Consider the following 72,089-nt stretch of genomic DNA (forward strand, 5'->3'; position numbering starts at 1 on the left):
CCACCAGATTGATTATGAATTATTTAAGATTTTGTTCCTGACGCAGAGTTTCCCAGTTTCCCTCCCAATGATTCTTAACTTTCACTCACAGTGGCCACACAATCATACAAGACAGAGGAAAGTCCCCTTGCTTTCTAGCCCACCTCAGAAGAATCTGGGAGGCTAGGGGTGGATGGACTGACCTCACGCCACACACACACAGAGTAAGTAGCAGTTTTGCTTGGATTCCCAGGACTCACTCACTCTATCACAACACAGGCATTTACACCATAGAAGGTCTCACACACAACATAAAATTTCCACCACGCAACACAGAAGATCACACACACAAAAATATTCAAATCATACAATTATCGCTCTAATTGACAACCTTTCAGCAGCTGCAAGTGTCTTTTAAAATTATGTGAGGCCCGCTTACCCTTCTCTTGCTTCTCATACACCAGTCAGCAGCAGGTCCGTCCTGGCTCCCAAGAATGGGATGCAGCGGCTTACTCGGACCCACTCAATCTACCTCCTAGATCGCTAGTGGCCGCTCTATCGGTCAGCGAGTCCCCCTTGGCGCCCCAAACCAACCTGGGTACCCACCCAACAGGGACTATGCTGCACGGCAGATGTCTCTGCACGATTTACCAGCTGCCCTGGCCATGCGTACGACTTACAGGCCCCCTCCATTGAACATACCGTTTGGTCCACAGCTTCAGAAGGTTGTTGTCCGCTCCCGCGGTGAGCGGCTGGCAGCGGAGGCTCCTCCGAGGAAAGTGCTCGGGGCGCGCCTAGGGGCGTCCGCTCCGCAGTTGATCCCGCAGCCAAGCAGAGATCCTCCTGCCTGGCTCACCAAAATGACATACGGAAATGGATTCTGTAACTGGGAAGTTATAAAGTAGGTATGTTTATTGCGCGCAGATGCACGGGGATTGCTCCACCACAAGCGTGCATACCCGAGGTAGCAAACCGTCCCATTTTTATACAATAAAACAATGAATATTCAATTGACGCCTATGCATATTCATTACCTAAACCCGCCTACTCTCGCTTCGTATGCTAATTAGCTTATCAGTCCTTCGAGCTTGCGCAAATTCTCACAAGAATTGTGGGCAAGGGTCTTCGGTCGTCTTTGGGAGGAAGGCCGTAGGTCTTCTTCATGGTGTGCTTTTCACCTTTAGTCTAGAATGCGATGATCCTGCAAGCTTGCAGCGTTCTTATCAGCTTGAGCTGATTCATGTCCTTGTTAACCATCTGTTTTCCTTTAGCAAGGAGATTTATAGATGTCTTTGTGATGGATGCCATCCTGTTTTTGAATTCTTGCTCCTTCTAATCACTCCCTTGAGACAATGCGAGACTGCTTCTCACTCCTCACAAATAAGTCCTTCGTCAGGAAAAGAAAAACAGACTTCCTCCTCCATTAATTGTTTCTCTAAGCTATATGGTTACGTGACTATGTTTTATAACTATATTCTTTAAGTGCATACATATATAGTTGTGATTAACTTATTGTACCTATTTCTATGTGGTCCCCTATATCAAGAAGCACTCAAAAAATCCTGAGTTCTCCCAGTTCAAGAAGGTCTACAAGATGCTGCTGTTGGTCCTGAGGGTCCACGCACCCTCATGAGGAGTGTCCCACGCCATGTGTCAAGGTGGCCTAGAGAAGACATTAGCCTTCGTTGCTGTGGATTCCCAGACAATGGGATCTTAATGCTGATCCTATTCTGCTAAACCTACCTCTTGGTCTTTGATTTTCCTTTTTATCCTCTCAGTTTTGGTGACATATGACACTCTGTACTTCCTCATTTATGCAGCCAGAGTGCTCATCATCCCCAAGGAGTCAACTCTGAATCCATCCCAAAGGCAACCCATCACTCCATCTGCATCCTGCAGCTGCTTTCCTGAGGAGTCAGCTCCCCAGGCTGACCCAGACAAAACCGATCACTTCACCCTCGCTCTGCAGCTGTTTTAACTACAGTGATTTTACAACATCTACCCTCTGGTCTACCAGATATTGAATCAGCAATTAGCTAAATATACTAATGCCAAGACAGCACTTCTATTACTGCTTTACAGTTATACCAAGTCAGTGATTTGGTCAGTCTCTGTCCCATCAGAAGAAATGCTAAATATGTTTGTGCAGGTTTAGCAATTTTGTCACTAGCCCATCTTGGCTCAATGGTCCCTTTTCCGTAGCAAGGGTCTGTGACCACCCCTCACTGCCTCCAGCTTTTCACTTACAAACACTGAGAGAAGGGAAGATTACTTGTCAGAAGTTGGAAAGGAGGAATATGAGGCCATTGACATGCAACAGAAAGGAGAGTGAGACTTTAAGCATTGTTCAGTCTAACAGTTTACAAACCACCAGCTAATAGTCCGGATGAGCTTTTTGTCCCTAAAACTGTGCTTCCGCATTCACATCAAAAGCTCTACCAAAAATCTTCTGCATGAGTGCATTCGGAGATTATTTTTAATAGAAATCTCCACTTTAATAATAGTTTTAATGACCCTCTGCCAGAAACTCTGAGAAAAGAAGTCTGTTCCACAGGCTACGGTATCGATCTAGTTGGGAAAGAGACCCGTTGCCACACTCATGGCTGACTCCTAGGCAAAAGCTGGGAGTGCAGAATTCAGGCAACCTGCTCTAGAGAAACCTGGCTTCCTCAGCAATTAATATGCCAGAATTTAGATTGTCTTTAATGGTGATAAGTAAATAAAGAAGGACATGATGCACAAAGGACAGAGAGATTTCAGAAATCAGTGTATGTATTAGATACAACTTAGGAGCTACAAACAACAACTGGAAATTAAGTCTGTGTTACTGTCCTTGCTAGCAGGTGGCCACTCTCCTGGAGGTGATGGCTAATCCACCCTGCCACCAAGCTCTTCATAGAAACCTGTCTCTCTTGAAAGGACCACTCGAGTAATAGAATTCAGGACAGGAGAAAAATTATTTCAGAGCAGAATTTTCCTTCCATAATCTTGTCATGAGCACACAGACCAAGTCTCCCAAGTAAAGCAAGTGGACATACTTACTTTCTTACTTGTGATTAAGTTCATTTTTGGGAAAAGTCTTGGTCTATTTCTCTATTCTGATGCATCTCATTTCTGAGCTCTGTCCGGCTGTGCTATTGGCAACTGACATGATTTAGTCTAATTTAGTACAAATGTCACCTCTATAAATTATCATTAGTAAAAATCATAATAGTAGAGTTCTAAGTGTCCAATTCACTCTACTGTAAAGCATTATGTTTCACAGGCCTTGCGTATACCACAAAAATAAAAGAAAAAGGAAATGTCTACTTTAGGCATGCTAACAAAAGAAAGAAGCTTCAAGGCTCTTCACGCAGGGATAGGAGAACATAATCACTGAGAAAGATGAAAAGTGGTGAACAGAGCCTTGAGAGGAAACCAAGACCTGGTATTTCTTTTGGGCTCTTTACTTGCTAGAAAAATGAACAGTCAGCTGTGGTAATACAAGTTGCCATCCCCTCTCCTGGCAGAGGTTCCTTTTCTGCTACAGGACGGAGAAACCCTCAAGGATGTGAAAACACGAGCTCACGGTGTGGGAACGACAGCAGACGTTACTGGGGCCTTTCTGAGCTCTGCTTGTGAAACAAGTGCAACAACCCTTCAACAGATACAATCACATGATGATTTTTCATGCTGTGCTTCTGCTGTCATTCCTTTCGGAAAATAAACAGCCCCTTTGCTATGGTTAAAGGTAACGTTACACACTGAGCACTGGTGTAACAGCACGGGGGCATCTTAGGAGCTAAAGCATGCCTCGGATTGGAGGACACGGGCTACACAGTAATGTAACATCCTGGCCGTGGGCAAGGAATGGATTTTTTGTTCTTCACCTCCTTGTGCACTACTCTCACAGATGAGTTGACTGCTCCCTCAAGGTGCAGCAATTTTCCCCTTTAAATTAGTGGTGGGCCATCACCTGCTTATTCGTCCCTCAGTGGAACGGGAGGAAACAGCAAAAGAGAAAGGGAAAACTCAGCTTGAGATAAAGAGAGTGAGATCACTTACCAATTACTGTTGTGGGCAAAACAGACCTGCCTTGGGGAATTTAACTTAATTCATTGCCAATTAACATAAATATTAGACTAGTGATTCGGATTTTTCTTTCAAAAAAAAAAGAAACAAACATTTATACACCAGAAAAACTTTTCCTCCCCCATTCCCAGACCTAGCTTCACTCCATCACTCCAGGCACCTCTCCTCCCGGCTTGTTACCACTGCAGGGTGACTCCTCGAGTCTCTTCACCGAGGCCACAGGCAGTGCAGGGGTCAGGGTCAGGGCACAGCAGTTCCTCTCTGCTGCTCTTTCCTATGCTCCAGCGTGGGTCCTCCACGGGCTGCAGTCTCTTTGGGGTGTACCTGCTTCAGCACGGGCCGCAGTCCCTCTGAGGAAGTATCTGACCCACCGTGGGTCCTCCATAGGCAGCCATTACTTCGGGAATATCTGCTCCACCATGGAGCACCTCCTCCTTCAACTTTGGTGTTCCCTCTGCTGTTTCTCTTTTGTTTCCCTCTCCTCTCTCTCTTGATGTTTTCTACCCTTCGTTAAATATGTTTTCCCAGACGCACCACCAGTCTGGGTGGTAGGCTCAGCTGTGTCCTGCAGTGGGTGCATTGTGGACCAGGCTGGAGTCAGGGCATCCCCTCGCCTCCTTCCACAGAGGCCTCGCCCTGCAGCCTCCCCACTGCCAAATGCTTGCCACTGACACCCAGTACAAAATTCTATACCTATTACCAGGAAAAAAAAAATCATATGTGATTCTTATTAATCAAATAAGAAACAGCTAGCCTGCTGATATGATGTTTTACCCTCCAGATTTCTTCCCGGAGTCTCTTATTAAGACATTGCCTAGAGTCAGAACCAAAGGGACATCTCAGGCCGAGTAAACTGAGGAGCCCTCCAAAACCATACCTATTTGCTATTTTCAAGTTTATTCACCAAGCAGTTGACTTCCCAGTCACCACCGATCTTTCTAAAGAGAAGGTTCAAGAAATAAACCGGCACATTTTCTATCCACTTTGTGCTTTCTGCAAATTGTATCCACATCAGAATTAATCATGAATGTACATAACAACCAAGAAAGAGTTACAAAGCAGACAGGGCTACAGAAAGACAGCAAGGATTTCTTCTGCTGAAATCCCAGGAAGATGTCTCTCAAGCTCCATATAGGAAATACCACTTGCAGCTACAGCATCCATACATCTAATGATCACTGACTATGCATTTGACCCTTCTTCTGTTCCCAACACAAACCAATGCAGAAAGCGAGGTTCTCATCAAAGCACTGCAGAACAACTCCCGGCAGTTTCTTATCTCCCTTGGAACAAAACATCCCAGAAGCACAGAAAAGCTTCAAGCCACTCGCACCAACCCAGTAGAGAGTGCATCCCCACCAGACAGCAGTGGGACTTCTCATCTTACTCCCTTTTTTTATCCCAAGAGCCTTGCTTTACACTGGGTATGGAAACCTATCATCCCAGTGCCAAATTAATACAAGTCAAAAGCATTTTGGGACTAGTGTTCACAAATAAATGTAGTACAAGTATCCTCAGGATACAGTCATTACTAAACGTATTTTTCATCTTGCTCATTATATCAGGGGGAAGCTTTTCTGAAGTATATCGATGTGAGAGACAGCAGTGACTTACCCAGAATATATATTGTTACAGCAGAGTATAAAGATGGCTTTCAACATTAATACCACAAAATCAACAAAGTTTACAGAGCCATTAAACCCTTAGAACTAACCTTATTTATGTCTCTAGCTGCCTCCAAATATTAAAGCACGCCATGGTTTTGTGCTTTACTTGTGCTCTCTTTCCCATACTCTTCCTATAAAGAGAGTAACTTTTTGTCCTAACAACATTTTAAAATTTAAGGTTTAGGGACTTAGGAATGTTTAAGTCTTGTCTGTGGCTGTTTAAGGTCTTAGAGAAGAAATTTGCTTTGGATGTACTTGTATATCAGAACAGGATTAACCACAGCTAGCTGCAAGAGATGCAGAGCAGAAATGCTAAGGAGCACCATCAGGTTTCTCCATAGAAAGCTTTTCTTCTTGGCTCTTCTGCTGAGCTGCCCATTTATACTGTCGTTGCTGGAGATGCCCACAGGTGAAGCAGACTCTACCAAAGACGTTCTCTGCTCCGCGGGTCCGTGCCACGCCAGCACAACCCCAATGAGAGGTTCGACGTTAACACGAGACATTCATGCACATATCCAGCTTGCTGCTTCTACGGAGCAGATGGTCTTCAGGCTTTTTATGCCATTCCCTGTAGGTATTCCTCATAGCCATAATGCTGCTCCTTGCAGGTGTTTTCCTCTGAGCAGCTGTCTGAATGGACAGTGGCCAATTTATCAGTCACGACACTCTATCAAAGAGATTCCAATATTGGCAAAATGGCTATGAAGTGAATATTCTGGAGACTGGAACTGCATAGAGCCGTTTAAAATAACAGCAACCTGCTGAATATATAGCACCATTGAATCCAAACTGCAAATTACATTAAAGAACATTTGCGTACAGAGCTTGACAAATTACAAATGTTTAACAACTCCTGACATATCTCAAGGATAATTGCCACCGAACTAATTATTCCATGTTGATTAGATCAGACAATTTTCCCTTTGTCAGTATGCCTCAGCAAGCCAGTTGTGATAATGAACAGAAAAACCTTGCATTTTTTTCTACCTTTATAATTTTGTCTTGCTGTTGCCTTTTTCTTAGGGTGTTGATACTTGCTCATATTTGAAAACAGATGATCTTTGCTGTTTTACTGACACAGGGATTCTTAATATTCGTATGATGGTTCCATTTGTCTTTTCCTCCTGCACTAAGAACAGGGTACAGCAAGGAACGTGAAACTCTTATACTTTGTATTTATGGAAAGTTTTGCAGAAGTTTCCTGTAAAGTGTGCTGCCAGGTCCAGTTAGGATTCTGCAGAAAAACGCCTATCCCACCAGCTGATGAGCTGTTGTTGTGGCCCTGCTTGTGTTAGGAAAAGTTCCATCCACTTACAGAATATGTCTGCTAGCCTATCAAATATTTCTGACTTCTTTTTTCCATTCTCATTAAATGCCCTATAAGATGAATTTGCATGGCGGGCCACAGTCTATCACTTGCTGGGCTCTAAGAAGAGTATTCTTTTTTATTGTTACTTGCAGAATGATTGCATGCACAGGTAGAGAGCATTTATCTTAGTCTTCATTCATACCCATTGTATTTATGGCCTGTTATTTCCAATCTGTATTGCTTTACCTGTTCCTCAAAGTCCTCCTGAGAGAACACTATGGACTAAACAACAAATGACTACAGACATTGTCTAGTCCATAGTCCATAGTCAGGTTTGTATTGGTGCTGCCCTTTCTAGTTCCTTACGCCTTTAAGCATGAACAAGCAGCTCTCTATGCCAAACTTAATTTTGGTTCAGTTTAAAGGTGAATCCTGCAATAAATTCTCCTTGCCTAGGCTTCTTCTATTGCTTCTGGCAACACCACATCTTGTTTCTGCAGTGTCTGAGCTTCAGGACAGTCTCTGTACTTCTAAAGCATAAGAGATATATATTTTTTTTAATCAAAGGAGTTAAATCATTGAAGTACCAGACAGGCAGAGAAATACTGTAAGCAGTGGGATAAACAAAGTGCAGCCAACATCTCCAAAGAGATGCTCCCCCACCGCTGCAATCAGTATCCTCTCTACAGCATTCCCTGTTCAGACCTCTGTTTTTCCTGGCCCAAATACAGCACCCTGCTTTCATCCCACACTGTTTTCTGGTAGGGTGCAAGCCAGAATCTCTTGTGGCTACAGACACTAATTTGTGGGCTAATCTGCTGGTTCTCCTTGCCTTTACCGTAATGTTGGGGAAGGAAGGACTTGGCATTTTTCTCATCTCAAACCAGCTATCAATATTATCTTCTCTAGTTTTTGCTTGATATTGGTCAACAAAGTCCACAGTTACTGGATGAGAGCAGGGTGGCAGACTAATTTATTTCTGAAAAATATCTAGTGTCGTGTAATAGAAAGGCATTATGAGCCAATTATCATGCAGAGTGTTTTTTCAGTCTTATTAGCTAGATCTCCACATTTTGTTCTGAAGAGCATCTTGTGCGGCGATTTATTTTTTTCTGAAGATTATTGTTTCTGGCTTTCATAGTCTATTGAACAAGTGTTGGTACAGCAGAGGGACTTTATTTTTCAATTGTATTTTAAAGGAGGATGCTGTTTATGACTTTTTTAGTAGCGCTGATGATTGGAGGAAAGAGGATAGTCCCCTAGGGAACGCAGGAGGCCTTGAGGTGCACGATGGTGCAGGCTGCCTTACAGTCCTAACGCTCTTTCAGATACAGGCTTGTTTCCCATGCGCTTGAATTATTAGTGCCATAGCAACACAGAACTGAAACAGAAGCAGGAAACCTCAGTCATCTCGCACTGAGGCACCTCAGTCATTTTAAGACTGAAATAATTTTATGAATAATCTAAGCCAGCTGTATAGGATCCAACCAGTGACACTCATCAGTTGGCACTACATGGAGAAAAACAAGGAGCGATAGGAACTAATCAGTACTGCAAAACGCTTATGCATAGAAGGCAACATTACAGAAAACAGATACCTTGGTGAAGTCCTCCATTACACTGTATGAATGCCTTTCACTTTATGCCATGATAGGGCCTGTTGTCACAGGACGAGGGGTAATGGTTTCAAAATAGAGGGAGATAGATTTAGATTAGATATTAGGAAAAATTTTTTTACAATGAGGATGGTGGGACACTGGAACAGGTTGCCCAGAGAGGTGGTGGATGCTCCATCCCTGGAAACATTCAAGGCCAGGTTGGATGGGGCTCTGAGAAACCTGATCTAGTTGGGGATGTCCCTGGTCCTTGCAGGGGGGTTGGACTGGATGTCCTTTGAAGGTCCCTTCCAATCCAGACCATTCTGTGATTCTATATAACCATAAAGGTAGGAATCTTTCTCTTCCTACTGTTCGTTAAATGAAAACACTGAAGTGAATTTTACCTTCAGCATTGAAGACTGCAAGGCCCGCATTCATTTGAACTTCAACAGAGACCAGTTTTCATCATCATAGCCTTACTGATAAGAAGATGTCCTCCTCGCAAAGTCTCAGCACTGGGACTGAGGTGCTTGCAGAGAGCCACATGGATCTTTGTTTTCCCATGACAAGTGTCACAGCTTTGGACTGAAAACTTCAATCCATCTTTGACTATGTACTGTGCCTTATTGGGATGGCGTTAATTTTCTTCCTATGATGCCAGGTTTTAGATTTGTGGCCAAAACAGCGTTGCTAACACACCAGTGTTTTGGTGATTGCTGAGCGGTGCTTGCGCAGCCTCAAGGCTTTCTCGTTTCCCACTCTGCCCCCACAACGAGTGGGTTAGGGGTAGGCAAGAGGCTGGGAGGGGACACAGCCAGCCCAAGTGACCCAAACTGACTAAAGGGATATTCCACACCGTATGATGTCATGCTCACACAGAAAGTTTCCTAGAAGGGAACTGGAAGAAGAGAGAAAACAGACACCAACAGAATAGGATGCTGCACACCCACATCCTGCAGTTCTGTATCTGTCAGGGCTCAGCAAGGACCAGCAGCTCGCTAAGGGCCAGGGGCGAGAAGCCAAGGGAGACACCATGACTAGCAAGGCAGGGGCCTCACCAGCCAAGGCCCCTTCCCCACAGCACCCAAGCAAGGCAAGGAGGACAGGGATGGTAACCAGGGTCAAGCCAGAGTCCAGATCACCAGACAAGCTTGTAGTGATGAAGGAGGGCCAATGTGAAGCTGGGAAGCCAATCTGCAGGCTAGGATCAGATCCAGCGATGGTAACCAAGGTCATAGTCATGACTGACAGGCAGCTTCATAGTAATAACATATATCTGAGTCCAGGCAGGAAGACTGTCCATGGGTCAGGGTCTGGATCAATGGGCAATTTCCATGCCCCCACACAGGCATGACTGTAACAGAGCTAGAAACAGGTAGATGTTGAACATTGCTCAGGCAGGGACTGAAGCCCTGGCTTGATCTTAAATGGAGTTCCTGGGCCCACAAGGAGGGGGTGTGGGGGGAGGTCCCACATATGGACAGTCAAGACCATTAAGACTCCTTAGTGAGGATCCGTGGTTTGTACAAAGTAACTGCACTGGTGACATTCATATTACAACTGCTCTCAAGTACAGGAAACATGCAAGACAACGGGTCACATACCACATCCATGATGGGTATCTTCAGTGCTAGTGAATATCCTCATGCTGACATCAGTTCGCTTCAAGCAACATAGCTCTAGTTTTTTCACAGCAGCCACATCTAGGTGGATGACAGCATATTGCCTGTCCAAGGCCAAGAGCTTGCTCTAGTATCGTGGCTTCAGTCAGCACCGTAAGGAGCAGGAGAAACGGCGACTGAGTAAGAGCATCTGGCACAGTCCTCTTAGTACACAGGTGCATGCAGCAATTATGCAAGTAAGCGTAGCACAGGCTAGAGGCCAACTGTAAGTGCAAAGGCTTATGGGATAGCGCTACGGAGCCAACACATGAACCAAGCAGAAAGAATGTGGCCAGTCTATCCCAAAGATCCTAGCCGTACCAAAGCAGTGTAGGCACAAATCATAGTGTAAACATGGTCACAGAACCAAGACTGACTCCTTGGTACAAGAGAGGAAGAAGACGTAGCTGTATCCACTGAGACTCAAAACTGGCATTCTCACTTATGGGGTGCGGGGTGCACAGGGTCAGCGAGTAAACTTCTCGGAATATTTAGAATACAATCATCACGGGTCAATGGACTGAATAATCTCCTAGTGAAAATAACTCACTCAAGCATTCAAGTCAGCTTCATGTATCATTATGCAGAACAAAACCCAAAATAAAGTCTTGACAGGAACTGTGTGTTGTTTGTACTGGGTACACTTAATGCTACAATGAGTCTTCCTTAATACAGGCAGTATAATACAGGTGCTAAACTCCCATGAAAATGGAAAATAAAACCCTCTCAGAGTTGCCAACAGTATTAAAAAATTCTCCAGTGGAAGCATTCCCCACAGAATAACAGTTGGGCATCCAGCCAGGAAAAAAAAAAAAAGAAGTTATTAGGACCCCTGTTCCAGACAGGAATGGAGTTAACCTCCCAATTAGTTCCCTAGTTTGAGAGAAGGTATGTACATATGACAGAAGGGGGGGACTTCTTTCTCCCAAAAAAGACAATTTTTAATTCAGCATACAGATAAAGCTAGGAAATTATAATGTTATGCTCCACTGGGTAATTACATGCAAGACACCTACAAGCATACATCTTCAGAAATGGAGTAGTTCTGAAGGCTTTTGAAAGTACTCATGCCACCTAATTCCCAGCTCCAAGTCAGATCGGGGCGGGGGGCGGAGAGAAAAGAAAGATGCTGAAGAGAAAAACATTCCTGATGTGTTTTCTGAAGGGTAAGTTTATTTCAAGTATAAAATAAAATTCATTCAATGAAATATATACAGTTTTTACTTTCAGTATAAAGGTTTAAACAGATAGAAAGAATCAAGTACCAAATTTCTGAAAAAATACGAATCAATTCAATATTCCAAACAATGATGAAAAGGCACTTAAACAAAAGATATCCAGCAACAAATATAACTCTTATGTCACAGTGAACATGTAGTCAAACATTACCTAACACTTTATAAACAAAGAAATTAATTACAGTCTGGTTAACGTGAACAATATAGTTTGGACAAGAGTGAATTCAAACTCGCTGCACTTCAACAATCACACTTTTCTTTCAAGTGCAAAGAAATTAAAGAGAGAGAGAAAAAGAAGCGAAGTCTTCAGTCAACTATCAGTTTACAGCACTGTGTTCAGATAAAGAACTCAGAGTTCAATTTGTACAAATTCCACAAAAAGAAGTGTAAGAAAACCGAGTAGCAGCACAAATACTTCATGGTATCCCCTGATCTGTGTACTTGAATTGAGGGTATTATATTTCTATTCCTAGTTTTTTTAAAAAAAGTTTCTACAAAAATAGAAAGTCTTCTTAGACGCACAACAATCAGACTAGCATGAGTAGAAAATAACAGTGTAATGCTTGGGAATCCACTGCAATCCCTTTCCAGTAGGAATATTTTTCCACTGCCAGTAATGGGTACCACAAGTAGAAGTTTCCCAGAATCAAAAAAGAAAACAGACTGACAATCTAAATGAGTTTGAGTTTTTTTGGTCAAGAGGCAACTAACTCTTGTATCTTAAAAAAGAATTCAAATATGTCAAAAAGAAACAATATATTTGACAACACATTTTCAGCACCAAAGCGTACTTGTGCAACAAATACAGAATAAGACCTCAATCATTCACAAACATGTGGCAAATAGGGGGAAAAATTGCCAACACCCCCCAGAATTTATTTTTTTTTAAAATTACTCAAAAATATGAAGTAAACAGGAAAAAGCACTGTATTGTTGAAATTTTTTTTCCAGTGATACTGAATAAGACCTATGATATAGGAGCACTATCAAGGCTTTTGCATCTTTTTTTCCAGATACATTTTCCTGTAGGTCTGAAACATCTCCTTGGAGTCTTTGACTGGAATGTGAAGAGCCTCAACATCTCCATCCAGGATCTGTAAAGCTGTATCAAGTGGAATACTGTCCTCAGCTGAAAGATAGAGAGAAGCAGGTTAAAGAAAAAGTCCAAGAGTCTCAAATAGAATCATAGAATCATAGAATGGTTAGGGTTGGAAGGGACCTTCAAAGGTCATCTAGTCCAACCCCCCTGCAAGGAGCAGGGACATCCCCAACTAGATCAGGTTGCTCAGAGCCCCATCCAGCCTGGCCTTGAACATTTCCAGGGATGGGGCTTCCACCACCTTTCTGGGCAACCTGTTCCAGTGTTCTATAACTCGCATTGTAAAAAATTTTTTCCTAATTTCTAGTCTAAATCTACCCCCCTCTATTTTAAAACCATTACGTCTCGTCCTATCGCAACAGGCCCTACTAAACAGCCTTTCCCCATCTTTCTTGTAGGCCCCCTTGAGGTACTGGAACACTGCTATCAGGTCTCCCCGGAGCCTCCTCTTCTCCAGGCTGAACAGCCCCAACTCTCTCAGCCTGTCCTCATAAGAGAGGTGCTCCAGCCCTTTTATCATCTTCGTGGCCCTCCTCTGGACCTTCTCCAACTGGTCCATGTCCTTCTTGTGTTGGGGGCTCCAGAACTGGACACAGTACTCCAGGTGGGGTCTCACCAGGGCAGAGTAGAGGGGGAGAATCACCTCCCTCGACCTGCTGGCCACGCTCCTCTTGATGCAGCCCAGGATGCGGTTGGCCTTCTGGGCCGCAAGGGCGCATTGCCTGCTCATGTTGAGCTTCTCATCCACCAGCACTCCCAAGTCCTTCTCCTCAGGGCTGCTCTCAATCCATTCCCCGCCCAGCCTGTATTTGTGCCTGGGATTGCCATGACCCAGGTGCAGGACCTTGCACTTGGCCTGGTTGAACTTCATGAGGTTGGCACGGGCCCACCTCTCCAGCCTGTCAAGGTCCCTCTGGATGGCATCCCTCCCTTCCAGCGTGTCGACGGCACCACACAACTTGGTGTCGTCGGTGAACTTGCTGAGGGTGCACTCTATCCCACTGTCCATGTCGCCGACAAAGATGTTGAACAGGGCCGGGCCCAGCACGGACCCCTGAGGGACGCCACTCGTGACCAGTCTCCACATGGACATTGAGCCGTTGACCACCACTCTCTGAGTGCGGCCATCCAGCCAACTCCTTATCCAGCGAGTGGTCCATCCATCAAACCCATGTCTCTCTAGTTTAGAGAGAAGGATGTCGTGCGGGACAGTGTCAAAAGCTTTGCACAACTCCAGGTAGATGATGTCAGTTGCTCGTCCCTTGTCCACCGATGCCGTCACCCTGTCATAGAAGGCCACTAAATTGGTCAGGCACGATCTGCCCTTGGTGAAGCCATGTTGGCTGTCACCAACCACCTCCTTGCTCTCCATGTGCCTTAGCATGGTTTCCAGGAGAATCTGCTCCATGACCTTGCCAGGCACAGAGGTGAGGCTGACCGGTGAGAATGACTCTACATCTGACAAACAGTCATTTGGATGTCTTTGTAAGGGAGATTTCTAAAGAATATTAAGAAAGGTGTGGATGAAAATTTGCATTTGTGAAAGTAAGAGAAGATACAAGAGGAAGAGCTAAAAGAATGGCAGACACCAATAGCCAAGGACACATTCAACAGCAATAAAAGATGTCAACATCGCAAAATGTGTTGGTCGCATCAAGACTACAACACAGACAACCTGCCAGCAGAGGACTTGCACTCTGATAGGAAGAGGATGGCAATAAGGTAACAGCATGCTGAATAGCATTTCACTTCCTGTTAGACCAGTAGGAAAACAAGACTATAGCTGGAAAGATACCTAAAGCAAAGAAACAAAGACAGCTGGAAACAACCTTGGCCAAGATTCACAAAGGATGGAACAACCAAGATCCTGAAAGATGCCACTGTTGTAACTGTTGACTCCTCAAAGACCATCCAAAAAGTAATTTGCCAATCAAGAGAAACAAGGAAGATGTAATAGCGGTGGCACTGCTTTTCCTCTGTGTGTCATACAAGTAAGTAATCCTGTTGAGACTACTTGGACACACAGACCCTGATACCTGTGAGCACTGGTATATGTGCCAACAGCATCAACTTACTATGAAAGTCAAATAAAATTTAAAAAATCACTTTCTCTTTTTCTAGTCTCAGACTAGATTTTGTTACGTTACTTCCTACATTTTAAAGTGGGACAGAGCTAGCTTGGTCTTTACCTATAGTTTAAAACTGTACTTGAATCCTGTCACCAGTGCTACCTCTGATTCAACTGCACATACGTATGCAAGAAAATTTCAACTATCTCCAACAACATCTTCTTATGGCAATAAAAATCTCCACAAATTTTGAAATTCGTATGTCTGCTCAACAGTACTAATTTCAGCGCAAAGCTAGTAAAGAGTAAGTTAAAATACTTTATTAAGATTTGCTGCTGTCAAGGAACACTTAAAAACAAGCAGAGTATTTAACTTATATTTCAAAACATAATCTGAAGTCATTTCACCTGTAGAGACCTCTTCCAGCTTTTTTTGCTTCACTGGATCACATTTTAACCAATCTTCTTTTTTACTCTTGACATCTAAAGAGAAAATTTTAAAAATGTTTTTGAGGTTCCCATATCACAAGTTTCGGTCTCTATTCAGCATCAAGTTTTAACATGCAAGAGGAAATTCCTTTGGGTATGAAAATGACTGCAAGGGCTGATATGTATAACTAAAGATTTGGGTTTATTAAGATCAAATATAGCATTTGACACAAATACGCTTCACAATGCACCACATAAAATTTCGAAAGACTGGGGACAGGGAGAAGAGGAGGAAAAATGGCAGCTTAAAGCAAAGATGGCAAAGGTTACTGACCCTGCATGACGGATACATCTGGCCCAAGCCCTCTGTCTTCTTCAATGCTGCGAAAGATCTCTCCCTCCTCTGTCTAATCAGCAAGATTTAGACACGACCAGGTGAGGACTGAATACAAATCAGATCACCTTTGGTAACTATGCCAAGGGAATTTGCTTTCTACAGACAAGCCAAGCTAGCTATCTTCTACAAGTAGGTTAGAAAGTCTTCTTCCAAAGTCACTTGAAACTGCCATGCTCTAAACTACTCTAACTTTATTCTGCAAAACCTAAGGAAAAAGACTAAAACATTAAATTGAAGGAAGTCTCACGTTCTTTTTCAGCTTAACACACAGCTACAATCTGTCAGAAAGCTAGCTAAGCTATTTCAACCTTCACCTTCTAGAGTCTCACATTTTCAGTGTCTGTAGTTTCGTGTAACATGAATTTAAAAAGGAATACATGCTTTTTACTTGCAAATTAATTTACTTACAAATTAATAACCAAGACAGCATCATACCTGCCACAATGGCTTTCTCTCTTTCCAGGGAAGTCTTTGCAGCTAAGCTTTCTTCTTCAGTAGTTGGATTTCTGAACAGTATCTCTGGACATAGCTTAAATCCAAGCACTTCCAGTTTGCATGACTTCTCAGCTTCTGAGAGAGAAGCATCTCTTTTCACAGCTGGGCTGTTTTGTGACATTTTGGGCTTTTTGTGCCAGACAGGTCTGACAGGTGATGTCTCTAATTTTGTCAGATATATGCGTTCTTGTGTCGTACGCTTAAATGCAACTCTGTTCAGGTATTGTTTTTTTGGTTCTTTTTGAAGATGCAATTTTAATCTGTTGTTTCTTCTGTTTAAGTATAGCAGGTTTTTATCAGGAAACATTTTCTCAGGGCACTTGTCCTTGCTTTGACCATCCAGGCGTCTCTCTTTGTTAGAAAAGTAGTTTTTAGAGATGGTAGAAGTTCGAGCCCTCTTTCTCTGTCGTTTAAGCACAGAGCGATCTGCTAATGAACTCTTCGGTTTCCAGCCATTTTCTCCATTCTGTTTCTTAGCTTTGTCAGTATTTATCACACAATTATGTGAAAGCTGCATGGAATTCTTTGATTCAGATTGTTTTAGTCTCTCCTCTTCCACCTTTGTTTTCTTAGGGTTTCTATTCTCAAACATGTTTTCCTTCCTCTGCCGTTTGTATGACTGCTCCTGTGAAGGATGAACCCGTTTGTACGACTGCTCCTGTGAAGGACGAACTTTCATAGATTTATGCTGAGAATATATGTGGTTTCTTGACTTTAAGTCTACAGTGCCAAAATTTGGGAACTTTACAGTATCGGTATGGTAACTATTTGGCTTTTGATGTTTTATTTCTGCTGATAATTTGGCTTTCTCTTTGACATTAATTCCTACGTCTTGCCCAAGTGTCTCCTTTTCTTTCCTACAGTTCTGTTCTTCAGCTGAGTTCTCTTCACAGGTTTTAATTTTTTGACCTTGATTGACTTCAGCGTGCTTAGTTTCAGCAGTTTCTAACTTCGTAAATTTGTGAGCATCTGTTTTGGATTTCATGACCAAATCTGCCTTGGTTTTATCTTTTGAAAGGGACTCCATTTTGAAAACTCTCTCTTTCTTTTTGGATGACTTTGTTGTGTTGTCTGCATCTGTATGACCAGCTTTCTCTGACAACTCTTCTGAGATTGTCGGATGTTCTTTTTTGTCAGAATGAAATTCTTTGCCTGACAATGGGGTTCCTCTGTTGATTTGCAGCTCTTCGCTGCTCCTTTTAGAATTATCAACATCCTGGTTTTCAGAGAAATTAGGTGGTCCAGTTTTTTCCTGTTGTGTTGTAAGTGGTTTGTTTTCATTATCCACATTTAGGCTAGCTTTTTTGTTCATTGGAGAGGTGTACTTGCAAATATCTTTTTTATCTTTGCTAATACTGTTTGGGATTGTTTCAGAAATTGGCAAGTTCCCCACGGCACAGTTGTTGTTCATTACAGCATCAGACTTGCTGTTCTCTTGTCTCTCTGCAGAACTAGTATTTTCAGCTTTTGAAAGCTGATCATCATTTTTCTCTGAACCAGATGTTCCAAATTTACAGAGGGACTGTGGCATTTGACATGCTACAGTTAGACAATCTACTGAGGAACAATCATCTTTTTTTTTTTTCCTGGGGTTGGAAGCTTTTTGTGGGTTTTTTTCCTCCTCGCATAGATTCTGACTAGGCTGAGTGCTCCCTTCAAGGCTCTCCTTCTCAGTTGAAGGTTTTTCTGACTGTTGACTCGCTTCTCTCTTGCTGTCATTAGAGGAACACCCGTTATGTTCAGGAAGCAGTTCTTGCATCTGATCAGATAAAAATTGCAGTGTTGAGCTCTGATCTACTGGGTCCTTCAAACAAGAATTCTTGTCACAAATTTGAGTCTCTTTTTGAGGTTGATTCTCCATCCGCTCAGCCACAGAATCATTTTGTACTGGTTCTTTTGTTAGCATATCAGCACCTTCAATGCCATATGGAAACTCCTTCACTAGTTCAGACAGCTGACTGTTTAGACATTTAATAGGTTCTGCTCCAAAAAGGTTCATCTCTTTTTCTGTGCTAGTTTTACTGGACATGTAATTTTGTTTAGTGTTGTCTTTTGGAACAGTCAATGTATTTGTTTCAGTAGTTAAGTTGATTGAGAAATCTAGCAAATTTTGAGCTAACTCCTGGTTTATACTAGCAAGAAATTCCAAGTCATTTTCAGGATCCCTGAAAGATGCATTTGATGACATTTTTTGCTCTGAGGTAGAAATTGTTTTAAGAGGACTGACACTGCTTTCTTTCTCTGAATGACTAGTGGTGATACCATCCAAAATCTTACTTGCCTTACTCATGCAGCTTGATGATTCTTCCAACATCTTTTGCAGCAAGCTCTCTTTTTGGGGAGCGTTATTGCTCAGCTCATTTTTACACAAGTCAAGCTGTCGCTCCTTTTGCCTTGGGTCAGAAGCATTTCCTTCTGATGAGGTACCATCTAACGCATGTGTCTCAGGGACTGATCTGAAGATACTTGCTATTTGTGGATTATAAAATGTATCACCTTCAACAAGAGAACATACACTAGAAATACAAAACATCTGTTCTTCTAACACAGCTGTGGATCTATCTCCTGTCTCTAACACAGTCTGCTTGTATTTATCATTCATTATACCTTCTTGAAAGATTTGACTAGATGAATTTATGCCCAATTCTGGAAGAGAAGGCTTGTTTTGTAATCCAACCTGCAGATTTTCTCTGGCATCTTGTGCAGATTGACTAACTTTCCTTTGGTTTTCATCATAAGAATCATTTGCACTCACATTATTTTTCACTATTCCATTTCCAGAATTTGCTAATTTGGTCTGTTGTAAATGTGAGTCTAATTTCTGTACTAGAACACAATCACTGGGTGACAACTGAACAGTTTCTATTGTTGCTTTATCAGTATTTACCACACTTAAAGCATTTTTCCCCTCTTCTTGCAAGCTACATATGCTGCTTGAGTCAATCACTGGATAGGTTTTACATGCAAATGTTGGACATTGGTCTGCCTGCTCACTCTGTGCTCTCTGTTCAGAAAGTACTAAAGGAGAGACAACAGCAACTTGGAGTTCAAAACTTTTTATCAAATTGCAACTCAACGTATCAAGTTTTTGTCCCATAGAAACAGTTGTTACAGGCAAAACTGCTTGATCTGTACCAACCAGAACATTATTTTCTTCTCTACTTTTTGTGTTTTGGCTGTGAGGTGAGATCTGATTTGCTGCAGGGCATTCATTTGACTGGTTATTTTGCACATTTACAGATTCTGACGGATGCTTTCTCCATAAACCCAGGCATGCAGTTAGCTCTTCCACAGAGTAACTGCAGTTGCTCTGTTTAAAAGATTTATTTTCAGTAGATGGCGTTGTTTTCTGAGCTACATCACTCCGGAATTTAGCTTCACCAGATTTTGTGGTTTCTGATACAGAAGAGTTTGTGTGAATCACAAATGCCTGCTCACCTTTTAACCTTTCCACTTTCTTCTCACTAGTGTCTTTTACTAAGCTTCCGCTCGAGACAGGTGTCTCTACCTGTGGTTTTTCACTACACAGGAGACTAGTCAGTATTTTATCAGCAGTAGCACCAGCCGTCTTCTCTTTCAATGCATTTGTGCTGCTCAATACAAACTGAAGAAATGAGGAGCTCTTGGGGTTAGCTGGCGCATTCGTTGATGCAATTTTGATAGAGCTATCCACTTGACTAAGACATGAAGCATTGTTCAAGGACGTCACAGTTTTTTGAGAAGAGGTCAAGACACATGCATCCCTTTGTTCTGAGATGGAAGTGCTCTTGGGATTACTTAATTGAGCTGAGAGTTTGCTCTGAGAGGGAATAGGAGCGGAGCTTGATGAAGGGTTTCCCTGCTCCACCTGACGTTTACTTTGAGTCACCTTTAACTCTCTGTCATCAGCATTGGCTATGTTTTTGTCATTTCTTTCTTCATGTGGAGAGTTAAGTATCGGACTCTCTGTCCCCACTGCTTCAGATGGGGAAGGTGGTACATTTTGGTTGGGCACCAGTGGAAGACAACTAGTAGGAGTACCTTGGTAACTTGGAGGAGGTGGGAGAGCACTTTTGTTACGTTCTGAAACTGCTAAGAGTTTTCTTCTATAACGATGCATCCTTTCAAGCAGGATACATTTTTTTTTAATAGTGAGCAGCTTCTGAGCTTCCCAAGCTAGTGCGTCTTTCGTAACTGTTCTTCCACCTGCTGCTGCTGAGGAAATTTGAGAATTAACAGGCCCATTCATTAAAGTATTCGTCTGGCTTTCCTGAACTGAAGCAGGATCACTTGGTGGCTTTGAAGCAGCCACAGAAGAAAGACTTTCAATTTCTTGCAGAATATTATATAATTCTTTGGAAATGCTAGGGGATGCCACAGACGTTTCATTAAAAGGCTGATTTGCTGTCACATTTTCACTTGAAATACAGACCTTCCTAACTGATTGACTGACTTCTCCAGACTGCTGTTTCTGACAGTGCTGCTGAACACTGTTAAAACCAGAAGGATTTTGTGGATCTGACGGGTGCCTCTGTTGGCTAAGGGTGTATCCATTAGGGACATGTGGTATACCTATTGAAGATTGTGCTGCAGCTCTTGGATCACAGTTGGCAGGCAACAACGATGGTGCAGAACATCCGCTAGGAGCTTCTGATCCCATCTGACTGGGTGGATATTGTAGCAGCGGTGCATTTGTTGCAGCATTTTGATTTAGTGAGTGTAAAACATTCAACTGGGTGTTGGGATTATATACTTGGGTTTGGACATGTTGCCCAGACGTACCAAGGGACATAGAATTACTCTGGGAATTCATGTTACTTTGATATAACATTGTAGTTCTCATATAATTATGCTGCGGCATTTGTGGCTGCACAGGGTAACCTTTTGTGGTGACATACTGAGGTTCCTGATGGACACTCCTCACATTATTTCCAGTGTTCATTTGAGAAGACAGGGGTTGTAACTTTCTAAGGGAATAAATGGAGGCATTAGAGTTTGGACAAGAAGTCTGAGTCATCTCTGCCCGCAAACGTGATGTCCGATTGGGAGGTTTTGGAGCTACTGGCACGCAGGATGGTGGATGTTGATCAACCGAGTATTTTGAGATAAAAAAATCATTACCAGCTACAGATGGTCCTGGTAAGGCCTGATTTGAAGTTTGGAATCCTTCAGCATTTCCAAGAGTAAAGGCAACACTGCTAGTTGGCAGATACACCATTTGGTTATTTCCAGCATAAGTGCATGCATTTTTAGAGGAATAGGCATTTGTTTGAGGAAAAGCATGTACATTAGAAAACAACTGAGGGTAACATGCTTCTTCACTTTGGAGGTTCTTATTTGCATCAGCATTCTGGAGTGGTCTTACATTCCAGTCCATCTTCTCTGGATCTCTTTTTCTTCAGCCAAAAAACAAAATGCTAAAAAAATAAAATCAAACCTTAATCTTCCAATCAAAACCTATTCCACTTACCAGGAAGTGATTTAGAATGCATTATGAACAGAACCATTGAACTTGAACGGCTAGGAAGAAGAGCAACTCCATTGGTAGATCCCATGGACATCAATATTGTCTATGTCAAGTTGCATAAATTATTTCCCAGAACACAGTTAAGGTACAAAGACAGAGCAGCAACTAACAATTCCATTGACTGTCTAATGAATAACAAAATCCTCTCATTATTCTGCTAATTCTATTGTTATTCAACTTCTTAATTTAACGATAGATTGTTATATTTACCTTCTCATCCAAAAACGACGGAAAAAACCCAATATGTTTGTATAACATGATACAATAAGCATGCTTAAGGCTGAGCACAAGAAGCACCTACAGAATACAATATAGCTCAGAGTTCAATTATACCTTCAAATACGACAGAAGAAAGGAGGAAATTAACTTGGGTTCAATAAAGGTCTCTCATAATAATGTGGCCCACTCATTTTTATTTTACATGTCATTTGCTCTTCCCTGACACTGTGGATAGGTACTGATTTTTGAGAAACAGGAGTCTGTGACTAGTTTACAGCACGTGTAGCTACAAGCAAACCACTTCTAATTCTGTTTGGTAGCATTAACTTAATCAGCCGGCAGAAGGCATGAAGCAAGGAGACAACATCATCTCCTCTGCTACTGCAGGCTAACTCTTCATGTGTTGTGTTCCAGAATTTACATTGATTACCAACAAGCCCAACTGGGTGAGCACGTTACTTCTGAATGACCTCTGGAAAGATGTTAGAGACAACGTCTTCAAAGCAAAACACTATTTCAGTCTTTAAAAAACCTACTAGCGTGAATGCTGTTTGCATCTCAATTAAGTTCTTCTCAATATGGTCAAACCCACCTAAGATAGAACAAACACCTCGCTTTGTGCAGGTGTTAGACAATTCCTCAACAAAATGTTTCAGGTAATTTCTCCTAGATCACCCAAGGCTCCTGACTTTCTTTCATCGGCTCTTTTAGATTTTACGACTCTCCTGATTTCAAACTTAGGAATTGGAAGCATCACTCAGATCTAGAGCCACAAATTTTCCAGGTGTTATTATCAAGATTCAGAGATAGCTCTGTCTTCCTTCACTCTCTTACTTTCTCTGCTCTCAAAGGACACCAATAACAAAAGAAAGCAGGAAAAAAAAGTCACATATGAAATTCACAAAAAAATAAACAACGATGTTAAGGTAACACTTACAGTGATGCAGGAATCTTAGATGAGAAAACAGGCTTTGGCATCCAAGCTAAAGATTTCAGACTGCTAATGTTTCACTGGATATTTCCTGAAAAATAATCAGGGATAAAACAATCATATCATTGAATTAGACAACTGCTGAAGAAATTTAAGACATTTATTATGTTCCAGAAACATGACTGAGATATGTAAACAAGACTAAGATGCAAACTAGTAGTAACTGTAAAATCCTTACTAAACAGGGGAGAAACTTTGACTACATGCAACACACAACCTAGCCAAGAGCAAAAACCAATTCTTGTCACTGTCAAGACCATAAAAGCGAAGAGTACAACCTCAGGTCATCATCATTATTAGCTGGATTAGTAAAACTAAGTTTGCAGCTGTGACCACAACCTTAACATTTTTTTATGGCTTTAATACAACAAAATATAGTACTTTAAAAAGTTATATTTGGCAGAAAGCACTTGTCTTAGGAAGAACATTTGAAAAGATCAGTACCAGTACAAGACTCTGAAAGACAAACAGAAGACTACTCACACATGCCTGCTTCACTCCTTCACCTGCTACTTTCTCACCTTGACCATAAGCCTCAGAAATCATCAGCAACTACTACACAGGCAACTGCCAATTTTTCATTGACGGCACTTAGGAAGGGAATGGAGAGATATCCCCATTGAACGTAGGAGTAACAGGACAGCTCTTCAACAAATCTATCATGTGACTAAAACGTCAACACCTAGACTTTTCTATCAGACAGTTTGAGGCATGTCTCTGGCCTTTGTCTTACGTAATGTCCCTGGATAGCTCTGTGGACATATCTCACAATCACCTCACAGAGAGATCTGAGGAGAATTTGGGCCATCTATATAAGTGATTGTAAAGGAATAGACCCCGTTGGAAAGAACAGGTATTGTCTGTGTTTAATTACTAGGAACCTAAACTCCCTAGAAGAAGTTTTGTTTGTGTTTAATTAACAGGACTCTAAAGCTCTTTTGATTAAAGCATTGTTCATATAGCACTGACAATAATGATGTTTAACATTTAACCTAAGCTTAAAGACAGAATATCTTGGCCTTCAGCGTTATCAAGGACAAACGTTCCTTTTGGAAGAACAAAGGAAAGTTCGCAAAAGGAAGTAGCGGTGAGTTGCCCTCAGATGACATGTGACCATATATATGGACAAAAAGAGTTAGGGTACTTCATCCATGAGGACCACCAGAGACCACCAAGGACCCCTGAAGGAAGGAAAACATGCACAGAAAGGTTTGAAGAGGAGCCAGGAGGAATGACCTAATGCCATTATGCGGCTTATGTAAAGTAGAATGAATATGTATTGGACAGGTAGAATATATATCAATTTATTGTATAAATATAACGAAGGAGCCAGTTTTGGGTGTCCTTTATTTGTGGAGTATCTACTGAGCACCCAGGCCTGAAATAAAGAGCAGTATCTCTCCTGAGTGTGTGTGAATTGGCTTATTGCACACCAGGTAAAAGAATCCACTTTTCATACAACATAAAGACCAGTAAATTCAACTGTTATGGGTTTCTATTCTGGGGGAAAAGGAACAACACATCCATACTGTGGAAGGTTACTTTCGTTTCAGTTTTCTAATAGCCTTCGTTTCAGTTTTCTAATAGCCTTAACCTACACAAAACACGTAAATTCATTTCTGATAGGAGAGACCTATTTTTATAGGCAACGTTTGTTACTGATTACTTCTTCTTAGAGGCCCTCCTCCAGGAAGAAACATACAGAGGAAAACAAACAAAGCCTAAAACACAGAATAAATTGTTAACGGCTTTTTTGATTTACTGGATTGGGTAAGACATTCCACTAAAGATTTAATACTTTGTTAAGGGAGAAGCTGCTGCCTGAGCATCCACACACCATTCAAGGAGATGCTCACACCTCACCCGAGATTTAACTCCTAGGACTGGAGTCCCTTTGCAGATGGTGACTCCAGTGAGCTGACGGATCCCCTTTCAACTCCTCGCACACACACACATGCTCACTCTTGGGCGCTTCCTGTTCCCTCAGGCTTGACCCTGGGTTTCCTGAAGCAGAGTCTCTGATGTGATGCATGCCAGATGGATTTATTGAGTGTTCCAGCGGTAAAGAATAGCTCGAGCTGGGTGCCTCTGGAGAGGGACTCTGAACAAAGAAACCTCTTGGCAGTTATACCCTTACAAAGATCCCCTCCCCTCACGTGATGATTTGGTCCAATAGTAATATTTGGGTCCAAAGTCTTCTTTTTCCTCATTGGATCCTTTCTGTCTCCAGGCTGGCTGTTCTTTTCTTATCTTAAGGATGCAGCTTCTATTGACGGATGCGGCTACCTCATCTTTCTGGTTTACACCAGTTTCGGGGCCTTCCTTCACATAATGAAGTAAAAGTTCAGCATTTGTTCAGCAGTATCTAGGTGGAAGTTCACAACCTGCAGCCTAAGAGTGTAGCAGGTCTTTCTATTAAAGCTGTACAATGGATTCGGTTTGTGCTGGGGGGGACTACCAGAACAACTTAATTCACTGAACAGTGTAATTTAACATTGAAGTCTGTACACCTGCACACTGGAGCCAGAAAACATCTAAACAGGGAAAACATAGGGAGAATATGAGACTCAGCAATGTTGTGTCAGACTCATGAGGAAACAAACCAAGATCACAGTACCACCCGATTCCTAGAGGGTATAGAAAGCATACCCAAAACCAGCTCACTGTCACCAGTTATGAGGATAATAGGACATGCAGTAAAGGCTCATGAGGTTACATTCCTTGTCCTACACATTGCTGGAAGAGAAAGTTAACGTAACTTCAGTAGGAGGCTGCAGAACCATGGTGGGAACTACTGTGCTGAGGCTGGACAGTAACGGAATGGTCAACCCCGAGCAAACATTTACCGTTTCTGCAGAGAGCAGTTTGGGAAAAAACAAACTGCTAATTTAGCATTAATGTGTTTAGTATTTTGGTTAAATAAACAATAGAGCAGGTAAGACATCTGCATGATGATTATCTGGTAAACTATTCGTCTGTCAATCAGTTTCTATGATTCACCAGGGAACATGGACAAGCAGTTCAAATGGAGTGAGCAACTGCAGAACAGGTTGCTGAAATCAAGAGGTATAAAACAATAAGTCACCAACTGTGGGCTAAGATCAGCAGCAGAGGATCACAACATTGAAGATCCTCACCACCTGAATAATAAACAGTTATGGAGACAAACATCCTTCTCCAGGCTATGTCAACACAAAAGGACAGATGTTCCTACAGCCCCCATGCCACAAGCATGGTCTCTTAAGAGCCAATACAAGGATCTTGTGGACCGTTAACAGGTTGGGAAAACTTATTCTGGGGTTGCTCCTACAGTCAACCCCTGACAAATGGGCTGGATAACAATACCCGGTAAGGTCAGAATGCAAGCGTGCATTCTGTGTGTGTGCGCGTGCCAAAGACTAGTTTTTCTGGAGGGCACCTTCCCAAAACTGATCAAGTCAAAAAGTCATGAACCACCAACAGACGGTGTTGAAGAGGAACGCAATCATCACCTGGATTACAGTAACTGCGGAAGTTCAATGACACTTTTGAAACTAAAAAGGATTCAATAAAAGTATAGAAGAAGTGTGAAATTTTTAACAAGAGGAAAACACCAACAGTAGTCAAGACCTGTGTGAGGCTGCCCAAAGTCACTCTACGAACATCACAACATCTACCAGTGCCAGTCAGAGCATCCTCTCCACCAGGTGTTGTAAGGAGCCCAGCCTGTATCCAGCCAGAGGACTGACAATTCAGGGTGCAACAAGTGCACCCACATCTCAGCTGTGTGCATGCAAATTCATGGGATGCCTTCTCACCAGCACAGGGACCAGCAGGTTACAGGGAACAGCAAATGCTCGCATAAAGCTGGAGCAACCCCATCTCCCACAGAAGGTGTGTGCAAGAAGAGCGCTTGTGCTTGTAACCCATACATCAGGGGAACGTGGAGAAAGAGGGGTGCATGTCACAAAAAGAGAGATTAGAACTTTCTGGGTGCTTAGAAATACTGAGTGCTTCCAAACATTATAGATGCTTAACATTTTTATAGTGTCGCATTTTGTGGTTTATTTGTTACATTAACAATTTTTTTTCTGAAGATATAGTTGAGTGATTGCCAGTTAATTACATGTTCTTAATAAACTACTTCAATCTTGAATAAACTACATGAACAGAATAGTTCTCTACTAAAGTTTACCATAACCACACACTACTGTATTTGTGCATTCATTTTTTTTAATTACAATGGTACACCATAGTGCTTGGGATATTTAAATAAAAAAATAAATCAACGTAACGTTTGCATGGCCTCTATCCTCCACTAGGTAACACTGCTATACATTTGCTCCTGCTAACAGACTGACCTTAAGCATGATTCACGGAAGCAAGCAAACAATATTCACCTGGAGATTAGTAACATCAGTAACCCAAAAGTACCGTGAGAAAGTACCCAACAACACAAGATGAAAAGAATGATGACAAATAAGGAGTATTTGATCAGGAGACTAGTAATATAAATTCAGCACATCAAAGCCAACTCTGAGAAGATCCTTTGATCACTATGGAGCCACCAGTAGACCGCACTGTTTTTCAAAAGCATTAAAGTTTACTTCATCCAGGTCTACTGATAAGGATGAAGCTAGCGTTGTACCCTGATTTGAACTGTGGTCAGCAAAACCTCACACTTACAAGTGTGACGGCCAACGGGGGGCTGGCCTCCCCATCCCCCACACCGTTTCCTATCAGGATAGGTCCATGGGAACTCAACTCCTCTGGTGTAACTGTAGCAGGGCTTGTGATAGGCTGACCTCAGCCAGCAGCCCAGCACCCACGCAGCCACTCACTCACCCCCGAGCAGGTCAGGGGAGAAAACTGGAGGAAAAGAGAAAACTCAAGGGTCGAGATAAAATAAAGTTTAACAGGTAAAGGGAAGGGGAGGCAGGGGTGGAAACACACAACACAAAAGCAATCACAGAACACCTCCCACAAGCAGACTGATGCCCAGCTAGTCTCTGAGCAACAGTCACCTTGGAAGCCAAATTCAGATGGCTCAGGTGTGGCCAGGGAGTGCCTGACCACCCCAGCCCCAGGCCACTGCACTTGTAATCAAGATAACAACACAATGGGAGTTTTTCCCAAAGTATGCATGGCTTATCATAGAATCACAGAATAGTTCTGATTGGAAGGGACCTTTAAAGCTCATCTAATCCAACTCCCCTGCAAGAAGCAGGGACATCTCCAACCAGATCAGGTTGCTCAGAGCCTCATCCAGCCTGGCCTTGAATGTTTCCAGGGATGGGGCATCCACCACCTCTCTGGGCAACCTGTTCCAGTGTTCCACCACCCTCATTGTAAAAATTTTTTCCTGATGCCTAATCTCAATCTACCCCCTTCTGTTTTAAAACCATTCCCCCTTGTCTTGTCACAACAGACCCTGCTAGAGTTTCTCCCTGTCTTTCCTATAGGCACTGGAAGACAACTATAAGGTCTCCCCAGAGCCTTCTCTTCTCCAGGCTGAACAGCCTCAACTCTCTTGGCCTGTCCTCATTGGAGACGTGCTCCAGTCCTCAGATCATCTTCGTGGCCCTCCTCTGGACTCACTCTAACAGGTCCATGTCCTTCTTATATTGGGGGCTCCAGAGCTGGATGCAGTACTCCAGGTGGGGTCTCAAAGGGGTTCTGGTATACAACTGAGGTGGCTGATGGCCCAGGTGTGGCCAGAGAGTGCCCCAAGAGATGGGGCAGAGATGGCCCCAGCCCCAAGCCATTGCACTTGTAACCAAGATAACAGCACAATGAGAGCTTTTCTCAAAGCATGCATGGCTTATCTTGAGATGTCAGAGTGGCCCAGGGTGGGGGCTGCACCACCACATTGTTTACCAGAATGACTCAGTTGCAGCCAGAATGGAAAATACTGATCAAAGCCAATCACCTAGAGATCCTATAAACAGTGATCCAAAGTGAGACCCTTTGAGCTCACACCAGCAGCCAGGGTGACCCAGAACCTCTCCCTGAGCTGGGAGGCTTCTCAGGGTAGGTTTCGCAAGGACTGTAAGATCGTCCATTGACGACTGTGCAAGGTTTGACAACCATCCATCGATGAATGCTGGCACATAAAAATAATTCATGAAACTCACAAAAAGGGAAATTTTAATCATAGGTTAACCTCTGTGTGTATGCAATTTGATTTATAACTGTTTGTCTGTCTGCATGTGATTTGATTTAGCCTCTGTCTGTGTCTGTGTGCCATTTGACTGAGGAAACCCTGCTGTAAGTCTTGGGTGAGCCTTACCGTTCTTGATTCTTTAACTAAGTTATTGTTTTGATTGTAACAAATTCCATTGAATCACTGTTAAATTGGCTCACAATTAAGTGCTATTAAGAATTACACAACCTGATTTTGTGATCTATCTCAAAATATTAATAAAGCCTAAATTGCTGCTAAACCAAAGGCGTGTAAAAAAATCCTATTTGCGACAGCGGGAAACAGAGGAGGCCTTGCCACTGTGCAAGCACTGCTCAGCCATCGCCAAAACACTGGTGAGTTACCAGCACTGTTTTAGCCACAGGTACAAAACCCAGCACCATACAGCTGCTGTGAAGAAAATGAACTCCATCTCAGCAACACCCAGTACAGGGCTGCAAACAACACTGAACTGTAAAGCTCACGGCTGATATGCTTTATTTAGAACTACTGTTTTATAAGTTTTAGATAACAGATACTTGAATTAAGGGCTCATCTGTTTCCCTGGCATAACCACTTTCATGCTAATCAATCAACTGTCCCAGCACACCATCATGATATTCAGCGTGCTGAAGGCACAGAAGGTATCGACCGCTTCAAATCGATCCTGGCGCTCCAGCGCCACGGCTGCCCTGGGACACGCTGGTGGAGCATGCAAACAGTGCTGAGGCTGTCCTACAACAACCTCCCCACGCCACACAAGCATAAATAAATTGATCAGGGACATAAATAGTCAGGAAGTAGTGCATGGCATAGAAAGCTATGTGAATAAGAGTAGTTAATCTCCCTCAAGTTTGCAAAGTGATTATTTAAATGTAAGGGTTCACTAATAAACATACTGTTGTAGATAGGAACAAATAACGGTTACAAAGATCAGGTATCCTTGGAGACAGAGATGGAAACTCCCCCTTACCAATCAGGATGTACATCCTGGTTCAGGACAATAGTATAATCATAGACCTGTCAAGCGTATATTGCACAGCATGACCTACGGTCTGTTATATAAGCCTCTACTGGACCTTAATCAAAATTCATGTCCTGAAGTAACCTTAGGTGATTTTAATGTTAAAAACCAGACCTCTCTATGAATAACGAGTATGCTAATGAAGAGAACCTCTCCAAATGTTTAAAACAAGAACACATGCAATCATGGGCAGTGGGGAACAGTATGAGTGTCATGTTAAAGGGGGGTGAAGGAGGTGTCAACAAACACTTTGTGTTTGTCAAGTCTGTCAACATCCCAAGAAAGATGAGACCCTTACACCCAAGCAGTCTGTCCCACTGGGCAGCCCACTACATCGAAGGGTGATTCGACTAACATATTCAGGGACCCACGCTGGCAGCGCCACTGAGTCAAATCCCCTCAGTTCAATTATTCCAGGTTCCGGGAATCTGCACAAAGTGAACTTCATTATACAAAATACAGATTTGTGACTGGATAAGGTTTGAAGATTGCTGGTGATACTACAGTGACCACAAGAACGAGTTTAAAGCAATATACAACCAAACTCTAATTACTAGTAACAGCTAGCTTAGGTTAGTTATATTGGCATGCGTAGAATAAGGTTCCTACCAAACAGGCATCCCTGTGGGGGAGAAGACGGGTTCAGCCCATGAACTGATCCCAGAAGTTACAATGCAGTCTTCCCTAATTTTCTCCCCTAATCCACTTAGTTCTATGCTGTTTCTTACATTAAGGTGGAGTTGGAGTGATTCTAGTCATACATTCGTTTACTACTAATTCGTGGAAAATTCTCTCACCTTATTTCTAAAAGGTATAGTAAAATATATATAGGGCACATGCACAGTGAGGGGTGGTCTCACTTTGGAGGTCAGTAGCCCTCGGGATGGAGGAGTGTTTTAGTGTTATAATGAGATTATAATGAGCAAAGTTAATCTAAAGGATATGATTTTGCCACAGTTGCTGGCTCAGCAACCGACATTTTTCTTGTTTGACAGCTGCAACACAGTTTATCAGCTACTACATGGCTTATCAGCCACCAGGTACCATTCAGTTCCCATCCCTGCAGGGAGTGTAACAGAGTTTGGCTGTGATGTTTTCACTCTGTTCCATCCTCCCTTCTGTTAGTCTTACCATATGCTAAGTGTGTGTTCCCTAGGGAACTGCTGTAGCAAGCATGCCAACTGCATTCCATCCTGGAAGTATCAACTGCATTTTATGCTAAGAAGTTCTTCCATTAGGATGAACCTTGGAGAAACTAATTTCCCTTCTCAGTTATTGTCCCACATATGAGTAACCATTCAGTTATTTTATTGTGATTTCTTTATCGTTACTATTTTTTATGAAGATCCTTTGTATTACTGAGAGGCGTGCTGGCTGTGTTAGATGCCTAGCACCTGCTTCTGCAGAATCAAAATAAACACAAGTATCTTGATTCAGTGTGTGGATTGGTTCTTGCACACTGAGACAATTGACTTTCGTCAGGTACACTGCTAACCGATGTATCCCGACTGAATTCAGTGTGCTCTCCTTGTCTACCACTTATGAAGTACGGCTAGCCTGGCTCCATAGCTGTACCCTACCTCAGTAGAACATACACACACAGAGACCTTACAGGATATTCAGAGCGCTCAACGGTACGGATGCAGAAGCCCCAGCTAATAAGCTAGGCACAATGACTACCTCCTTGCAAAATCTTCACTTTCCCTCACACTGATCATTTAAATTGAGATTAGGACAGTAGTTGGCCACAAACGTTTTACTTTTATGGGAATGTCCAAAACATAGTTACTACTAAACCTTTAGGGGTAAACCAGCTGAAGACCTCCTCAGCTCTGAGTAGACTTGGATGCAAAGGAACCGACTCACAGACAGACTGTAAGCCAAAGCACCTTTCTTTTCGCTAGCGGGGAGAGCACAGGGTCCACAACCAACAAAACGCACCTCCGTTGAGGTAGAATTTCAGCCAGCTTATATAGAAATTTTATCAAACATTCCATACATTCTGTGGTTAATCTTTGATAAGCAAGCAGTTAGGTTACATAACTTCAGTGCTCCGTTTTGTCTATTGTAGATAATTTTATGGTTTCCTAGATAACGAGGTATATGTGTCTAAAAGCAACTGTCTCAGTACATATCATACCCCCCCAGCGGGGTAGGGACCTGTCTGCAGTTCAAACACTTTTTTAAAAACAAGAACTCTTGTTTTGCTAACTCATCCTTGTGCTAAATGTGGCCTAGTTATGTCAAGCAACCCACACTAAACTCAATTCCTTAATTCAATCCCCCCTTTTCTTTAAGCTATTCCAAATTCTTTTGCGAAACTTTATTTACAGTCCATAATACGTGTACTTGTTAAGCGACAGTTTGTATCTTCCACCATATCCAGAGATTGAGTATGGTCAGTATGACGGCCACAAAGATCAGCACCAGTACAGGATCTACCAGAAAGTTGAAAAACTGTGCAGCAGTTGGTGATTTTAACGATGTGTTCAGAAAAATATCCCACCGAGGGTGCTCCCCCTGTTTTCCGACGGCTGTGATGATATCCTTTATTTCCAGAGTATCGTGCCAGACTTGCCACGGTGTTTGTTTGGAGCTTTCTTTTACCTTTTTTAGTAGTGCTTCAATGTCCAGGTGGGAGAGCATTTTCTTCAGAACGTTAATGTCCATCCAGATCTGTAATTTAGGTACATCATTGTACAACATGTAACTGTCAGAGATCAACTGAGAAGTGGTTATAGGAAGAGAATAATTAAAATCACAGCCTTGTATCTTGTAAAATTACAAACACAAAAGTTAGTTCCATTGGTCTCTTCTTCGCAATTATTGGTACTAACATTGACACAACTACTTCTTATACAGGCACATCCTTTCCCCACATAAGATACCTGTGATTGAGCATGTCCCGAGGGAAGCGTCTCAAAAGCATGCGTACTGTCTTCTGTGTCTAAGCACAGATCTTCATTTTCAGTTACCGCATTTTCACAAACATATCCTAGTTGTTCCTTTGGAATACAGGCTTCAATACTATTTTTCTGTATTGTTGTTATATCTTGCCCAGGCATTGTGTCTTATTGGTCTGACTATCACATCCTGATGGATTGTGCCTAACGATAAAATAGGGAAATAACCCACACTTCTGCCTTTTGAATTGTGAAAACACAGGCTTCAATTTGTTCCTTCATATCATCATAGGTGAAATTAACTCGTTGCCACCAAGCTGGATGTTTTAATTTGAATGGGGTGGTAGTATCGTTTCCAGTGATAATTTCTTTAATTTCTTGTGGCACATTTCCTGACATCCCTTCCCTGATGATATCAGAAATCACGGATTGTATGCGGAGCTGGGTTTGTACACATTGAATAGCAACGGATATGTTCCCCTGTAGTCCCCCTATAAAGGTTGTCACTGCTTGGAAATCCTCAGTAGTATGATTGGCTAATAATGATATAAGGTCAGCGGTTAACGTTTGAGACTCAGCTAGGGAGATCAATTATGATCTTAATGGTACCTCTAGTTTTCCTAAATCGGAGGCAACTGTACTAAATTTGTTAATCAGTACTTCATGATCAATGGACTTTAAAACTCCTAATCCAGATCCAACCCATCCAGCTAAATCTCTTCGTTTTCTTGAGCGGAGAACTCTAGAATGTGACCATGCTTTCCATCCTTTTAAGACTTTGTGAGACAAAAGGTAAACATTCTAATTTTATCTGGAATATATGAACTTGTACTTTTACCTGTAATTTTTTAAAAGAATATGTGGGATCCATAAATAATTTCTTCTTGTTGGATTGTCTCACTACATAAGGACCTGTGAAGGAGAGGTTGTGATATTTCACAGCACAATCAGCTGGTTCAAAAGGAGGGATAGTGGTTGGACTTGGAGTGGTTATATTTCTCTGAGGCATTATAAGCAAAAAGGGGAACATTCCTGAAAGGTTCTCCAGGCTCCATAGTGCACTCCGTTTGCGTTGTTCTTTGTCATTATTTACGATAGTAAAGTTACATCGCAGTTACTGACATTTAACACTTCAAGTGGCTGTTGGTAATTCCCATATGGTAAAATTCCCTTTTTTGGTGCTGTTGTTATCTTATATTTGATGCAAAGCAATCAACTCACAGATGGACTGTAAGCCAAAGAACCTTTATTTTTGCCACAACCAACAAAATGCACCTCCGTCGAGGTAGAATTTCAGCCAGCTTATATGGTAATTTTATCAAACATTCCACACATTCTGTGGTTAATTGTTGATAAGCAAGCAGTTAGGTTACATAACTTCAGTGCTCTGTTTTGTCTACTGTAGCTAATTCTATGGTTTCCTAGATAACAAGGTATGCGTCTAAAAGCAACTGTCTCAGTACATATCACACCCCTGCATAGGGGTAGACCCTATCTGCAGTTCAAACATTTTGTTAAAAACAAGAACTCGTTTTGCTAACTCATCCTTATGCTAAAGGCAGCCTAGTTATGTCAGGCAACCCACACTAAACTCAATTCCTTAATTCACCTTCAAGTCCAACCAAGGTCCAAGTTGCAGTAGGTATATTCTTACGAGAAGGTGATAGCAGAATCCCATCTCCTGAAATTCATAAAAGTTGGCAGGAATAATGCCTCTGACACTTGTAAGTCTAGTGGCTCTTGGTAAACTTTACATACAATGCAAACAGACTTAGCGTGGTGGACAGATGAGCAGACATTTGCCTTAAACATTTATTGGTGTAGAACATGTGAGTTTTGCTGCGACCATTACAGACTTCGCAAGAGACTCATGTGCGTCAGACTTCGCAAGAGACTTGTGTGCACAGTAGGTGTTATAACCACAAGCAACGATATTTTGTGGTTTTGATGCCTGTCAACAACTAACTGCAACTGTTGCAGACTTTGCAAGAACGAGACACCGGTTTCTGGCCCTGCAGAAGCAGAAGTGAGACAGTACTTTGTGGTTTTGAACAACTAACTGCGCATGTGCAGGGTGCTAGATCATTGACCTTGGGAGGGTCTCGTCTGATGTGACTCCCCCAGAACAGCCTCCCTGCTACCACTCAGGATACACTGAGCCTGTGCTGAAGCAGACCATGCCTATCCTTGCACGGCATCACGCCCACCATGCATATGCATGAAGTTTCTTGGAACTGGGAGGAGATGTTGGGATTTGGACTGTATAAAAATGGTACCATCAGAGGCTAGGGTGGGATCCCCACCACCAAGACACCCAGAGCAAGAAGGATCAATGGGACACTGCTGGATCCACGGGTGGTAGTATCTTCTGTATCTGTATATCTCTCTCTCCTCTCCCTCCTCTCTTTCTTTCAGGACTAGATGTAAGTAACCACATGTGGCACAGGACTTGTTTATCCAGTGCAATTATCCAGTTAAATAGTTGCCATTGTGTTATTGTGTCTAACCACATGCCTTCTATTTTGTATTAATAAATCATAAAACTGTTTGGTTGGTGTCATTTCACCTTCATTCAGTCCAAGGGAATCACAAACTCGGTTGTTGGTCCCAACGGGAGGGAGGTCATCCTATATAGCTCCTTTCGGGTCGTGACACTTAGTTATCACCTATGTATTAACTATAGAAGATGCTACTACTGAACGAATCTAGTCAACAGCATCTCTGGCTTCACGCCAAGACTGATCTGCGATTCATCTACTGACAAGTCTGGCAGGGAAATAAAGAAAGACAGTAGGTAGACATTGAAGCTTCAATCCCTGATCTAGGATGAGGCTCATGTGTGAAAGGAATTCCTCTGGAACCTCCGATATGTTCTTTAATTCCCTTAGGGAAGTCTGATATTTCTCAGTACACCCTGACAAATGTGCTGAGACAGTACTTGTCTCTGTCACAAACAGCTATGTACATTCATGATCTTGAATGGTAACCAACAGCAACTGGAGCTTTTAATTTTTTGTTATATCCAGTCATAGTTTTGTTAGTTTTTACTTTATTGTGTTTATTGCTTGTAATCATTCTGTATATCAAAGTTTGGCAAATAAAGAAACAAATTACATTAATCCAACATGTAAAACACATGCACTCAACTGATTCTGTATGTGCAGCGGTATAAAATTACCATTAATTCTAACACTTAAGCTAAGCAACTCGTCAAATAATTGGACCCTTACCACTGACCTGCAATAAGCTGTATATTTCTGACAGAGGCAAGAGGTACTACAACTCTATGAGCCGACAACGTGGATTGACTATCGTCACAGGGTGGAGTGTGACAGATGCACTCTACTCCTTGACCAAACTAGTGATAGTTTGGTTCAGGCTCCCAAGGAAGTAAAGGCCTAGGCCATGACCAGGTCAAGAACGTCTCTAGTTCCAATCTGTTCTTTGAAAACACATGCAGGAACAGGGTGACACGGCGAATTTTGAGGCATATGAGCTGGGAAATCGGAACACCAATCATGCGATTAACACATGAATAGCAGGTGGTTCTTCCAAGACTAATTTGTCAAGGAACAAAGAAAGTTGTGGGTACAAGGAATCTCATGCTTACCTTTCCCATTGCATGTAATCTGACTATGAGCCAACCACTTTATTCCACAACTATGACAGCCTGAGTGAGCCTTTTTTGAGCTCTCCCTGCTAGGCAGCTGGCCACACAGCAGTGGCTCCCTTTGAGCTGGGATGCCTCTAAAGGTAAGTCCTAAAGGTTGAGACACTGATATCACGCATAACCTTGTATCACAGGGCATTAAGACCTTGTATTGGTTATTATGTTCTCTGTACAGTAATAGATTGAATCCTGTCATCAGACTTTCTTAAGCCTCACTTTTACAACACCTTACTTCCATAAACCCACTTCTGCTGCTGCCTTTGGCAGTGGTTCTTTAGGTGGTCTGAATCTGCCCTGTGACAAGTGTAACTGAGGCACTCACAATAGTTAGAAAACATTCTTAGGCATTATTAAAAGCTTCCTTTTATTGGACTAAAACTCTATAAACACTAACCATATATATTTCAATGCCAGCCACTCTGATCTCTGTTGTTTCCCACCTCTCCAGGACATGGAGTTCAGCAAACACAAGCTTCCAAGAATTGAGAGGACAAAAGTTCAGCTGCAGGCCAGCACAGCTTTGCTCCCTTGTTTCTGCTTCTGGACTTCTAGCAGCCAGTCTCAGTTCACTGAAAGCATTTAAAATGAATTCAATATGTTTGACAAACAGTATCACAGAAAGATTAGAGCAGCTTGGCAGATCTGCACCTGTGGTACAAGATGGCCTGAATCAACCAAACATGCCCAAAGGAAAGAGTACATACACACCAAAAATTCTCATTTTCCTCAGTTCATAGCTAGATTCTAGATGTCACATCAGCACCAGCATACTGGAGTTTTCCTGCCACAAAGATTCTTAGCAGTTACATAAGAAATAATTTGTTAGAAATTATCTGTATTTCAGATTGATAGTCAATCACAGGGCAGTTACAGTAACTTTAAGCATATGAAGACTAGTCACTTCACTCTGCCAATTCCCATCCCACCATTTCCAACAGTGTATTTCTCACTTCCACCGACTGGCTTCGCTGTCCTAATGCCATCTGTTGCCACAGACAAGCATTACAAAAACAGTTATTGGATGGGCTTGTTTTATTTTTATGCCCATGAACTTCACATTGAATCAGGCTCTTCCTTGCAGCCTTCCTTTGTGTTCTCATCATTGTCTCCTCCAACCACCAGGACTTTTAATGAATTTATTCAGTACTATCCAACTGTATTTCCGAGTCAGTTTTTGTTAGTGGGCTTTTTTGTTCGAGTTGGGTTTGGTTGTTTTTTTAACTGAACACACTTCATTCTCACATGTCCTCATGGCCCAAATCTAGAAGAGTGAGAAGAGCACTCGGAACAAACAAGACCTTTTCAGAAGAGATGAATAAACAGGACCAAGATTTTTTTCAGTTCAAGCGACAGCCATTGAAACAAAACCCATCAAAATTATTCTCTTCAAACTATCTTATTAGCACAGCCCCAGTGCTTGTTAAGGGATGCCAAAAGTGACCACCTCCAGCAGCTCTGTGGCCTGGTGACTCTTCCTGCCCAGAGGCTGGAGCCCAGTCTGGAGACCCAGGTGTTTCCACTGCAGGCCCATGGACACAGCTGCTGATGGTTTCCTGTTTGCAGGTAGCAAGACTGAGCACGCATCCCAAAGACACACATGCGACACTGACACAGACAGCCACAGAAAAGATGCCACCTTCAACAGTACCTACATATATGAGTCACATAAAATAGAAGTATAGACAGCCAAGTCCCTTCTCTCCTCTTTGGTCAGGACTGAATGTCCCTCTAAAGGATCTCCTACTTGCCAGCTCATCCAGCTTTATGCTTACTAACAAACAGACACACACACTTGTTTCATAAGCATTTCACACTCACGGATCCCCCCCAAATACCAGCATGGATCCTCTGCCCATGGGACACCCCTGCCTGGACCCAGGGCCTCCTACCCACCAGCCAGTCCACCTTGAAGTCTGCTAGCAAATTATACAGGCAAACATCCAATTCAGGGAGGATACCCTCCATGCATCCTCATCAGGCACGCAGGCTGTGACCCACAGTCCTGCTCCAGCAGGACTGAGCACCTCACTTGCTCGACTCACCTTGGTGAGGCTCCCACTCGTTCCAATTGCTGGCACGGCAGGCCAGGGCTGCCTGCACTCCCAGTCTGGCCCCAGTTGCTGGCACCAAATCTACACCTCTTAGTCCCCCCAGTAGCTGGCACTCCAGACAGACAGTGTGTGGGACCTGTGGTAATGCTCACAAGAGCTACGGTCCTTCCAGTTACTGATGCCGAGACACCCTCTTGCTCCAGCTGCTGGCACCATGGCCCAGAGGTGCCTACACCTCCACTCTGACTCCACTTCCTGGTCCAGTTATCAACTCACAGTGGTCTCCTCAGTAGCTGGCACTTAGCCCTTGCAGCATCCACACACAAGGCATGGAGAATGAGGGTATGCAGAGAGATAGTTAAAAAAGGACTTAAGAAGATAGGACTGGCTGCAGGGATCAGACACGGCTCAGGCTGACCTCCTGACCAGCCACAGTTTACACACGTCTAGCCGCTTTTATACTCTCTTCTGTCTGTTCCCCCTCTGCACAGTTCCATCATCCTCCTCCTCCCACTCACACCTGGGACTCCCAGGTTTGCACTCTATTCAGTTTAAAGTCTAGGTTTGCCTACAGTTTCTCAATGGCCCACCAGTTAGCAAGACTGACAAGGTTTGTTTCTTCTGTCTCCTTCACATTTGCCTGTCAGGTTTATCTCTAAGTTTTCTTTATCGCTTCCCTCTTTTCCCTATAATCCCATTTGACAAGGTCCTTGATCAGATAATATTGCTGAAACAAACATTCTCACAACCCACACACTGAATTAGAACAGCGGAGGAGGTTGTTTCTTGTTATTATACCCAGTACTGTTCGCGTCTCTGTACATTTGATTTATTCCTTTCCCTCTTATTGTCTCCTTTTGCACTGAAAAGGTCCTTGAGCAGATAACCTTAACGGAGATGCTCTCACATTTCACATACCCTTACACTCAACACATTCTCCAGTTTTATTGCCGGAAACAGCGTCCTGGAAATGGTGCTCCTTCACTGTCACCACAGGCCATTCTTTTAACTCTTGGTCTGCTGCTTTTGCTGTTGAAATTGGGAATCAAACTCCTTAACACCAATGTAGCATTAAGAAGCAGGCATTCTTTATTGTGGCACCGGCTGCACAGGGGATCCTTCCACCTATCGTGCATGCCTTATAGTACATGAAGTAGAGTTTATGTTATACAGAAACATACATATTCATTATATTTTCTGGAAGAATCATACATATTCAAAGCGATTCTTAGAAAATGTTCTCATAAACTCCATCTTGCTGCTCATTAAGTCTCTCCAGGGGTCTTCTGGGACCATCTTATCATTGTTCTTTAGTTGACCCCTTCTTAGAGGCACGCACAATATCACCTTGCTTATATCACTTGTTTTCCTTCTCCATGGTGCATGGTCTCTAACCACAAAAAATCTGGTATCTATGATATGAATGGCCACACTTATTTCTATTCTAGCAAAAACCAATTATTCCAATTGGTTAACTACTCTTGACCTATTGCCAAGATGGGCTGGGGCTGTACTGGCAGCATATAAACACAACATTAAAGTTTATGATACAAACCTCAAACCATGGGTATATTTGAGGCAGGACTATTAAAAACTTAAAGAACGCTTAGCGAAAGGATCAGACATGAGGAAAGGGGGGATGTGTAAGAACAATAAGGGGAAATAGAGAGGAAGAATAAAAGGGGCTGCTCACACGTAAGCAAGGCCCAGCTGGGACCCGTGGCTCACAGCTCATAGGTTTAAGGGCAGCAACTGAAGAAAGCAGGGTGCCAGCACCTGGAGAAGAGGTCACAGGGCTTGGAGGTCTCACTGGAAAGCCTAGCATGCAAGGAAAGTCTGGGTGCCAGCAACCTGAAAAGGAGCTCCAGGTCACTTCAGCAACTGGAGAGACCAAGGGGTGTGCCAGAGGTCCAAGGGTCAGTAATTAAAAGGATCTCAGTGTGTTTATATTTTCTCATAGTGGATTTATGTCAACGTGTGTGGATGTATAAGTCTGAACTAGCCAGAGCTAGGAAGAAAAACCAAGACACCTGACCAACAACAGAACAGTAGCAGAGTATATGACCCTATACTCCCATACTCACGTGTCACCTGAGTACACAGAACTGGTTAGTAGAATGATTAACAGTTAAAAATCTGGGTCAATTTTCTACAGTTTATACTGAATATAAGATTTATAAGACAACAGTTGCTAACTTTCACTAGTGCCTTACACTGCACAGACCTCTGCACGCTACACTATTCATAATCGTTTAATATCCTTCCAATTGTACTAAAATTGTTTCTTGCAGCAGGCAGTTAGTAACAACTTAGGATATTACAGTTATATAATTCAATTTTAAAACTTCCTCAGGGACAGTACAAAAATCAAAAAACAAGGAAAAAGCACTCCATGACACTTGACAGTGGACCTGACCCACAGTCCTGTAGCTATAGAATCGCATCTGGCAACATTGCCACAAGAGTCATAAGAATTGAGATCACAGACAGAAGGGCAGCAGGAAAGAGGCAATTCTTCTCACCAGGAATGAAATAACACAGAAACACCATGCCACATAACACCAATCAGAAGCACTAGATAGAGAAAAATCTGAATTTGTCATAAGCAGCATCTAAACCAAGCTCAAGGAGATTATTCTGAAAGGTAAGAAGTGTATTTTCTGCAAGCACCACAGACTCCAGGCATTTGGAAGAGCCTTGCTTCACAAGGAGTTTTAAAATTACAGTTCTCTACTGTATCAAGCAACATACCAACATCATCAAGAGAGATAAGTCTGTTCAGAACAAAATTAAATCTTCAAGATTCTATTTGATTGCTTGATGGTATCAACCAAGCATTTATTAAAAGTGTAACAATTCTAATTCCCTTCCCCAGTCAGCAATTATATCCATGTTTCCCACAGCAATTTGGGAACGGGTTTCATCCAATTGCTCCCTTAGTATCTCTTCCCGCTCCAAATCCTCTGCCAAAAGTAGTGTGTAGCCTCTGGTTAGTCACCTGCTCGGCAGCAAGCCGCTCAGACAGACCTTTTGCCTCATTCTCTAGTTGCTCTTGTAAAGCCTTTACTAAGTCTTGAACAGATTTTATTGCCTCCTCCTCTGCTTGTCAAGTCAGATACTGGAACCCCACCAGGGCAGCTCCTAAAACCCTGCAAACCAATGCCTTTCACTTTCCAAGTTTAAATCTTCATTCCTTTGCCAGCATGAAGATTCAGCCTGCTACAGCTTGTGAATTATGTCAATTATTTTGGGCCCAAGTCATAGCAGTGGGACAAGATCGAGCGTTATAGTCCTTGAATTTCTCCAGGTGGTCACAATCTATAATCAGACCTCCCCACTAGACCATCATGAGCCTACAATTACAGGGAACAGATCCCTTGATAGCCCTCAGAGGACCATCCTCTTTGTGTACGACTGCCCCTCAGAGAGCAGCCCCACTTAAAGCCTGAGCCTAACAATCGATCACTTTAGTACCAACAAGGGAATCCTGTCTGTGACACCAACTTTTTGTTACGACCCAAGGCCGTAGCAGGTTCATGACTCCCTCGGACTAAATTAAGGTGAAATAACACCAAAGATCAATTTAACACTTTATTTTAACATTAACGAGGAATGACTTAACTTTGAAAACTTGGAAAGCAAAAAGGAGTTGATAGCCAGGCCTCTTATCGGAATGTTTATAAGAAGGAAACAGAGAATATGGAAAAGAGAAAGAGAGAGAAAGAGATTACCACCCTTGGATCCAGCGACCATGATGACATGCGGTTGTGATGGTCCTCCAGCAGAGCTGTGCATCCCCCACAGGGCCTCCACCTCCTGCCCCTATGCAAACTGCAGCCTGCCCTACAACGTTTGAGACATCAACACACATTAACTCTTTCAGTCCCTCACAGAAGGAAGGTCCAGAAAGTGATGTAAACCAGAAAGATGAGGTAGCCACATCAATCATCAATAGAAACTGCATCCTCAAGATAAGAAAAAGAACAGCCTGCCTGGAGACAGAAAGGATCCAATGAGGAAAAAGAAGACTTTGGACCCAAATATTACTATTGGACCAAATCATCACGTGAGGGGAGGGGATCTTTGACTGTAAGGGTATAATTGCCCCGAGGTTTCTTTGTTCAGAGTCCCTCTCCAGAGGCACCTGGCTCAAGCTGTTCTTCACCACTGGAACACTCAATAAACCCATCTGGCATGTGTCACATCAGAGACTCTGCTTCAGGAAACCCAGGGTCAAGCCTGAGGGAACAGGAAGCGCCCAAGAGTGAGCATGTGTGTGTGTGCGAGGAGTTGAAAGGGGATCCGTCAGCTCACTGGAGTCACCATCTGCGAAGGGACTCCAGTCCTAGGAGTTAAATCTCAGGTGAGGTGTGAGCATCTCCTTGAATGGTGTGTGGATGCTCAGGCAGGAGCTTCGCCCTTAACGTACCTTTAAGTACACATCTGCAGCTCATGTTTTTTAGTTGTATTACTACAATGGAAGAGGCCAGCTGATGAGAAAGTAGAGTCCAAAAGATGCTTTTTCTTGGATGGAATTACTTTTTTTTTTTTCCAGAAGATACCTACACCCCTAAGCTACAGCTGCAGATTTCTACTTATCACACTTCACGGAAACTGTGAAATGCAGATCAACTATGAAATGTGCTTCAGTCTCCAAAGTCTTTCCAAGTTCCCTCCAAGTTTTAAGGCACATTCAAATAACTTACATCTTCAGTAGTTGTACCTCCTTTTAAAAAGTATTGGCTCTCAAATCATTCAACAGCTAATGACTATGAGTTGCAGGAAAGTTTGCAGTTTATATACAGAACACTGGCTGAACTGCAAATTAAGAAGTTAAATGAATTTCAGTAATGGAGAATAACAATAATCTCTCACCAGCACAAACTAAAAGAGCCAAAGAGCCCTTTGGCATATTTGCATTTTATGGAGACCATTTACACCAACAACAAGGCATATTACTAGCCTCAAGATCACAGGAGTGGGATTTTTTTTAAAAAGTATAGCTGTGATAACGCCTTTATTCTCTGCTGGTCTCCTGTATCCTGTAAGTTACATTATGAACGCTTCCACTCATTAAATGCTCTTCCTTGCAATTTCTCCAAATACAAAATCCTACAGCTTTTTTTTGGTTTACATTTTCATTGTCCTTTGCAGTTTTGAGACTGTTGAGAACTTACAACTCATGTTTAACAGAAACATAAGTTAATAGTCAGAAAGATCCTAGTAGCGATAGAGTTGGCTCCAAGTTAATGAATAATGTGTTCCAATTGTAACCACTACGTCCTGCATAGCAATGTAATCCATGTGTGAAAATGTAAACCTTGAGAGAAGGAATAGCTGAGTCATAAAATTTAACATAAGAAAGTATTTTCAGGATGCTCCAGCAGGTGCTGAGATAAGTCAGATAAGGAGCACAGATAAAACCAGCAAACACTAGCTGAAACCAAGATAAGGGGGTGTCAGAGACTGAAAAGGTTAATTAATGTCTCAACATTGCTAGATGATGGAAAGAACCGAACCACACCATCAGCAATAGAAATTATACAGGATGTTTGGTTTTTTTGATAGCAAAATTTATAGTGTTATTGTTTATTTACTGTGCCTAAATATGGGATAGAAGTTTCTCGGCCCAAACCACACATGCGCTCTGAGTTGGAGGTGTGGAAATCTATTTTCCTGCTGCGTATCCAGACCCCAGTTCAGTGGACTGGGATCGCACAGCCACCAGCTCCACGAGGACCTAGTCACCAGCTTCACTAAAAAGCAAAAACTGAACTGTTTTGCCAAAAAAAAAAAAAAAAGTCGCAAAAAATGAACAAAATGCTTAACATCTTTATGGTGCTTTATTTAGGGCATTTATGATGTTGTGCACTGCTATAGTTTTGTTGGTTTATCTTTGCTTACCTTGTGACTGTCCTTGTAAATAATCACTCGCTTCTTTTGATCCCCTAGAGCCATAAGCCTCAAACTTGGCCTGGGACACATGTTTAGTTTTGTAAGATAACATAAGTGTTGTTAATAAGATTTGGATATGTTAAGATCATTTACTCAGGTAAGATACTCTTAATAGCTATAAGATAAATGTTGTTAATTAGATTTAAATATGTTTAGATAATTTACTCAGATAAGATTGTTAATTAAATCAAAGATGTTATTGTTAAGGAAAACATTGTTTGTTAGTTTAAAAACGTTATTTAAGGATGTTAGAGTTAAAAAGAATTTTTTTGTTGTTTTTACTTAGCATTTATGTCTCTGTACACTCATCTGAAGTTTAGGAAAGAATCTTTCTTTCCTTTTAGTTTTGTAACTTGCCTGACAAACAATAATGTTTAGAATTATGTATGTATGTGTATATATACATATATATACACATACATATATACACATATATACACACACATATATATAGTGGGTTTTTTTCTTCTCTTTCTTCCTCTTCTTTTCTCTTCCTTTCTTTCTCTCCTTTCCTTTATCATTTATGCCACCACGGAACCCCATCTCTGAGGTAACAATGTTGAGCCACGGGCTGGTGTAAGAGACTGTCAAATGTTTGTCTCAACACGGTCAAAACATCAAAACACCACCTAGACAATGGAACATCAGTTAAACCATGGAGGACTGGAGTCTTCCTGTTTTCCTGCAAGCCGATTCCCTTATCTTGCAAGCCAATTCCTGTTTTCTTGCAAGCCAGTCAAGCCACAGGACTAGAAGCTTCCTGTTTTCCTCCTATTGTCCTGTGAACCTGAATGCAGAGCTGATTCTGAGAAATTTAGCCTTACCCTCCATGCATGCACCCAGACCCAAGGCCAGAAAAACAGAGGGGCCCAGAGACTGTATTGGGCATGCATATCACAGCCAGGTGAGGAGTGCGGCCAAGCAAACCCGCTCTTGGAACATGCGACGTGATTCTTGGAAGGACAATGAATATGCAATGAGACGAACAATAAAGGACAGAAACGGCCAACGTGGGACAGAACGTTCTCCCACCAAGTGAACTGGACTATCAGGACGCCGCAGCTCCGTGGTGGTAGCTATTGCAACTGAAGCTTTTTTCCCCCCCTTTCCTTTCTTTCTCTCTCTTGCATTTGCAAACTTGTTGTCAGGCAAATAAAGTTACCTGGCGCTTCACTCCATTTTGAGTCTTAATTCTGTTCCCGAGAATATGAGCAAAACCTCGCTCCAGTGTGTGAGATGTTGGTCCAGCCGCCCCTAGCCTCCCAAACTCATCTGAGGTCGGCTAGAACGCAAGGGGGCCTTCCTCTCATCCAAAATCGGAGCCTGACAGGGGGCCTTAAGGAATTTACAAGCAGAGCGATGAGCCAAGACAAGACCCTGTATGGAAGACAGACTCAGAGTTCAACTAGCGAACACAGTGAGGAGAAGTATTTACTTCATCCCTCAACCACCAGAGGACTTGCGAAGACCACCAGCAAGAACCCCTTCGCATGTGAAGATGAACATTTGCATATATTAATGAGTTCCAGGAAATCTGTTGAATATGTATGAGTTTGCAACATATATTCTCTGTGATTTCGCCTGTTTGTTGAAGCACTCGTGGTGGAGTGATCCCCAGTACTGTCCAGCACTGCTAATAAAGAATATCTGCTTAACAGTTATATTGAATTCTGATTGTTGAGTGAACTTCTTTCTTTCAGTAGCACCTAGTAAATGTGTGAAAAAGCAAAAATCCATTCTCTGTCAGCAATGGAAAGCGCTAGAGTCCTTTGAAAAGCCATGGTTGTAAAAGTATAGCTTAAAAATACTTGGAGTGACAAAGGCAGGTTAAGAAGTTTACATTTTCCCCAACCGCGTTTTCTTGCCCATTTCTACACCTTCAGTTGCACCGACGCTGCTACTTGTGGTGCTTCAGGATGAACTAGACTATAGATAATAAAATACCTCATATTTACAATTTTTTTTAAAAAAAGTAAGATCACTTACTTAAGCAATCTTGTCAATGCATGCCTTCAGATAGATGTGCAGCACCCACTGAAGAGCAGGAGCTCCTTACTGGTCTTTGCTCCTAGAAAGGACAACAGTCATTAAGCTGCAAGTAGTACTTCACCCAAGTAGCAATGACATCTACCAACAATGTAAATGGACAATCTCCAATGTCCCTGATTACTAATAATACATCAGGGGCAACAATACACAAAGGCAAAGAACAGCAAACACCTAACACTAACGATCATAATGCAAGCTTTCATCATTTTTCCTTGTCTCTTTTTTATCTTTCCTCCTCTTAAGAGTCACCAGCAGGCTCTACAGTTTCTCACAAGCCCTCACAGATGGCCTTAGCAAAGCATGAGCTGCTCTAGGAACTAAGATAGCTGAATGGCACCTTCTCAGCCTTCTGCTCCCTTTACTTTTTCTTCACTGCCTTCAGCCTTCCCTCCTGATCCCTTTTAAATGGAGGAGTGGAGAGTATTGATCTCTCTCCTGTGCTCACTTGTTGACTATTAGTCATCAACAAAAAGAAAAAAAGGTTCAACATCAAACTAACAGGTTAATTATTGCATTGATTAGGACTATGAGAGATCACAAACACTGACTAACAACTGGCAAGTTGCTCACAGCTGCAGAAAATTAAACCGAGCAAGCTCAGCACATACTGGATTTATGAAACCACTTCCCTTGATTGCAACCCACAGCCAAAACTTAATAGACCCAGGTGGTGGCCCAGAAGGTTGTAGTAAGCAGCTCAGCTGGTCCACTATGGGCAAAAGGCCTGGCAAGAATGACTGCCGGAGGAGTACACGCTCTCAGCTGGCCAGCTGCACCAGCACACCTCTACTCCATCAGAGGTGAGGAAGCAAACAAAACAGGTCCCTTTTTACCAATTTTCCTCACAAAAAAAAAAAAAAAAAAAAAAAAGGGGCAAACAAAAGAGCTGGGGAAACATTGCTCTGTGTAGTTTTTAGGAACAGATATAAAATTATTCTGATAGCAAAACATGTTTGCCTGCAGAAAACGCATAAGTCAATAATAACTTGCTGGCTCTTAAAAAGACAGTGTTTGAAGGACAGCCTCCCACAAATGAGATTGTTTTCTTGATCTACAATGACTTCTGCCGAAGAGTGATAGGAAGGGGGAGGAGTAAAAAAGCATCTGTGCTTTAAGTAGAAAACAGAACTGAAATGACAAAATAAAAGCTCTTCTAAAAACCTGGTAGACCACTGAACTGGAGAAACAGTTTTAGCTACTATTAAGAAGGAAATCAAAACACCCCATAACACACTTGATATGACACACCCTATAATGTTTGGGGGTTTTTTTCTGCCAAAACATCAGAAAAATATATTATTTAAATAATATATATTATTTAAATATTCTATATTTAATTATATATTATTTATACTATATTATAGTATTTTACCAAAAATACTGTTTAAGCTTGAACTACTTCGAAACACCACTGGATTCATTGCTCTGAGCCATATGAAGACACTGAACTAACAGCTCCTGATAAACACCTTCAGAACTACCTCAGCCCATTGGCTTTGCTTTGAGACTCAGGGGAACTTTTATACTGGCACAGCTATCGAGAGTAAAGGATTTAATTTTGTGGACAGTAATATAAAAGTGATCATCAACACAAGCCTGCTTTCTCTGCCAGGAATGTCTAAATGTTTTGAAATAGTGGCTGCTTAACTCAAGGAAATCGGGTGATAAGAGCCAGTTAAGGAGCTTCTGTTGTTTTATTCCCATTATTCTCAGATGCAAGAGCCAGAAAATATTTACCAGGAGTCAGGATGAGCTGGCTTTGTTTTGTTCTATTTTCAAGTCGTCCCTGGAGGCTAGTTAAGAGCAGGGAAAGGCCTGACATTACCACACAGCTCCTAGAAAGAGTTGAGTCAACCTCCTAACAACTTCTAGGAAAACAACCTCCAGCATTCCTACGGGCTTCTGAAGCACACCCAGTGCTGGAAAAAACCTACTCACTTTCTACCTGATGCCTCTAGTTTTCACTGATACTGAAAGCATATTTCCCAGAGCACGTGAAGAAAATTGATAAACAAGTCTTGATGGGGTACTTGCCTTTTTCCGCACGTTTACACCCGCCTTTGCAGATAGAATAAGCTAGGCAATGCTTTCAACTACACTAGTCAGACAACCCAAAGCAGAAATAGCAATCCATACATCTTTAAAACCATTTTTTTCCCCTCTTTAGTTATATAAGCAGGTTTGTCAGTTCAACCACAATACTCCACTGCAGGCATCCCTCTTATGTAAGGCTGAGCATCGGCTCCTTCCCGCATACCTTGTGATGTCTATCTTAAAGGCTGAAGCAAAAATCACTGGCAATGGCTGGACTTCCATCACAGAGCTTAAACACAGGGGTCTCAAAACACCTAATCTTCCTCACACTGCGAGCCCACGACCCTGAAAGCTATTACTTCTTTTTCTTTGTTGTTTTTTGTTTTTTTTTAATAATATCTTTCAGTCCCAGCTCCCTGGGTTGCACTACCCTATGGCAAAAAAAAAAAAAAAAAAAAAGCAATAAATAAGCTTCTGCCGAAGGTGATCGAGGAGGAAGACGTTTCTGGAGGCACAAACAGTTCGGCCCAAAAGCGAGCCTGCAAATCTCATTGTGTCTGCTCAGCCCCTCGCAGGACGCTTAATGGCCGTTAATGGGTTCTGCGAGACCAGCAGCGACCCACCGACCGGCTACCGCGCCTCACGGCCCGGCCCGGCCCGGGCCTGACCCGCCCCGTACGGGGCACTGGGTACCCCCCGCCGCTGCACGTCAGGACGGGGCCGCCCCGAGGGAGGCCCGCAGCCGCACCGGGACAACGCCGCGGGGCCTTCGCCTGCCCGCGGCCTCTCCCGCTACCCCGGGGAAGGAGCCGGGAACGGCCTCCGCGGCCCAGCCCGAGGAGACGGCATCGCCGCCCGCCCCGAACCCCACTGGAGGAGAGGAGCGTGCGGCCCTTACCGGCGGGCCGACAGCTCCCACCCCGCCCGCGGAGCGGCTCTTCGCAGCCGCCGGATCCCCGGCCCCGCAGGCGGAGCAACCGCGGGCCCCCCACCGCCGCCCGCCCCACTCCCAGCCCATCGCCGCAGCCCGTCCTCACCGTGCCCGCCGCGGCCGGCCGGCGAGTCGCTCCGCGCACAGAGGCGGGGCCAGCAGCCGCTGGCTCCGGTGAGAAGCGGAAGAAAAGCGGGGCCGCCAGCGGGCAGGAGCTGCGAGGGGAAGCGGCAATCTCCGCCCCTCGGCGGGGCGGAGAGGCGGTGCCGATCCTCGCCACTCTGCCCAGCCGCGGCCGGGCCAAGCAGGGGCTGGGGGCCGGGGGCCGGGGTCCTGAGGCGGGGTAGGGCGCGCCGGCGGGAAGCGGTGGGAAGGCCGCCGTGCGCAGTTCAGGCGCTGCGGCCGGGCCGGTGCCGCCGAGGAGGAGACGAGTCCGGCGGGCGGGAGCTGAAGCTTCGCCTGTGGTTTCACCGGGCCGCTGATGGGGAGCGGTGCAGCGCGGTCAGATTTCGCTTTCGGCTTCCCAAAGCCCTCCAGAGTCAGCCCCGCCTCCCTGCCTGCCTCCCTGTCGCGGATGATATATCTCACACGGTTACGATTTAGCAGCAATTCCAGATTTATTAACGGTGCGAGGTAAATCAGAGGCTGTAGTTAGCAGCACTAAATCATTAATCAACTGAAAGATTAACAAAGTGATTCAGTAGAATATGTTATGATCAAAACAGCGAGCTAATTACAGATTTGAGAACTGACAGGATTCACACTAATGAACTTCCTACGAGGCTGCCTAAATCAGTATATGCGTGTATACGTATGAACACAAAGCATAGACAGAAATACTTTGATCAGGTGAAATAGGAGTGTGTGTGTATATATATAGGTAGCGAGGTAGGTAGAGGAGACTAATCTGTAGTTAAAAGTTCCTTTTTTTTTTCTCCAGTTTAGAGTAAATACTGACAATGCATCGGCATTCCTCAACAGGTGAGAACTGAGCCTCAAGAAGTCGAACTTCGCCCTGGCCATTTGTCGTCTTTGACAGCAGACGGTCCTTAAACCTCTTGGGTCTAAGGGGGCTCTGCCTGAGAGGTGTCCCAACTCTGGGGAGATGCTGGTTGCAGCCCACCGCCATCCAGGAGAGCTCAATGGGTTTCGCTTTGGGTCGCTATTTATAGAGATAATTGACTTTTGTCAGGTACTTTTCCATTTCGACCTGACTCAAATTAGGAAATATTCTGGTGCTTTCCGCTAGTCACACAGGCTCAGAATTTATTGTATTGACATTCTGGTATCACTCCCTTTGGGCTCTGACCCAGGTGCAGGTGCACTGGGCTGTCAGGAGGTGACTGGCTGTTATTACCCTTTCCATTGTTTCCAGTAATGGGGAAAGCAGGAGCCAGGTACGTTAAGGGGGTGCCTCAATGCTTGAGTTCACCCCCTTTGCAACCTGTTCCTGACTCTCCCGGGGTTGGAGTGTGGCCCAGGAGGGGAGGAATCGCACCAAGCACCGAGTGACTCTGGAAGGCGCGGGTGGGTTGGGGGGTGCGGTGGTCACACCACCACGGACAGAAGAGATGGCAGCTGCTGATTCCTCTCTGTGATAAATTATTTTAGTCACAAACAGAATTCCAATTACAGTTTCCAATTTATTGAATAGAGGCAAGCAAACAGCGCTCGGTGCACCAGAAGTCTCTGCTCCACCAAGACGCACACCCCTTTGTTCACAGTTACGGTATTTATAACCTCTCCCGGTTCCCCCACCTTGCCCGTCTCCTTTTTTTGGGGGGGAGCTCACAACCTACATTCCATTGGTTACTGACACCGTTTGTGAGAGGTGCTGATTGGCTAAGAGCGTGTCTCCAGCCGCTATACAGATGTACCGAAGCGGCTGATCCTATATTTGGAGTTGTTTACGTGCCCGTAGCCATCAGCCGCCCGCTCCGTTTTCCCACCTTTTGGTCGCTCCACTGTTCGGTGTCCTTCTTATAACCTTGCAGCAGGTGAAACCTCTAATTATGTTAAACTACCAAGGCAGGAGTGAATCCCGCCAAACACATCTCAGTAACTCAAATACATTTACAAGAAAACTTACATACAGTTTACAAAAAAAAAGGGCTTAAAACTCTGTACATATCATCCTGTTTCCCCTAAGCCTGTGGCTATATAAGAACAAACAGGATAATTAAAGATTCCGTATACAGAGAGGGTCACATTTCACCATGCAACCCTAGTATTGCTTCACATTAACACAAATCCGGTGAACATATTTCACACTCTCTGTATATCCCAAGTTTCCCATCATTGCGGAGAACAAACTGCTTTTGGAAAGGCCTTATATATATAAACTTTTGGAGTCCACAGTTACTGTGATCTTTTGCCTTCACGTGAGTTTTACGAAACGTTTCTGTACTTTCGTTTTCCCTTTCTAGTGAGCTTCTGCCTCCAGGCCAGTTGTCACCTGACCCTACAGTGACAGGCAGATTCTTTTAAGGATCCTTGGTAGGGTGAGAACTGGCCACAAGTTTGTAGCTATAATTAGAGCTTTATTATTATAAAGATTTTAGCAATCAGGGTAGCTTATGTCACGGAGTGCTCCCCTCCCCTACCCCGACCTGACCTCTTTTCCCGTAAACCTTCCTAAGCAATAACCATCGGTCATGATGGATGCATCCGGTCGTGATGGGGACATCTGGATTAAAGTGGATTTGCGGGATACTGATAACAACACAATAGCAAAGGGCTAGTTTATGGTAGTGCTCCCCCCTAACCACAGTGCTGGTCAGTGTCCAACTCATGACAAATTTGTCAGAAACTAACATCTGTGGTTGGTATGCAAATATGACTATGAGTCAATTATCTTACTCCATAAATAGTGAGCAGCCCAAAAGCCCTTTGAGCTGTCCTGCATGGCAGCAGGCTGCATGCCAAGATCACCCCTTGAGTAGGTATACCTCTCAAGGTTACTCCTCAAGGCTGAGAGCTGCCTTATCGCTTCAGATACTTGGTAAGTGAATTGGGAATAAGGGCGCTGAAACTTTGAAATCCTAGGTAAGGGATAGAAAAGACTGATTGTGCACATATAATGCTTTAGACATAAGCCATTGGTCAAGCCTGGGACTAGGCTTGGATCCAGCTGCACCTGGACTCCTCTCTGAGAAGGAGTTTAGAAAGCAAGGGGGTCCTTTCTGAATCTCATGACTCAATGGGAGGGTCTTCCTGACAGTTTTGCCTGACCCTGTCCTCTATGCAATAAATAATCCAGTGCACCTTGCCATCCAATCTTGTTAAATCACTGTTGCATTTCCCACTTACTATCAAACTTTGTTAAATAGCTGTTTTATATCAATAAAGTATATTGTTGCTTCCTTCTTACAGGTGAAGTTCATCATTCCATCCTCAACGGCTTATTGTTACACAGAATTTCTAGGAATTGGCATAGCTTTCCTATTACCTAAAATTTCAGTTAATTAGACTTTTTAGTCACCTGGACCCCCTCTGCAGATCAGGTCAAATCCTTAATAATTGGTGCACGATACAATAATGATAATCTTGACTCTGACTTTTAAAAGTACATGACTCACCTACCCAGCCCTCAGAAGAACAGCAACGCAGGCCGGTACTCCAGTTGACAGTGAGGGTGCCGGTGTTCCCTGTGCCTGTATCACACTGGGAAACACGAAGGATGTAGCAGTCCCGCTGCTTAAAAAACCTTTTGGATAAGCTGGTCTATTTACTCCTCTCGGTTTGGGAGTATGGTCATTAGCACCTCCATAAAGTAGTGGATTCTGAAGAGGCTGCCAGGAAATCAATATGCAAGAATTGCGGCTGCAGGAGACAGCAGGCTGTGGGTGGTAATGGCTGCATAATTATCTTTACCTCTTCCTGCCCAGTGCGTCTTGCCTACCTGGTGTTACTCTGGCTTCGACTTGATGGTGCTGCTCCCAGCATACATCAGGCCTTAGCATGAGCCGTGCACAAGACAAAATCTGAGCAGGAGTTCAGCGAGCAGTCACACGAGGCATCCCTGACTACCAGGGGATCATGGGTTTTGCCATCCAAAATATCTCACATACCGTTACACTTCCCTGTTCCATAATGGGTGTCACTATGTCCTGACACAACCTTGTACCAGCTGTCAGGAGCGGGGAGTACCAGTGACATGGCTTCATTTTCTCGTTATCTGGTTATTAAATGAAACCATGCATAGCTGTGCTTTGATCCAGGTGAACTGCTGGCCCTAGGTAACTGTGTCATCCCCATTTTATTCAAAACAACCTCAAAATTTCTCAAATTTCTATGGTCCCATGAGGAAATCTAATAATAACCAGAGGCAGCAGACCCACAGGAGGGGAAATGAGACTATGTGTCATGACAGGACAGTAACCAAACTCCAGTACTACACGAACACATTTAGCATTTCTTGTGGTGACACAAAGACCAACTTGCTGGTTTAGCACATTTAGAAGACTGCTGATTTAACATCTGGAAGGCAACAGGGTAAGCGATGTAACAATGCTGTGCTTAAGAAAGCTGCAGGGTAAGGGTGCAGCGATCAATTATCTCTGATTATCTCTGGGCTGGTTATACAAATTGTAATTTGTCACAGAGGATTAGCAAATAATCTGAAGGATATTAGGAAGTACAAGGGGCCACAGATCATAGAAACTAAAAAAAAAAAAAAAAAAAAGCATTAAAAGGCTACTCAGAGACTGAGGTGGTGTTACAAGTATTATGAGTTAAAGCGAGCTGATTATTAGTTTGCTGCTCCGCCCCTCCTATCTCGATCTGGGTATCGAGGACTTTAATCAGTAGAATTATAATCAATGATATAACCAATGATTGATAATAGGAAAATACTTAATCAATATGATTCTGGAATAATATGATTTTGAAAATTAATATCAATATGGGGTGATTCTTGCTAACTATAAAACTGTAGTCACATGGGTTACATTTTATATGAAATCTATTTATCCTTAGAGGGAACAGGGAGTCTTAGAACTGTTACAACACCTCCTTTATTGGAAGTTAGCCTAACGTGTCTGGGGTAGTTAGGAGAGTGGTAGAACAAGGCACCAATGATGCAGCTTGGGCCTTGAGCCATCACTTTCAAGCCAGAAGATTCAAGGGCAAGGTGACCTTGTTCTCAAGACTATATATGGAAGATTTAAGGAGGAGTTTGACCAGGGAATTCAAGGAGGAGGCGTTCTGACGACCCCCAAGACCACCAGAAGACCCTCAACTCAAAAGACCTAGCATGCGCAAATGGGAAGAGACGTATTATAATGATTTCTTGGAAGATTGATGTTTATGTATAATATTTCTCATAAATCTAGTGAATATGTATAACAGGTGTGTATTTAACTGTGCTGTTGGATTGGACAGGTGCACACGCTAGGTGGAGCAATGCCCCGTGCGCCCAGCGCTGCAATAAAGAAGTGCCTGCTTCTTAATTTCTCATTGCTGTTAAGGAGTTTTATTCCAGATTTCGGTAACAGTGGCACCAGCAACAGAGAATCAGCATTGAAAGCCTACCATCTCATAGTATCCCTTTGGACAAAATGTCCAACGTACAGCTAGACAAGTCCGTAATACATTGGGTGAGCTACTGGCTGACAGGTCAGGCTCAAAGTGTTGTAGTAAATGGGGTTACATCAGGGTGGCAGCCAGTCACCTGTGAGATCCTCCAAGGCTCAAATTTAGAATTATAGAATCATAGAATGGTTAGGGTTGGAAGGGACCTTCAAAGGTCATCTAGTCCAACCCCCCTGCAAGAAGCAGGGACATCTTCAGCTAGATCAGGTTGCTCAGAGCCCCGTCCAACCTGGCCTTGAATGTTTCCAGGGATGGGGCATCCACCACCTCTCTGAGCAACCTGTAGGGTTGTGGGCCAGTGCCCTTCAATGTTTTTATAAATGATCTGGACACAGGAGTTGAACTAGGTATGTTTGGTGCTGATACTAAATTAGGAGGCACTGTGTACTCCCTCAAGGGTAGAGAGGCCTTACAGAGAGGTGTAGATAGACTGGAGAACTTGGGCAATCACTAACCATATGAGCAAGTGCCAGATTCTCCACCTGGAACAGGGTGATCCTGGTTGTATGTACAAACTGAGGGAGGAGCAGCTGGAGAGCAGCCCTATGGAAAGAGATCTGGGGCTTTGGGTTGATGGCAAGCTGAATATGAGCCAGCAGCATGCCCTGGCAGCCAAAAGGGAAACTGTGTCCATCAAGCATAGCGTAGCTAGCCAGTTGAGGGAGGGAGTTGTCCCACTCTACACTGTACTGATGTGGCCCCACCTGAAGTACTGTGTGCAGTTTTTGGCACCTCAGTGTAAGAAGGATATCAAACTATTAGAGTGTGTCCAGAGCAGGGCTGCCACGATGGTGAAGGGTCTCAGGGACAAGATTTATGAGGAGAGGCTGAGGTCACTTGGTTTGTTCACCTTGGAGAAGAAAAGGCTGAAGGGTGCCCTCATGGCAGTCTACAGCTTCCTCAAGGGGGCAGCAGAAAAGGGGGTGCTGATCTCCTCTGTCTGGTGACCAGCAATAGGACATGAGAAAGTGGAATGAAGCTGCGTCAGAGGAAGTTCAGGTTAGACATCAGGAAAAGGTCCTTCATTGAGAGAGTGGTTGGTCACTGGAACAGGCTCCTCAGGGAAGTGGTCACAGCACCAAGCCTGTCAGAGTCCAGGGAGCACCTGAACGACACTCTTAGTCATATAGTTTAGTTTTAGGTAGTCCTGTGAGGAGCAGAGGGTTGGACCTGATGATCCTTATCGGTCCCTTCTAACTTAAGATGTTCTATGTTTCTATGATTCTGTGATCTGAAAAACGATTGCTACAGGGGTGAATATCCTTCTCCAGGCCACCTCAATATGTCAAGCAGGTTTCATGAGCCCAATAGATGTAATGCAAATGAGGAATTCAAACTTGTTTCTTTATTAAGACAAGCTCAGTATCATGCTACGTTTCTAGTTACCCTTGCGCACATACACACTCACATGCACATCACAACATCCCATTACAGCAGCAACATCAGGATTCTGTTGCAGCAGATGGGCTTGTGGTGCTTATTGCATATTGGTTTTCCTGTTGCCCGTGGCTTCTTTACCACTCAGCACTTAATCTTTTGGGGATCCTTGACTTTTGCCTTCTCCAGATTCCAAGCTAGCAGAGCATGACTCACAACCTAGTGCTGTTTGTGTGGAATCCTTGCCCCCTTCCTCCACTATCAGGCACAGCCTCTCCTCAGTCAAGAGCTGAGTATACTACGCAAACAGGAGCTGCCTATAATGAGGTGTGTGATGATGCGAACAGGAATTGGGTGTAATGAGCCTTGGTGTGTTCCATGGCTGAGCTACGGACAGGACAGCACTCCAAAAAGGTACAGGAGTCAAGGATAAAGTGAAACAATTCTGATTAGAAAGCATATGACATATATGAAACAGAACCACCATGAATTAAGTGTTGGAAGGTAGTGTCAGGGTGTAAGCTTGCTCTACCTAAAGGCTGATACAGTCCAGCAATTATATCAGTTATGCTGTATTGGCCAAAATTCTCTAGGTAACAGTGCTGGAAACACCATGTTGAGAAGCAGGAGTAGCAGAATTAAGGCTGATGAGGAAGAAGTAATATGAGGAGTGTGGTTTATTTTGGGAAGAATCTAGGCAGAGACAAGCAGGTACATGTAGGGACAGCGAAAAGGTGGGGTCAGGGAAAGAGGAAACGGGTAATTAGGTAAAGAACAAAGAAGGGTGGATCTTTTGGCACTAGGACTGTAAGTGTTTATCGATGATGATGTTCAAAAATGGAGATATCATGGACTAAGCATGTCCTGGTTTCAATTTCCACTCTGTCCTGGGGCCTCACACTCAGTTTAATCTCAGACCATGGCATGTTTTGTTCATGTGTTTCAGCTCATCTAGATGTCCAGATTCCATTATAATTGCTCTATGTTAAGTTCATTTTTAACAAGATTGAATCTGAATAAACTCTCCAGGTCAGGTTACTATCATTTTTACTCCACACAGAGTTAGTGTTCTTCCAGTCAAAAACCTCCACCAGTAACAATGTTGTTCCCAGCATCTTGAAACACAAACAATACTACTGGCCAATTGCACTGACTTTCCGTAATTCTCAGAGTAGTGAAGACAGACACACTCATTATTTCCATGATCATCATCAATAATAGGTGGAAAATACATTTTCAGCAAAAGAAACAGGGTTTCTGTTATGATAGAGATGCTGTCAAGCTGGATCCATGTTTTCCTAGATCCATGTCATGGACCTGAGGACACCAGCAGCCCTCAGTGTCCCTGCCCAGCTTCCCAGGGGCTCCCTCTACCCTGCCCATGGCCCAGGATCCTATTTCAGTGCCCTCCAGGGGCTGTCAGTCCCTGCCCCAGTGATAGCACGGCAGTGCCACTCTCCAGCTCCCAACAGCTTGCCCTGACCGGCCTTGGCCCTCACTTTGCTGCGCCAACCCACAGGTCGACATCTTGGCCCAGCCTTGGCCCATTCTCAGGGCCCTGCCTGGCCATCCTGGGGCTGTATCTGGCCCTGGTTCCCCTCACTGGGTCTGACCCTGACTCCTATCCATGGGTTGAGGTCCCAGCGGTGCCTGATACCAGGGGCTGGGGCTCTCCCTGGGAGCCCTGCTCTGCAGCTGAAGTGGTAGAACGGCCCCGGCTGCCAGCCCTGTCCTGCTGCCCATGGGAAAAGCAGACAGTCGGGGCATCCAGATGAGGCTCAGCTCAGGAGTGTTCCTGCATCCACTTATATCTTCTTTTCTTTTTGACAGCAGATTGCATATTATCACACTCACATGGTTGCACATCAAACAATTCAATGTTTCAGTAATTAGAAGCTGGGATCACTGTGAACTGATGATTATCAACAGGGGCAGGATGCTCGCTTTGTGAATTGATCGTGCACACCAAGCCATGTCCTTGACTCCTCGCTAGTCTTCCGAGTCCTCACCTTGTGATGAATGACATTGCTATCTAAGGGATATAAAACAGCAGAATATTCTTAGTAATCCGTACGTTTGAACTGTGATGCATGTACTCGTTTTTCATTGTGGCATTTCCTCGATTTGATATGACAGAGGTCCCGTCCTATTTATAGTCACAGATGGACCTTCACCTTTATCCTGCAAATTGTGTTCTGTCAACAATATCAAACACAAAACTGTGTCCCCAACCTCTGCAGATATACATATTCAAAGGGGCACCTTCACTTCTATCGTTTGTACTCTTTTAGTCTTCTCCTTCATTTCTCTTGTATCTCTGAACATTCCTGATGCATTTGAGTTATCCAGGTTAAGTATCTCTCTCTGAAGGAGTTTCTAGTTGAGTTAAGGGCATAATGAACAACAGTTTACAATGTGAGTTATAGAACACTGGAACAGGTTGCCCAGAGAGGTGGTGGGTGCCCCATCCCTGGAAACGTTCAAGGCCAGGCTCGATGAGGCTCTGAGCAACCTGATCTAGTCGAAGATGTCTCTGTTTCTTGCAGGGGGGTTGGACTAGATGAGCTTTAAAGGTCCCTTCCAACTCTAACCCTTCTATGATTCTACGATCTTAATTCCAAAAAAGAGTCTGGAAGAACTAAATCCCAGATGTCAATCAACTGGAGCTTCTTAAAACTGCCAAGGTCAGGGATAACCGGTAATTTCAGTCCTTCTTGCTCTTATTCACTATCTTCTGCTGTAATGCCTCTGTAACAGTTTGGGTTTCATGCAGCACTTGTGCAGTCAGGATGACTGAAGGTCATTCAGCACTTGCAACCTCTGCTTCATCCTCAAACCTAGGAAGCTAGTCGTGCTCAGTAAACCCTTGAAGGCCTCCAGCTGAGTCAGTGACTTGTGGAGTCACATATATAGGGTATGTTTCCAGTTATTGTGCAATATACTGTATGTTTATTTACCCCTCTGTCTTCTTTTCCCTTTCCTGTTTTCTTGGTCTTCATGTTTCTATTGGGCACTGATATTTGCTGATACTGGTTGTACCACATGCCTCAGCCCAATATTGAAGAAAACAAAAAACCTGTGATTCAAATATTGCTTAAGGGACATGGAACTTGACCATGTGTAGAATCTGTTGAGGACACAGTTTTATCTTATATCGCTGATGTTTGTGTTGCCTCTGATTACTTCCACTTGAAACCTGTTGTAACATGGATGCAACAATGGGCCAGGAGATGAGGTTTCAGGAGTATTTGCTGGTTCAGGCAATACGAGTCTAAGAAACCATTTCCTGCCAATGATCATGATTAGCTATGCCTTAAAGGGAATTTTAGGATCTCTGACCATATATACCTGGAATATTTGTTTTGACCAAACATTTCCAAGCATGGACTGTATCATCTGATTCAATGCTGACTATTTTTTTTGGATTTGTGGCTGGGACCACCTTGCCTTTCTGATGTTTTTCATGGCAAGACTATTGCCTGTTGCTGTTGGCATGGTAGCTAAGAAGCTGTCATTTTTAGCCCTGCAGCTTGAAAAGTTGCCAATTTAATTGTTTTACAGCCTCTTCCTGCCTTGGACCTCATTCCTATTCTGTTTCCTTCTTTAGCAACTGTGTTAGCTATTTCTATATATTAAAAAGTATGCAAGTGCAAACTGGTGGTGCGGTTTTCCCAGTATTATTCCTAGCAATCCCCTACAGGGGCTGGCATTTCAAGCAAAGTTTTTAATTTCAGTTTGGTTTTGTTTTTACTGTTCGATGTTCTTGATCTAACAATTGTGTTTCCAGTCATCTGACATCCATCTGCATTAACTGGGCTTTACTTCAGTTGATTTTGAATTTGCTGTTTGATCAGTTCTGACACCCTGCTAGCTCTTGTTCACATTTTTTGCTTTGTATCTCCTGTAGCTCTCACTCTGCTAAAGCCTTGCCTTTCCCAGCATCGGGCTGTGCCTTAGCATATGTTAATATGTGCCCTCTCCAGTCTCCCATCTGCCCCATACATTTTCAAGTTTACAGTTAGTTGTTGAGACTCTTTGGCTGATGCATAGGATTTCTACATACATAATTTGTAGTGGGCAGCCTCTAAGACTATTGTGAGAGGAGTTACTGATCCACATAATATCTAATCCAGGTGTTTGCCTCTGTATCATGAATACCACGTGACCGTTGCTCAACTCTAACAGATGTGTATTTAATAACTGTGTAGTTTATCAATGTTTTTAAGTATAAGCACATGGTAGTGTATTGTTCTGTTCACTTGAAATACTGTGTGTCTTTGATTACCAGTTGCACATATTGATCCTTGGAACTATAGGTTTATTAATGTGATAAGGATATTAGGGTGTATTGCCAAGAGACTTTTCAAAGCTAAGTCCACATCCTAAACCTGATTGCTGTTGGGGCTGGTGAATCTGTATTGTGAGCAAAGCTCTATAAGAGTGCAAGTGAGCACAGAGCTGACCAACCTTACCGTGGATGGGATCTGCACAGCATGCCATGCCATCACCAGAGGTCCATCTGGAGCTATGCCATCTCAGGGTTCCCAGCAGCAGAAGGGATATAAGCATTTATAACTTGCTATCACCTTTCCTGGGGCATTAATAAAATAACTATTTTTCTGGATTGTGTTTGTGCCTTTCTTGTTGGGAACGAGAAAACTGACACCTCCTGATACAAAATAGTCATTTGCTTTTGAAAGAAAATGCTGTTGACATGAAAACTTTGATATGAAACTGGCATGAAAGTAGAATGTCACTGTCTTGACAGAGAAGACTATTAATGCAGTGAGGTAGCAAAAAGGAGTTAATGCATATGTGGTAACACACTAGCATAAAATAAAGTAATCCCTGAAGAGAGAAAAGAAGGAGACAAACTATTTATCATAGAATCATTATGGTTGGAAAGACCTCTAAGATCATCAAGTCCAACCGTCAATCCAACACCACCATGCCTACTAAACCATGTCCTGAAGTGCCACATCTACACATTCTTTGAACACCTTCAGGGATGATGACTCCACCACTTTCCTGGGTAGCCAGTCCCAATGCTTGACCACTCTTTCAGTAACGAAATTTTTCCTAGTATCCAATCTACACCTCCCCTGATGCAACTTGAGGCCATTTCTTTTCGTCTTATCGCAAGTTACTTGGGAGAAGAGACCAACACCCACCTTACTACAACCTCCTTTCAGGTCATTGTAGAGAGCAATAAAGTCTCCCCTCAGCCTCCTCTTCTCGAGACCAAACAATCCCAGTTGCTTCAGCCACTCCTCATAAGACTTGTGTGGCAGACAGATGAGTAGACATTTGCCTTAAATGTTTCTTGGTGCAGAAGATGCAAGCTTTGCTGTACATGTTGCAAACTTTGCAAGAGACTCACGTGCATCGTAGGCGTTATAACCACAAGCAAGTCAGTTTCTGGCACTGCAGAAGCAGGACTGAGAATGGTATTTTGTAGTTTTGATGCAATAACTAACGGCGCAACCACAAGCAAGAATTTTATGGGTTTAATGCCTGTCAACAACTAACTGCGTATGTGCAGGGCGCTAGATCATAAGCGTTGAGGAGGGTCTCATCTGATGCAACCCCACAAAATAGTCTCCCTGTGACCACCCAGGATACACTGAAGCTGCATTGAACCAGACCAAGCCTACCCTTGCGTGGCATCACGCCCACCATGCATATGCATGAAGTTTCTTGGAACTGGGAGGAGATGTTGGGACTTGGACTGTATAAAAATGGTACCATCAGAGGCTAGGGTGGGATCCCCACCACCAAGACACCCAGAGCAAGAAGGATCAGTGGGACACTGCTGGATCCACGGGTGGTAATATGTTCTCTCCTTCTCTCTCTCTCTCTCTCTCTCTCTCAGGACTAGATCTAAATAAGAACGTGTGGCACAGGACTTGTTTATCCAGTGCAATTATCCAGTTAAATAGGTGCCATTGTGTTATTGTGTCTAACCACATGCCTTCTATTTTGTATTAATAAATCATGAAACTGTTTGGTTGGTGTCATTTCACCTTCATTCAGTCCAAGGGAATCATGAACTTGGTCATTGGTCCCAACGGGAGGGACGTCATCCTATATAGCTCCTTTTGAGTCATGACAGCTTGTTCTTCAGACCCTTCACCAGCTTCGTTGCCCTTCTCTGGATGTGCTCCAATAACTCCATGTCCTTCTTGTACTGAGGGGCCCAAAACTGTACACAGTATTTGAGGTCCAGCCTTACCAGTGCCAACTACAGGGGAACAATCACTTCCCTACTGCTGGCCACACTGTTTGTGATGCAAGCCAGAATGCTGTTGGCCTTCTTGACCACCTGGGCACACTGCTGGCTCATGTTCAGCTGGCTGTCTGTGAGCATCCTCAGGTCCCTTTCTGCTGGGCAGCTTTCCAGCTGCTCTTCTCCAAACCTGTAGTGCTGCATGGGGTTGTTGTGACCAAAGTGCAGGAATCAGCACTTGGCTTTGTTAAACCTCATAAAATTGTCCATCGGTTCATCCAGCCAGATCCCTTTGCAGAGCCTTCCTACCCTCGAGCAGATCAACACTCCTGCATGCGAGCAACGGAGGAACGTACGACAAAGACTCAATATGAGTAATAAGCGTAGTTTGATTTATTAGTCCCGGGTGCGCATATTTATATTGCTAAGATAAAATATGCCTACTAGTCATTGCGTGATTGGCTTAAGCTCTAATGGTTACATTTGCATATCCCTCCTACTTGCAGTTAGCTAACCTGGAAAGTCCCGTTAACCTGGAAAGTCCCGTACTTTTCATGTTTTCACTTTCTCAAAGTTGTTTGCGATCTTCTTCAAGGTTGCTTCGTTTACTTTCTCACAGGAAGCTTCATTACTTTCTCACAGGCGGCCTCATTATTTTCTCACAGGTGGCTTCAGTACTTTCTTACAGGTGGCTTCAGTGATGTCCTTGAGGCCTGCTGCTCACAAACATAACAATTCCATTTGGTCTGGATTGTTCACTAAGTGTCCCTGATACTCCAGGTATCCAACACCTGCCCAACTTGGTGTCATCTGCGGTCTTACTGAGGGAGCACTCAATCACCTCATCCACATCACTGATAAAGATTTTTGTCGTAGTTCAGCCCCGATCAGGACCAGACTACGCAGTCTCTCTCTCGCTCCCCCCACCCTCCGAGAGAATAGGGGGAGATGATATAAGAAAAACGGCTCAAGGTTTGAGATAAGGACAGGGAGAAATCCTTAAAGTTACCGTCACGGGCAAAACAGACTCGACTTGGGGAAAACTATTCATTTATTTCTAAAATTAGCAGGAGAATGAGACAGGGAACAAGATAACCTCCCCCCCACCCCTCCCTCTTCCCGGGCTTAACATTATCTCTACTACCTTCCCCTCCCGAGCGGCACGGGGGGGAAAAGGGAATGGGGGTCGCGGTCAGTTCATCACGCGTTGTTTTACGCCGCTGTATCATCGTCAGGGGAAGAACTCCTCGCATTCCTCCTCTGCTCCAGCGTGGGGTCCCTCCCACGGGCCACAGTCCTTCGTGAAACTGCTCCGGCGTGGGTCATCTCTTCCACGGGGTGCAGTCCCTCTAGAACAGCTGCCCCAGCGGGCCCTCCACGGGCCACAGCCTCCTTCAGGCCTCCACCTGCTCTGGCGTGGGGTCCTCCACGGGCTGCAGGTGGATCTCTGCCCCTCCGTGGACCTCCTTGGGCTGCAGGGGGACAACCCGCTCCACCATGGTCTTCACCACGAGTTGCAGAGGAATCTTGGCCAGGAGCCATATTACTCCTCCCCCTCCTTCTGAACTGACCTTGGCGTCTGCAGCCGTTCCTCACAACAGGCTGGCAGACGCCTCTCAGGATCTTTTTTACATCTCATTCACTTCTCATCTCCTCTCCACTTCTTGCAGCCGGGCCGGGCCGAGTTGGGCCCAGTCGGCTGCCCGGCGGGAGGCCAGAGGGTGAGGCCTGCAAGGCCCATGAGGCTCGCGCCTCCCCCTCTCTGCCCCCCGCTCAGCTGCTTCACATCTTCTCCCCTCTCTTTTTCCTGTTTTCCCCTACTTAAATACGTTATCGCAGAGGCGTTATCACGGGACATTCTGCTACCAATTGGCTCGGCCTTGGCCAGCAGCGGGTCCGCCCTAGGCCCGGCCGAGTCCCCTGAACAAAGGGGAGCAACTTCTAGCAGTTTCCTACAGAAGCTACCACCTTAGGCCCCCCCTCACTAACAAAACCAGAACATTTTAAACAGGACTGGCCCCAAAACTGAGCCCTCGGGAACACCACTTGTAACCGGTCACCAACTGGGTTTAAGTCTGTTCAGCACAACTCTCCAGGCTCAGCCATCCAGCAAGTTTTTAACCCGTCGAAGAGTACACCTGTCTAAGCCGTGAGCTGCCAGCTTCTCTAGGAGAATGCTGTGGGAGACGGTGTCAAAGGCTTTACTAAAGTCCAGGTAGATAACATCCACAGCCTTTCCCTCATCTACTAGGTGGGTCACCTGGTCATAGAAGGAGATCAGGTTGGTCAAGCAGGACCTCCCTTTCATGAACTCATGCTGGCTGGCCCTGATCCTCTGATTGTCCTGCACATGACTGCTGAGTGCACCCAAGATTAACTGCTCCATAATATTCCCTGGTACTGAGGTCAGGCTGACAGGCCTGTAGATGATGAGATAATGAAACAGATCATGAAACTGCCCTCCCTACAGGCAGACCAGCACTTGGCTGATGACTCATGTGGTTTGGGTGAAACGGATGTAAGGTATCAGCCTCCTTACAGCTTATGGTTTGCTTTACTCAGACACAACAATATCATTTATTTAGCAAAAACTCATTGTGCTTTATCTGTTGTAGTACCGTCATCTTGGGTTTCTGTGGTCAACTTTTTAAACAGAAATTTGCAGACTTGCCACCTGCTTCTGATAACTGTTGCAACTCAGTTACCTTCTGTGCAATAGCAGTTAAATGTACCTGCAGACCTATCACTTTGTCTTGTATTCCCTGGTTTGGTACCTGCAGAGCGTAATTATTACATTGCTGTATTTCCTATTTGACTATGCCATCTCTGAGAGCAAGTCCATGCTCTTTTCCTCTGAGAGGGGATACCCTTTTGGATGGCACAAAGCAGTTGCTGTTTGGTTTTTTTCACTTATTTTGTGTAAAGTATGATATGTATAAAAACTTTTCTCTGTGTCAGGTAGGGCTGCACCATCTGATCTCATTTTATCCGTTCAATGACTCGACCACTGCTCTTGAATTATCTTCAGGAGAACAGATGCATACTCCACCACATAACTTCTATTTTCTTTTATTTATTTCTGAATCTATTTATTATCAGCCAACACTTACAGCTGGTTTGCCCAAAGCTATCATTTTCCTTATCCAATAAGCCACCCTTCAGTCTATGTTGCTGCTAATGTAGCAAAATGAGAACGTGAAGGTGCTTTTTGTTTTAAACAATACTGATTTCACTCGCACTCATGCTTTTATGCCATCCCACTCGCAAACACTAAGAGTACCTGCCCCATCCCTGGAAACATTCAAGGCCAGGTTGGATGAGGGTCTGAGCAACCTGATCTAGTCGGGGATGTTTCTGCTTCTTGCAGGGGGGTTGGACTAGATGACTTTTGAAGGTCCCTTCCAACCCAAACCATTTTATGATATGCAAGTAATCTTGGCCAGACCACAGACTCTCTTAGTGGTCTGGCCAAGATGATATAGCAAGGAGGACAAGCAATACTAGCTGGAGAGTGGTCATCATCTTTCTCTTGACTGGGGAAAATGAACTGGTTTTTTAATGTGCCTTCCACTTTTTAAGGTACTTATGGAGTTGACAGTGATTGTAATCTTTTGTCTTTTCATCCTCTCCAACCTTTCTGAACTAACTTTGCTGATTTACTCCTCTTTGTGTCTCCCTCTCTGGGTATTTAATGGATCAAGTCCTGTTCTTTATCTTCCTGCCATGCTCTTTTCACGTCTTCACTTCTGTCCTTAATTTTCCCAGTATTCTCACTGATGTTCTGGGATCTTGGTAACAATCTGGTCTCTATGCCACCAATACTCGCCATTCTTTTAACCCTTCTGTTACTGTTTCTGCTGGTGCTTTCAGACACGTGTATTTACCAATATTAATGTTTCTGTGACAAAACTCTGCATCAATAAACCCAACCACTATATAGAAATTGGCTTTTTTTCCTCCTCTATCTAAATTGTCAGTTGCTGTGTGTGGTTCCTGCCTTTTTTCTTTTCTAATTAATGGATCCAACCACTTTCTTTCACAACAAAGAGGCAATGGTGGAGATTTCCTCTTGCTTTCCCACCTGGGATTCTCTGCCAACTAATGTGGCAGTTAATGAAACAAAACTCACTACAAGATCATACAGATAGGGAAAGTGATTTTTATTAACCTTTGTAAATCAGCGGAAACTGTTTACTCATATTTTCACCAACAGAAGTATCAGTATGTGTGTGTCCAAGTAATCTGGCCAGGATGACTTGTGTATGACACTTACTTAGGACAAGACATGCCAGTACTGAATCCTCTCTACATGTCCTAAGATCCTCTTCATCGCTGAGAAGAAACTGCTTTTGGATAGGCCTTATACAGCTTCTAAGAGTCAACAGTTACTGTGATCTTTTCCCCCCATATCTAGTTTCACTCCATGTGAGTCTTAGGCAACACTGCTGAGTCAATGCTCTGCTTTTGTTTTCCGTATCTGGTTATCTTCTGGGTCCAGGCCAGTTCCTTTAGCTTCCTGTCATCTTATCATTTCATTTTCTTGCTGTCTGGCTATTGAATGAAAACATGCTTAGGTTGCGCTGTGATCCAGGTGAACCGCCGAACTTAGGTAACAGTATATGCCGTTATTTTAGTCCTTGTTCTACTGTTTCTTCTTGTGTTTCCACTTGCCCAAGCACATTGCCACTCTCACTTCATTCAGAACAACCTGAGTATTTATGACGCAAAATGTCTGCATAAATTCCAAATAAAAGTTTTGAGTTCGGTTGCAAATTAGGATTTCAAGTTGCTTTCTTTTTGCATGTTTTTAATCACTAACATAATGTATAAAAGTTGTATAATGTATAAATTGCTAGTTTTATTTGTTGATTCTGTTGTCAAACAAGTTCTAGCTGGACTCACCATAGGAAAGCTCTTTGCTTCTGATACGTTTTGTCTGTTATTCTTTCCAGTTCTGTATCTTTTTAGTAAGAATGCTTTCAGTATAGGCTAATACACAGTCATAAAGCTTGCTAAAGCGTATTCAGTATTTGTGGACCTATCAATCGAGGATCACATAGTGTCTTAAGAGTTGAAGCTTATCAAATGCTCTAAAAGTAGGCCTACAGTTTTCTTAGCTTAACCCTCTGAAGAAATGTGTCATGCACAACACTAGGGAACTTAAAAGCATACAGAATGTTTTGTGACAAAACAAGAGCAAATGCAAGCCAATGACTATCAATCAGCTACAACAGTTCCTGTCACCATTTTTTCAGCTCCTCTCTCGGGTGTCCATGATTTTCATGTGGAAGAGTCCCAGTTACAATATAGTTTGATGGAAATACTTCATCCCAAAGCTAGTCTGGTAATGCCTGGCCTGTGCAGGGCTAGGTTCAGAGGTAACATAGATCTGCCCCATTGCTACGTACAAACCCTCTTTAATTTCACCTAAATGCTAAACAGCATGCTGTCTTACATGGGTCAGCCTGCAGCCTAGATTATTTGCAAATTGGTCTCAGAAAAAAGTCTGAGGCTGACTGGAGTACCCCAGCTCTGAAGGGTACCTCGGTCACTTAGTCATTGATTCAAATAGCCTAAGCTTGGCTGAAGCATTGGTAGAGGCTCAGCCTTTGGGATCTGTGGTCATTTAAACGTTGCAGTTACAATTTTCCTTAGGGTTTCTGTAATGGTTTGATTTGATTTCTCTCTATTCTCATTCACTCAGGGATAATTTGGGACCATGAAAATGTGTTTTAGAACATGGTATTTACAAATCAGTTGACCTAATCCTTCTGTGAAGTATAATCGGGCTTTACGACACTGAAAGTGCCTCCTCCAGAAATCATGTATTCTGTCAGATACAGAAGTACATAAACCTCTGTGCTATCCTTTTCCATGAGAGAGTTTCAATCAAGTTGGTTAATGATATTGACAAAGACGAGTAAATGGTTATTTCCCCTTCCTGTAGTTTGCAGGAACCCTGCATAAGTAATGCAAATGTCCTGGTGATGACCATGGTTCTTGTGGTATTGAAGGTGAATCTGTGTTCTCCTTTGGCTCATTAAGGCTGTGGCTTACCTCAATCAAGCCTTGGGGCACTGGAGTATTTTCTTTTGTTTTTTTTTTTCTGAGCATAAGTATTTAGTGCTTGTTTGGAGGACTTTCAGGATTATTGGCTTAAAGCCTGCCTGCAATACAGAATGCTTTATGGCCAGTACGACTAGCTTCCTTCTTTTGTATAGGGAATACTGTTGCTTCTGCAAATTCCCTGCACTTCTGTGGGGTTTTAAAATGATCCCTTATGTGCACATAGGTTATGTCATACAGTGCATTTCTGATGAGTTCTTTTATATTGTTTGACTAATCTTATGGTGTTTGCCACAGGCAAACTTAACCACAAATAATGTACTTTAACCATATAATTTGAACAAATTACAGCAGTTATAAATGATTTAGGCACAAAGTTCTGAGTAGATGAACAAGTGGAGGTGTGTGGGGAGGATATAGTGGGGTGGTTTATGTCTCTTGCCATGCAAGAAGTTTGGATGAGAGATGCCATGAGCATGGTCTGAAAGGGACCTCCTGGAATCCATGGTGACTCCTCTCTCCTCCATACCTGAGGTTAGATAAAGTTATACAGCTCTTGCCCCAGGCACTAAGCAGTACAGGAGTTTCATATTAAATTAATGACTGTTTAGAGTCACCATAAACACTCATATATTATATCAACAAAAACCATACAGTTCACGTGACCCTTTATCATTGGTTACTTAATCAATAAATATCTCTATAGCTATACTAAATTTATACTATAAAATTTTTGGTATAGACTGGCTTTTGCATGTAAACTTCTTCCTGACCATAGCTGAAGCAGTAGAAGGTGTTTTTTACTATCTGTGGCCCACTGGAATACAGCTCCATGAGTACAAAGCTAACTGATGTGGTCCGTAATCTAAAGCATGATGGACCTTGGATGTCCAAGCTAAAAAGTTTCCTCTCTCAGCTGTTTGTCAACAGCTGGAAACAACTGCAGACCTGTTGGCTCAGCAGCCTGGCTGAATCTAAACCTGACTCCTCTTGAATAAAAAAATAAATCCAGACAGTCTCACTTCCAGCACTTCCACAATATTTTTCCCAGGAAAGTACCCTCATTCTCACAAATCTATTCATTTCTAAGCAGCAGCATAAATTCTGAGCTCTCTCTCCTTTGAACATCATTTTACTCTAACTTTCTAGACACTGTAGGAAAATGTCTTTCTTGTGGGACACATTTATTTTGCAGTTAGTTCTGTCACCTTAATGTGCATTTCAGCTCTGTCTCAGCTCCATAACATCAGGGTTCTGTATATTGATTGTCCCCATGCACATTGAGGTTCCCACTTTAAAATCCACTGTAGGAAATTGGTTTAATACAGAGGAGGGTATTTACACCAGCTATAATAACATGCCAGACATAAATTAGCTAGCTATTTTAATCAGCTTCCACTGAAACTACAAGCAGCAGTGCAAGGGTGAGCCTGGCACCACATAGATAAGAGGTGAGGTGAGGTCTGGAGGAGATCTACTCCTATTCCTTCAGCTCATTTGCTTGGGAAACCACAGCCAGAAGGGAAAGTTGCATGATAGGGTCGAGCCAATCTAAAGGCTCATTATCATCTTTTTTTTAGGTTTATTTTGCTGTAAGGATATAGAGCATCTTTGGGCTAGGTTCTTCATTTGGGAAGTGTAGGGAACATGACTTCATGACTGCCAGCAGTTTTGCTTATTAGTTACATGAGTGAAAAGCTGTGAGAATACTTTTCCTAAGTATATATTTCTGTAGATCTTACTGTCTGTGTGTCTTTCTGCCCCTTCACAGTAGCACAGGCCAAGGGCCTAGGGCCAAGCCTGGTAATGCAGAATAAAAAAGAAGTGAATCTAAATACACAGCGTTCATACTACACTTGGGCTATGCAGATCAGACAATAAATGTTTATCAATAAATAATTATTAAAATATTGACAACAGTATTCTGGAGAGGCACCTTATTGGAGGGGAAATGAACACTCCCACAAAATTCCTGGATGAAAACGATTGCTGTGTAATGCAGAGCTCCAGCTTGCTCCTGGGCAATCTGCTGGCTCACAGCCATGAGGTCAGACCAAAGCAGCAAGGGTGAAAGGGGAAGGGTTGCCCAGCTGTGCCTGAGGATGAGCGGGCAGGAGTCTTTGGCAATAAAGTAAATGAGCTGGATGGGCAGTCAGGATCAAGAGACTCTTTGCCTGGAGTGAGCTAGGAGGAGCCATTAGCTGCTGAAAGAGCTCTTAGCTGCTGATGTCCCTGTCCTGGATGGCCTTTGCAAGGTAATGGCTCTCTGGTGTGTCTCCCTTTTGTTCCCAGGAGAAGCAGCCGTCTACCACTCCCCAACTCAGCCCAGGACTCACAGCATCCCCAGTTCCCTGCCAGTGCTGCAGCAAACATTGCTATCAAGTGAAGGGCCGCTCTCTGTTAATGCGTGTAAACCTGAAAAGGCTCCACGAGAATGTAAATTTCTCACATAAATATGCGGTCTCCACAGAGCAAAAGAGCGACAGACGGAAGGATAGAGACAAGTAGAAAAAAAAAGAAGAGTGGAAGAAGAGCAGGCATGTCCAAACCCTGCGCCAGGGACCTTGACTTCACTCACCATGAACTTAAGGACAGGTATGAATTCTCCTCACTTCGCTCATGTGAGAAAATGAAGCTGACTCTCTCTTGCTCTCTCTCCCTTTCTTTCTCTCTTCCTCACACTCAGAGACTTCAGTCTTTAGTCACCTGTCCTTTGCCGTAAGTTTCTTTAGATTGGCATAGGATAACTGCCTAGGTTCTGGGGGACCCCTTTGCCAGGGAAATTCCTGGGAATAGAGCCCCTATTTGATGGAACTGAGAGTTGCTAAATTGCCAAAGATCTGACTAAAGATATGCTGCTTTGTTCATAGCAGAAATCCTGTTTCACCAGCAACAGGATTTCACCCAACTTTTAAGGAGCCCTGTAGTAAACTGTGTATGCTTGTAGATTCACGTTCCTGTATTGTATGTCAAATAAGACTCTGAATTTGACTGTCATGATTTGTGTGTCTCACTGGGAATTTGGACCTTAAGCCTGTGTGCTTGCTACCCAGGACCTTGGAGATCCCAAATGTGTAGACACCATGTCAAAATACTAAAAGTTAAAGTTAAACCTGCTAGACTTGCTGAAATTGGGGTACTGAGGTTTTAAACAATGTGCCTTTATCTGACCTGTCTAAAAGCAAGAAGCACAAAATGATGAAATGCTAGCTTTATCAGCAACCCGTGAAGAACTGCTTAGGTTTGCCAAACCACTGAAGAAACTAGTGGAAAAGGTAATTCTGGCAGGGGGAACCACAACAACCGACTCACGACCCTCTACCC

The 72,089-nt window shown here is 43.4% G+C and overlaps 1 protein-coding gene across 1 annotated transcript; it reads right to left on the minus strand.

The window, feature by feature from the left end:
• Positions 1 to 11,436: 11,436 nt before the first annotated feature.
• RESF1 (retroelement silencing factor 1) lies at positions 11,437 to 50,058 on the minus strand. The gene is made up of 6 exons (XM_086755118.1): positions 49,611 to 50,058; positions 46,477 to 46,558; positions 22,674 to 22,758; positions 15,952 to 21,407; positions 15,099 to 15,173; positions 11,437 to 12,652 (listed from the first exon to the last, which is right to left on the minus strand). Exons 4-6 carry the CDS (start codon positions 21,365 to 21,367, stop codon positions 12,510 to 12,512), a joined length of 5,634 nt encoding a protein of 1,877 aa, XP_086611244.1. The 5' UTR covers positions 21,368 to 21,407; positions 22,674 to 22,758; positions 46,477 to 46,558; positions 49,611 to 50,058; the 3' UTR covers positions 11,437 to 12,509.
• Between the last annotated feature and the right edge of the window lie 22,031 nt (positions 50,059 to 72,089).

This window comes from Chlamydotis macqueenii, chromosome 1 (assembly GCF_036417535.1).
Source record: "Chlamydotis macqueenii isolate bChlMac1 chromosome 1, bChlMac1.mat, whole genome shotgun sequence".
Lineage (NCBI taxonomy): Eukaryota > Metazoa > Chordata > Aves > Otidiformes > Otididae > Chlamydotis > Chlamydotis macqueenii.

Bases quoted from the DNA above. Each gene is read 5' to 3' on its own strand.
- RESF1 (XM_086755118.1), bottom strand. From the start codon at position 21,367: ATGGACTGGAATGTAAGACCACTCCAGAATGCTGATGCAAATAAGAAC. The intron at 15,174-15,951 runs GTATGATGCTGT...TTTTCTCTTTAG, and splicing joins AGAGAAAGCCATTGTGGCAG to ATGTCAAGAGTAAAAAAGAA. The intron at 12,653-15,098 runs GTGAAATGACTT...TCTATCTTTCAG, and splicing joins GCTGGAAGAGGTCTCTACAG to CTGAGGACAGTATTCCACTT.